The sequence below is a fragment of the Eubalaena glacialis genome, chromosome 14, assembly GCF_028564815.1.
Source record: "Eubalaena glacialis isolate mEubGla1 chromosome 14, mEubGla1.1.hap2.+ XY, whole genome shotgun sequence".
In the NCBI taxonomy this organism is placed as follows: Eukaryota; Metazoa; Chordata; class Mammalia; order Artiodactyla; family Balaenidae; genus Eubalaena; species Eubalaena glacialis.
The window spans coordinates 5,912,394-5,984,482 of NC_083729.1; the positions used below are offsets into that span (position 1 = coordinate 5,912,394).

Below are 72,089 nucleotides of genomic sequence, written 5' to 3' on the forward strand. Positions count from 1 at the left end.
TTCACAATATTGATTCTTCCAATCCAAGAACATGGTATATCTCTCCATCTGTTGGTATCATCTTTCATTTCTTTCATCAGTGTCTTATAGTTTTCTGCATACAGGTCTTTTGTCTCCCTAGGTAGGTTTATTCCTAGGTATTTTATTCTTTTTGTTGCAATGGTAAATGGGAGTGTTTCCTTAATTTCTCTTTCAGATTTTTCATCATTAGTGTATAGGAATGCAAAAGATTTCTGTGCATTAATTTTGTATCCTGCAACTTTACCAAATTCATTGAGTAGCTCTAGTAGTTTTCTGGTGGCATTTTTAGGATTCTCTATGTATAGTATCACGTCATCTGCAAACAGTGACAGTTTTACTTCTTCTTTTCCAATTTGTATTCCTTTTATTTCTTTTTGTTCTCTGATTGCCGTGGCTAGGACTTCTAAAACTGTGTTGAATAATAGTGGTGAGAGTGGACATCCTTGTCTTGTTCCTGATCTTAGAGGAAATGCTTTCAGTTTTTCACCATTGAGAATGATGATAACTGCAGCTTTAACACAGACAACATTTAATGCACACCTACTCTTCACCCATTCATTCTTTTACTCATTCTTTCTTTTATTTCTCCAGTTGGCAACAGAGCCCTGAGTGTGTGCCAAACCCTGACAATTCACAGATGAGGATGCTACCATTCCTTCCTCCCATTGGCCAAACGCTTGGGGCAGGCAACCCCATACCCTATTTATCCCATCACTTTCCCAAGAACATGAATGCAAGACTATTTCCTAGAATGACGAAACTTAAAGCAACATGACTAAAACGAAATCAGCTGGAAACATGTGAAAATGAAGGGACGTGAACGCTTCAGGTATCCCCTTGTAATTACAAGCTGTGTGGCCTGACAGCTGCTCCCAGGGGAGGCTTCTTATAAATTCTTTTTATTATTAAAAAAATTCTGGCTTGAAAGGATTGGTTACCAAAAGCAGATCTTCGCCAGTGGGAACCTCGAGTAAACTATATCTACACTATAGTTTTTCAAACACAGAGAAGAGAGAGCCCAGGACCAAAGAAAGCATCCCTCAAAATGGGGAGTTCAAACCAGCAAAAATAAGAATTATGCTTTCATGAGCACTTCCTAAAAGAAAAGGAAAGGGGGAGAAGAAAAGTGGGTTCAAAATTTGCAATGAGGCTGAGTAATTAGAAATAGGGTACAACTACTCAATGCACAAAAGAGCAGGGAGCTTGGATGTGAAAATTAAACATTTGAATGTGAAAGTTTCAAGTAAACAAAAGATTAATTGCTGTATGCACTGGTGTTTGCATTTTAAAAAAGAGACAACTACCATGCCTGCAGGCTTCTCTGTGATTTCCTTTGTAAAGGATAACTCTAAAGTTTGTGTGTTCCTTAATGAGGTTTTTTTAATATGAGGGAATAAATGCAATTGGTAACAATTCAACTTATGACACCTTACCAGGCCAACACATTAGCCATTGCTGAAACTCAGTAAGGTGTGTTTGAATCTAAGGTCAAACATTTGGTGCATTTATGCTTGGCATATTCAACATGCTTTATAAATAATGATTAATGCTGATTAAATTGCTATAAAATATTCTTCCATCCACTATATCAATAAGAGATCTAGATGCATCAGAGAGGGAATCTGTCAGAACAGCTCCTGGAAATCTCAATTCTCAGAAGTCATTCCCACACTGATGAGGCCACCGAGAAGGGCAAAGCAGACCGTCTAACTCTGTGATCCCAGAACTATAATGGTACCAGGCATGGGGTGGGCATTCAATAAATACATATGGAAGGAAGGGATGGGGGGATGGTGAGTGGGACCGGACAGGGCAGAAGTGGAGTTGGTGGGGTGCCAGGTGTCCTGTCTCAATAAATTATTCCTAGGTATTTCTTAAGGCAAGTGGTAGAGAATAGCGCGGTTTTGTTTATTAGTTTGATGGTGAGAATTAAAGGATTGGTTGTATGTTTGAAAAATAAAATCTTAAGAGAATATTAAGTTCTATGAAACACAAAGGCTAATGTACCAGGTGCTTCAAATCTTGTTTTGCTCTATATTTAGCTATCAAGTCTTAGCCACTTCTTTTTTTTTTTTAAACTTAGTTGATTTACAATGTTGCATTAGTTTCAGGTGTACAGCAAAATGATTCAGTTATATATGTATAACTGAATATATATATTCTTTTTCCAATTCTTTCCCATTATAGGTTATTATAAGATATTGAATACAGTTCCCTGTGCTATACAGTGGGACCTTGTTGTTTACCTATTTTACATATAGTAGTTTGTATCTGTTAATCCCATACTCCTAATTTACCCACCCCCCCTTTCCCCTTTGATAACCATAAGTTTGTTTTCTATGTCTGTGAGTCTGTTTCTGTTTTGTAAATAAGTTCATTTGTAATATTTTTTAGATTCCACATATAAGCAATATCATATTTGTCTTTGTCTGAATTACTTCACTTAGTATGATAATCTCTATGTCCATCCGTGTTGCTGCCAATGGCATTATTTCATTCTTTTTTATGGCTGAGTAACATTCCATTGTATATATGTACCACATCTTCTTTATCCATTTCTCTGTCGGTGGACACTTAGGTTCTATCATGTCTTGGCAATTATAAACGCCACTTCTGTCTTTTAAAACGAGTCCACTTGCCCTCCCAACCACAGACCACAGCAGTAGCCAGTGGGGAAAGTGCTGGCCTTCTCTGGGAGGCAAGACTCTGCAGAAGCTCACAAGGCATTGACAGGAACCAAGGAACATACGGGGCAGATTGAGATGGCAGAGCCTAAGTGTGGAAAAGTGTTCATCCGTGTGGGTGTACTCTCCCATAATAGAGTGTTCAATTCCAGCAAGGCCCCCAGCAGTGCTAACCGGCTATTAGAATTGTTCTTAGTAACTTGGAGAAAGCAGTGGTCCATACTAAGGAAGCAGAAACTCCAAGCTGCCATCCAGACTGTGGAGTAATGGAAGAAGAATGTCAGGAAAGTGGGCATTCCAGAGCAGATACATCACATGAGTTTGGAAAACCAACCAGCCATGCTCATCAAGAGAGCCCAGGAAACACTCCATTTGTCAGCCGATAAGAAATGCATTGCTGAAAGGCATACTGTTGAAATGCTCAGAAGTGACCACCCTGTTGTTACAGAACTGACTAGCTAATGGAATCTTGAAATAATAGAAGCTAGTGTGGTATTTAATTAGCAGCAAGGGTGGCGCAATTACAATGAGGCACATGGCAGGAGTGGCAGCCAGAGGGCCCTGAGGCAGAGAGAGTGATGGATACAGCATGCCTAGGGTTGAGATAGATGGGTTGCCAAAAGGGTATGGCTCAATCTATACACTCAAAGAAAGAAAAAATTTTCAAGGAAAGATGATCAAGAGGCTGAAAGAACTACCCTAATAAAAATCCAAGTCTCAGCCGTGGACCTGGTATCTGGACCTGAGCCAGTTTTCAGGCCTAGAACCCATTGACTAAAGGACAGGTGGGTCCCCAGGAAGAAGGAGCTGCAGCATCACAGCAGGTGTATATGTGAATGATTTCCCTGGTTCTTTCCCCAAAGAGACCATGCCATATACACAGGTAACCACACGCTGGAGGGCAGGGAATGCCCAGACACTTTGAGTACTGTTGGGCACAAGATCTGAGATGACACTGATCTTGAACCCCCTGTTAAAGCAAAGGCATGTGGGGCCAGTTATAAAGGAATACCTGCCTGGGTCTGGCTCAGAGTGCCTCCCCTGTGTCCACAGACCCAACCATGGTCGTTTCCCCAGCCCCCAGATATAGAATTCAAACAACCTTTGGAGATTGGAAGAACTACTACGTTGGTTTCTTGGAATAGGAGGTAAGAGGAACCACAGTGGGGAAAATCAGGTGAAGGCCTCTGAAATGAACCCCCCGACACATCCACACACACATACACGTCAAGATAGAAAATTGAAAATTACATCACCTCCTGGGGGAGATGCCAGAGGTTACAAGACAGTGCTATGGACTGAATGTTTGTGTCCTCCCAAAATTTATGTGTTGAAGCCTAATCCCTAGTGTGATGGTATTAGGAGGTGAGGCCTTTGGGAGGTGATTAGGCCATGAGAGTGGAGCCTTCATGATGGAATTAGTGCCCTTGTAAGAAGAGACATGAGAGAGATGATCTCTCTCTCTGCCATGTGAGGACGCACGAAGAAGGCCTTCACCTGACCATGTTGGCACCCTGATATCAGACTTCCAGCCTCCAGAACTGTGATATTTGTTATAGCAGCCCAAACTGGCTAAGAAAGACAGGATAATGTAATTAATGAGCTGTGAATGAAAGAAAGGGCTCCATGTGTAAGATGTTTCCTGCTTTAAGTCTTGGGCAGCTAGACGGGGGACCATAAAGCAAAATAGAAACTTGGGAAGAAGAGTATGGGAAAAATGCCCACCTCAGCTTTGGAATCATGGGTGTAAGAAACCTGTGGGAACCCCCAAGTGGAACTTCAGAGAGAGACCTGGGAGATTTATCAGCACAGAGAGGATGGCTGACACTGAGAGAGGTTATAGGAGTATCAGGATACTAAGAAGACCCCAAAGATGGAGACACCCTAGGAAGAGACTATTGCATTGACTCAGCTAAGAGGACCTGATAAGTGATGCTACTGGGAATGAGTGGAGGGGAGCATGTGAAAGCTTCAATAGCAAGTGTTCGGCTTCAGTGACAGCAAAAAGATGGATGAACTATAGGCAATCATGAATGGAGACTTGCGATGGGGCTTCATCTCTATAAACCTTTATGCTAATCTACAAATTCTGTATCTAATCCTTTATTACAAGTCAGTCCCTTGTTATGTGCCTTCTCCCTTCTACAATGAGAGAAAATAAAATTTAGTTAATATACAGGTTTGCACCGTGAGACAACTATATAATCGCCCTTATATTTTATTGATATATTTTTTCACTCCAAGGAATTGGGATAATTTGAGGAAAGTGCCAGTTGTGGAAGGTCCCAAGCCTGCCTGCTCTCTGCTCTAATACCTCAGGGGAAGCACATTTGTCACTAAAACTGTCCATGTGCATAGAGCCTGCAGGCAGCTTTCTGGGTCAAGAGCGGGTTGGTTCTGCTTTACAGACCAATACATTTGCAAAGGAAACCACATCAACTACCTTTGCTCACAACACAGTCCTTCATTCATAAAGATTCAACTAAAAATCCCCAGGTATTTATCAATAGAATGTAACACTGAAGGACAAAGGAGCAAGACATTCAAATTTTTAAGTGAAAGTTATTTTGAACTAAAAGTATATTCCAAACTATTAACCAAATGGGGTGATGGAAAATAAAGATATTTTAAGAGTTGTAGGACTCAGAGAGTTTTACTTCCCTTTCTGAAAAAATTGCAGAGTAGTAAATACTTGCAAGGTACTCCTCTTAGCACTTAGCATGTACTTAACTCCTTGAATCTTCACATTGACCCTATGATGTTATTTTTATCCCAAATTTATAGATGAAGAAACAGTGGCACAGAGAGGCTACACTCTAACAAACTGAAAAAGGAACTCAGAAAAAAGATGCTATAAAATTTAACTCACAGTGAAATAAGGAGGAGAACAATGGAAAGAAATCCAAGGTTGACAGCTGTGCAGCATGTCTAGAAAGCAATGGACCACTTAAAAGAGAAAGTAAGATGTCTTGTGAAGAACATCTTTAAGACAGAAACAAATCCAATCACACACATTATATGATAACCTGAAAGGTCTAAAAGACATGTTGGTTACATATGTCCCTGCAGTCAACACTTACCAAAAAACAAACAAACAAACAAATTAAAAAACAAAAAAAAAGGAAACACCAGAGGAATCAGAGGAAGAGGAAGATAGCTGTACAAAACACGCATGCTCCAAATTTGAAGCAAACTTACAGGTGACCTAATTTGAGGAATAGATGGAGTTTAGGAAAAGAAAATTAGATTTAATATTGACTCTTAGGAGATCATCCTTCAAATACACCAGTTTGGTTAACATAGAAATAACTTTTTTTATTTTGCAGTACATAAAATATTAAATAATCATAATAATATAAATGCTGTTTTTTTAATTTTTATTTTTAGAATTGATCCTTAAAAGCATAGAAAACTTAGTTATAGTTACAGTAGTAAACATAAATATTTTTGATTCTGACAATACAAAAATATAATGGCACAGTTGGACAAAGAGGAAAGAAAGACGCGAGTTATAAAGATGCTGATTTTTCCACCTTCCTTAATGGAGAATCAACAGATAACATCTGAAGTTAATGGATCTACAACACCAAAGATACCATCCATGAAAGAAATAATAAGCTGGACTTTATTAAAATTAAAAACTTCTGCTCTGTGAAAGACATTGTCAAGAGAATAAGAGGACAAGCCACAGACTGGGAGAAAATATCTGCAAAAGACATATCTGAGAAAAAATTGTTACCCAAAATATACTAAGAACACTTAAAACTCAACAATAAGAAAATAAACAACTCCATTTTAAAAAAATGGGTGAAAGATCTGAACAGACACTTCATGGAAGAAGGTAAATAGATGGCAAATAAGTATCTTAAAGGATGCTCACAGCATACGTCGTCAGAGAAATGCAAACTAAAACAATGAGAGACCACTATATACCTATTAAAACGGTGAAAATCTACAGTTAATGGATCATGAAATAGAGAATCATATTAAAGCTATGAAGCTACTGAAAAAACTTTAAAAATACATAATCAACAAAAGTTAACAGGTAAAAGAGAGATGGAAGAATATGTAAAGGCATTAAATTTCGTATCTTTCCTGGTTAAGAGTTAATACACACTGTCCAAAGTTGATTGATCAAGATATAAGGGTAAAAGTAATTCTAGATGACGTTATGGTGGCAATTTCTAGAAGAATTAAAAGCAAAAGCGCCTATCTTTGGGGCAAGGAGGACTAAGGATAAGGAGATGTCTAGAACGTTATCTTTATTTTGCATCTTCTGTGCTACTCAGATTTTTTCTATAATGTGCATGTAGTGCTTTTCTAATATAAAAGCAATTTTTAATCAGTAATTTTTCTGTTAGGGAAGAAAACAGCTGAAGGATAAAGTCTATGGAAATTTTTCTGGAAGTTAATAATAAATGTCAATAACAAAGAGTTGCTGAAAATAATGAATTTTTGAATTTTGAAATGCCTTGAAGTTTTTCTCAAATTGTAAATACCTCTAAGGGTGTTCCTCTAAGTCCTACTTATCAGACACACTACTAAGTTCAAATTATAAAAATTTTACCTGTAATTGAAGCCAGCTGCAACCTTTTTGACATGAACTAATTGCTGATAATGATTTAAGTGCCGTAAATTCACACGCCTCAATTGTTTTAAATAGGGGAACCTCTCACAGCTTTCTCTGAAAAGAACTGTTCATCTTCGCTGCTGACTTATCAAATCCTTCAGTCACCTGTTTGCCATCATTTTCATGAGCTGATAACTTGTTTATTAGAGTCATAATGTGCAGGTGGAGGAATAAAGGTCTCACTTGATGGCACTGGAATTTATTCTGACATTTCTATAGGGGAAAAGTTGGCAAAAGCATCAGCCTTGATGATAGCAGAAAAAGACAATGAAGGCGGTATTATCTTTTTAATTCAAGGCAAATGAAAAGTCAGCATTTGTTGAATATCAGTAACTTTATTTTCAATTTTTTTATTATTTTTTTACATTTTTATTTTATATTAGAGTTGATTTACAATATTGTGTTAGTTTCAGGTGTATAGCAAAGTGATTCAGTTGTACATATACATATATCTATTCTTTTTCAAATTCTTTTCCCATTTAGGTTATTATAGAATACTGAGCAGAGTTCCCTGTGCTCTACAGTAGGTCCTTGTTGGTTATCTATTTTAAATAGAGCAGTGTGTATATGTCAACCCGAAACTCCCAATTGATCCCTCCCCCCACCTTTCCCCTGTGGTAACCATAAGTTTGTTTTCTATGTCTGTGAGTCTGTTTCTGTTTTGTAAATAGGTTCATTTATATCATTTTTTTTTAGATTCTGCATATAAGCAATATTATATGATATTTGCCTTTCTCTGACTTACTTTGCTTAGTATGATAATCTCCAGGTCCATCTAAGTTGTTGCAAATGGCATTATTTCATTCTTTTTAATGGCTGAGTAATATTCCATTGTATATATGTACCACATCTTTATCCATTCATCTGTCGATGGACATGATACAACTGGGTACAACCCATAACCTGGAAGGTGGTCCTTCTACCTGCCGTAAATCAAGGGTGCCAGGTACCAGTAAAATTGGGAGGCTTCCAGTTTGGGGTCAGTTGCCTCCCTCCATCCTCAGCATGCTTGTCTCTCTTTGGATGTGTCTGATCTTTTCATCTTTTCTTTAGCATTCTACCGGTTCCCTTTGTCTGCTCACCACGGTTTGGAGCACTTCATACACCACTGGCCGGAGTGTTCACTGTTACACCTCTAGTGGTGGAGAGAAGAGCAACTTGGCCACGTATATTTCAGAGTTAACCTGGCCTTTGATTTTGTAATTCTTCAGCTAAGGATTTATCTAAAGAGAATAAGACCAGATCCTGTGCAAATTTTTAGCTCCAAGGATTTCATCAGGGTATTGTTTATAACAATGGGAAACAGGAAACCGTCTAAAGGGCTGATAATGGGGGAGCTGATCGGATACCTTAGCGCTCACACCTGGAAAAGATGTGCAGTGACAGGGCATCGTGGAACCCATGACATCTGGGTTCCACAGCCAGGACACCCACTTACCAGGGTAAATCTTCAGTACATTGCACAGCACTGTCAGCCTCAACTTTCTCGTTTGTCAAATGGAAATCACAATACCTCCCTCATCTGGTCTTCGGGTCATTAAAGCGCCTAAGCTATATAGCACGCTCAGCACCGTGCCTGACATGTTGTAATTACTTGATAAACACTACTTAGTAAAAACAGTAAGAATAATAATGGTAGCAGTAGTAATAGTAAACCATAAAAATCACGTCCAAGGGGAAGAGAGACCGATGGAAAAAGCCATACCTGTGGGAACTGACGGGGAAACAAAACAGTAGCTGCTCTTGACCCCGTTAAAGGAATGTATGCATAATAAAACCTAATTACCAAAGTAGAATGTTAATGGTGGATATCCCTAAGGTGTAGAATCATGATGATTTTATTTTCTTTTTGATCCTCTGTATATATAAACTTTCTACAAGGAAAGTATTTTACTTTTTTAGGAATTCAGGGACAGAAGGAATGACATTTTTAAAAAGTATTCCTGTTTTAGGTTTCGACAGTTCACAGGCTCTCAGAGTTGGGAGAAAGTTCGTGTTATCTACCGCAACCCTCTCTCTCTACTGAAGAAGAAACAAGGGCCGTCCCCCATTCTCTGCACAGAGAACCAGCCCCAGAACCTAGGCTTCCCTGCCGCCTGGAAAAGCATATTAGAATTGGATACAAAGCACACTGATCTGGGTCTCTGTCCAGGATCTCTCTTCTATCCCGGGTGCATGGCATAGTGCCTGGTCCATAGTGGGAACTCATTCCTGTTGAATAGATGCCTGAATGAATGAGTCACCTGTGCTCTCAGATGCTGCTCTGCTCCCCTAAGTGTTACAGGACCTACAAAGGGCTATGAAAGCAGCGGTTGATCCCCCAGGGTAGGGTGGGAGGAATTCACAAAGGCTTCCTAAGGCATTGAGCCGGGTCCTGGAGGATGCAGCCAAGACATCTCCAGACCCAAGAAACAGCCCTAGGGACCAGAAACACACTGTGAGTTGGGGAAGAGGCTACTGTCTTAGTAGCACAAGATAATGTGTTAGGAAACGGGGAAAAGACATGTGACATAACTCTTCCATCCGTTTCTTTCTAGGCCATCTAAAGAGGCCAGGTGGCTATTTGGGGAAAATGATTTAAGATAATTGGTTACTAGCTGGTGAGGGTTTAATGGGTCTTTCTGTCCAGATAACATTTGCATTTTCACCGGGGGGGGGGCCTCTGACTTCACCCCCAGTAATGAGAGAATTGTAGGGAATTAGGGCGGGTCAGGCAGGAAGAGGTTCTCTCAGGCCAGGAATGCCCCTCAGCCTGCAGTAAATCATGGCTCGCTGACAGCCCGCTTCCCCACCCAGGAATCCTGCCAGAGAGGCACTGCAAAAATCACCCCGCACACCTTCCCGCGGCCAGTCAACGTCCAGCTCAAACCAATGCCCTCAAACAAATGTGCTCCCAGGGACATTTTTATGATGGGGCTTTTTTTTTCATTTAAAGTTAATCTGCAGACTGCTTCTCATACCCAGTGAAGTAAGTCAGACAGAAAAAGACAAATATCGTATGATATCGCTTATATGTGGATTCTAAAAAAAGGGTACAAGTTGAATTTATTTACAAAACAGAAATAGAGTTACAGGTGTAGAAAACAAACTGATGGTTACCAGGGGGTAAGGGTGGGGGGAGGGATAAATTGGGAGATCGGGATTTACATATACACATTTTTATATACATATATAAAATAGATAACTATATATAAAATAGATAACTATATCTATATATAAAATAGATAACTAATAAGGACCTACTGTATAGCACAGGGAACTCGAATCAGTACTCTGCAATGACCTATATGGGAAAAGAATCTAAAAAAGAATGGATATGTGTATATGTATAACTGATTCACTTTGCTGTACAGCAGAAACTAACACAACATTGTAAATCAACTATACTCCAATAAAATTTTTTTTAAAAATACAGTTAATCACATTAGCCTTTTCATCTGCTCTTCTGTACCTCTTACAATTTAAGAGAGGTTGAAAGATGTTCAAGCACACACACACACACACACACACACACACATACACAGTCACTGATTTCCCAAGGCTTGATTTTTCATCAGGAATCCCCTGTTCGTAAGCACTTAAGATGTTCCACTTGGTATGTTGGAACCCATTATTTCCCTGGGAGACTTGATGTCTGTTTTGATAGGAGCAATTTATCACCCTGGTGAAATCAGACTGCTGTTTGGAAGGCAGGGTCAGGATTTATGAATCCCTTTTCACTGGGAATGAATTTAATTCCCGGGGGTGGAAGTGGTATTAAAAGATTTGGCCCTGCTGCACCTGTGGCATTTGAGACGGTGGCTTCCAGAGTGAGTGGCAGCTGAGCCAGGAAACTCCTGCTCTCTCACACCCACATCTACAGTGTGCTAGAAACATCTTCACCCTTCTAAGCACACAGAAAGCTCGATCTAGGGCATGAAATCCAATTAAGTTGGGTATAAAACAATGGTTTTAGTTAACAATGAATTTAAAACAATAAAATTGATTTGTAGAGCATTTTCACTCTATTCTTAGTGTGTATGAGTTTTTGAATTATTATTCATTGAAGATACTTTTTCGAAGTATCCATTTTTAAGCTCTGAACCAAGTTCTTGCTCTATTTGGGCCAACTTCTTCTTGCAATTTATAGTCTAGGGTTAGGGTATGTATTTAGTCCAGGTAAGAGGTCATGCTGCTCATTGGAATCACCTAGGAAGCTTTAAAAACTATGGATGCTTGACTCCACCCCCAGGGAGTCAGAATGTCTGGGGCACAGCATGAGAATCAGGATTGTTTTAGTTTCCCAGGTGATTCTAATGTATAATTAAGTTTGAGAACCACTTCTATAAGAGAATATATATAATAATAATTATATACTATATATATTATAATGAGCTTGATATTTTGGAAACAAACGTAACAGAGTTTCAAATTAGAAATCCTTCTTACAATTGGTCATCTATTTTATTCGAACCCACCTTGACTTCCAAAGTCATTTCATCGGTCAAGTTGGTAACTGGCAAAAATGCCTTCGTCATCATGGACAAGTGAGTTGTTTACATGATGACCTGTCTTCACCTTCTTCAAAACTTGTGTGAAATCAGGGATTCTAGCTACTAGCAGCACTTGTGCTCTATGGATTGCTTCTAATTGATCAAACAGCTCACTTGCATCCATTTAATTTCATGCATCACTTGGTATTAATTCATTGTGCCAAATAATGGTCACACATTTCTGCTCACCATCTCTGCTCCTCACCCATCACCCGTCCATCCATCCTTCCAGCCACTCAACAGTTGTTAGGCACTGGTAGAAAATAATAAATGACACAACTCCTCTCTTAAAGGCATTCACAGTCCGGTGTGGAAAGAAGACACATTAACAGAAATCATAGGAAAGGGTGAGAAATGCTTTATAAGAGGTGAGCTGAGGGTACCAAAGAAGCACGAAGATGGGCACTGGGCACTACATCGGGGCAGGGCAGACGGCAATCACAATCACGAGTAAAAGTACTGTTATGTCTGCAAAGTCACTTTTTGTATCGTTGAACTATGGATTATCATCTGTAGGACATACAAAGAAAGATGCCCCCAATATACAAGTGTAACGATTTTTCTTTCCATCTTTATTCAGTCATTCACTGGCACTAAATAAATATAATGTTCCACAACTAGATAATTAGTGAAAATGTGAAATATTAGAATTCATATGTTTTCTGACCTAGATATTCTTCTTCGTTTGGAGAATAACATATGTATCAAAGACTCTCCGTTTTGGTCTCGCTGGTTGCATGGTTTTTTAAAAGTACAAAACTTACATCCAAGGACAGATGTCCACATGAGGAAGGTTGCATCCTTAATGGCCGCCACCGGGGACAAGAACGCTATGATCTTCCTGGGGCTCCCTTTTTAATCACTGAGACTGGGGATTTCTTCACATTAGTAGGTCAGGACATGATAAAGCATGTGCCTATTTTAAGACCAAACAAAGAATGCTGGAGAACCAAGGACCAAGGCAAATATCTAGAATTCCTAAGCAGTCACCTAGGAGAAATGTCACCAATGAGCCATGGAACAGAACGGGACTGAGTCACCTTGTCTACATTCTTTAAGTGACTGCTTACAGGGCTGCATAAAAACTAAGCACAAAATAGGGTAGAAATGAAAAGATTGTGAGTTGGTTGATAATAGAAGTAAGAGGGGGGAGAAGGAACTCGTGGTATTTTCCTTTCCCCATTTAAAATGAATTTAGGATCTGATTTTCATTTCCTGGTCTCACAAAATTAGAATGCTAAGAGACATTAGAGATAACTTAACCCAATCTTAATTTATAAATGAAAACTCTGAGGTCCAGAGAGGTGAATCAGTGGCTGAGGCCATGCTCTGAATAAAGGTCAAGAGCAGAACTGAAACACCAGGCTTCCTAGCCCCAGTGACCCTTCACCCCATGACCTTGCAGCATTGTCACTGAGTTGTCCCTGAAATCTGTACCACAGCCGAGAGCTCTCCCCACCAGTGTCATGTGAGAGCAGAGCCATTGCTGGTTCACTCAGGCAGTGGCTGCAAATCTTGGCCTGCAGATCAGAGAACACAGGAAATATGGCATAAATACTGTATTTTTATGACCGAATTTAATTTCAGAGTCTCATCTCTTCCTTCACAGGCTCACATCGACGCCCCGCAGTGACAATGAGGTGGGTGGGCGCGTGAGTGCCTCCGAGCCTGGTCACTGCCATCCACCAGTGTCTACATTTGGGCGTCCACAGAAGTGTCCCCTCCAGCCTCCTAGCGTCACTTCATGCAACTGACCCCTCCTTCCTCCGTGTCCCATCTGTGGACCCTCTTCAGGTGCAGAGGCCCCCTAGGCTTCTCTGGCCCTGAAGTCAACATTCTGTGCTGTTGCTTGTTCTCTAGGCATGGGGGGGGGGGCTTGTGAGGAGGCTGCTTCAGGCCCGTCCACCCAAACACATGATGAAACTATTTCACCTGATGGCACCAGGGAGACTCTGGGTTAAGACCGTTTCCCCAGGTCCTACCGAGGGAATTTCAGGGATGACAAGGATGACAACTCTCTCCTCTTGGAGTTCTCAAACATATCTGAGGTTTCTGTAGGGACCTCCATCACCACTCCAGCCAAGGACTCAGCACTGGTGAGGGGTCAGGGGGTGAAGACAGAGCCCTGGGCCACTTCTCAGATCTTTTCCGCCCTTCTCCAACCTCTAGAACCTTTATTTGATCTCAGGGCAACACAGAACAAAAACTTGCTCTGAGCTAGTATTCTTCCAAATGTACTGCTCATGCCCTGAGTTTTGCCAAGAATTGAGCTCCCTACCCTGCTGTGTTACACATCCCCTGAGCTTTCCAGGGTGGGAGACATGCACGGAACAGCAATGAAAACTGATAACTCAAATAATTACTCGATTTCACCAGGATCGAGATGCCCATGGCTTGAGTGCTCACGTGGTCCATTGCCACACGCTCCACCCCAGACCCAGGCAGGCTCAAAATGTCAGCCACAAAAAGGAGCTCCAGACAAGCAAGAGTCACTGGAGAATCAGCACACACCATCACCCCTCCTGGGGTAGAGCACAGCCCACTAATAGCGTGTCAGCAGCGTTTCCTCTTACTCAGAAGTCCACCACAAGACGAACACGTCCTCTCTAAGCTTCACTGTCCTTATCTGTACCAGGCAGGTAGACTCGCTACTTATAAAGATTGCAGATAGGGGAGGTCAGCAAGTGCATGTGTGCAGTTGTTACACAATAAATAGCAGCCATTAACAGACACACACTACTATATATAAAAGCGATAAACAACAAGGACCTACTGTATGGCACAGGGAAAACTGTATTCAATATCTTGTAATAACCTATCATGGAAAAGAAGCTGAAAAAGAATATATATATATATATATATATATATATATATATATATATATATATATATATATAACTGAATCACTTTGCTGTATACCTAAAACTAATACAGCATTGTAAATCAACTGTACTTCAATAAAAATAAATAAATAGCAGTCATTTTTAAAACTTTCTCTTCTGTATCATCATTAATATCCTTCTTAAGATTGTGAAATTTCCACCGGGCATCCTTCTGAGTTTACCAGCTGGCATAGTGTTAGTGAGGAGACACCAGGTCATAATTTTGGTCACTGCAGAGGCCATGAGGAGGAAGATGTGCTTGTGAGAAGCCCACATGTAAAAGATTATCTAGGAAATGTGAATGATTGCTAATGAAAGCGATTTGGCAAGGGTATGACTGACTCAGGACAAGCCTGTTTCCATTTCTACAAAAACAACTCAGACCACCTTGTCTTACCAAGGCTGAGCCTATAAGCACAGCTGCTCTGAGTTATGGCTCAGTATGTACGAGGCGCCAACCAGGGGTTTCCATCATCCGCCCTGAGTCAGCACTTTCTCCAGCAATTCTCATCCGGTGCTAAGAATGCAGGCTCCCAAGCCCACTCCCCAGAGCTCTTGATTCAGAATTATTGCCAGAAAGGGCTTCCTGGAGGAGAAAGAATTTTGGAACACATGGGCAGGAATGGCACCCGAGGATGCATCCAACCAGGGAGGGGCTTCCAAGTGAGAACAGGCGCAGCTGCGTGGGGCTCCCATGCACGTCCTGCTGGATGTGTCCCTGCCTGACTTGCCACCCAGCATTCACACTGGTCAGAAACAGACAGTGAACGTTTGCCCAGTCCTCGGCGTAGCCCAGAAATTCCCCCTTTGATAAGGTGTGCTACTTTCAGATACTGGTACTGAATCATTAAACTGACATAATCACCATACTTTCTCATTTTTCAATTTCATAAGACCTAGGGGTATTCTGACCAACGATCTCCTGAAACTGCATTTTCTGCAAACTTGGAGCTGGGGCTGATTATGCCCAGACCAATACCTCCTGGAATAGGTCCCATCCGTGGAGCTCTGGCCAGGATTAGCAGTTTATGGTGCCAATGTTCAAATCCAGTTCCCTCAGGACTCTACTGAACCCTCACCATTCCAAAGTGTCTAAAGACCTAGAAACTCACAAGAAGTTAACTTAGTTATTCCAATATGAATCCACTAAGTATCTGGAACGTACATTAGCTAATGGTTTCCACTTGGTCTAATAGGGAAATAGGTCAATTATATTTTTCCCTCTCTTTCATTCTCTCTCTCTTTGAACAAGAAAATTCCAAGTCAGACACCAAGAGCTGGATTAAGATCAATGGCTTAGCCAAACAACACAAGAGTAAAATAATAGCTAAGCCCTCACTTACGTAGTGCCAAGTCTACCAGACTCCATTTCAAATGCTTCACTTAAACTCATTTAATCCTCACAACAACCCTATGAAGAAGTTGATACCATTATTATCCCCAATTGACAACTGAGGAAACTAAGGCACAGTGACACTTAAGTCACACAACTCATTCTTGGCAAAGCCTGAAATCCAACCCAGACTGTCTAGCTCCTGAGTGCACACTCTTGAACACAGATGTTCGAGAAGTGGAAGCAGACAAGTCTGGATGCTGAGCCGAAAACAAGAGTTTCAAAGTAAAGGAAGAGGATTTTTGGAAGCATAACAATCGTTAGATAAATTTTAAACAGCCTCTCAAAAGCTGCAACCCCTTCTAAAGCAGCAGCACCCAACCATCCCCACATGCCAGCTGTTACACCCCAAGCTCATTCCATCTTTCTTCCATTCAATATGGCGCTCCATGGTGCCCAATCTCCAGATACCCGGTATGGTACTGAATCGTCGTACTGAGCAATCTGGGCTATAGCAGGGGGAAGGAGGCTGCTTCCTTCACAGAGACCACCGAAGTCAATGGCTCTTATGTCACCCTTAGGGCCATTTGCAGGTGAGGCCCCCAGGAGCCCAACGCCACCTTACAGGAGTTCCTCTGGACGCATCCTGCCAGCGGAAGCCAACCGTAGTCAGGCCAAAGTGTACGAAAGAGGAGCCACTGGCTGCGCTCTGGGCGTGACTGCCTCTTGCCTTGTCTCCACCACATGCCAAGGCTGGAAGCCATCCAGAGGGGGCGGAGCACGGGGCCAAATGTCCCTCAGTGAAACCACATTCACACAGACTCGGGAAAGACAGGCGGGGAGAAGGTCCAGCCCTGCCGCCACTTCCAGGTTGGAAACACCCACTTCCAGGTTGGAAACACACAAAGACACACAAAGGTAACCAGGACAGACCTGGAGCAGATCAGAGCAGATGCATCCATGGAAAGTCGTGAAGTAGGGAGCATCCTACACTGGGTGGGAATTTCCCCCAGATCCAATCATCAGCAGGAGTTTATCATTCTCATTGAACACCAAAAAGCATGTCTTCACAAATGACGCGTAAGAAAACTTTCAACAGGAAAACAGTTTTTTCCATCTTGACCCAGATACTGAATACCGCACAATTGACAGAGCTCTGCGGAAGGCCCCCTCAGTCTTGGCCACGGTGGTGACACAACTTAGTCACAAAGACAGGCTCGGAGCTAAAAGTCAGAGGGCAACTGATGAACGAGCATTCGGGCAATAGTGGCTGTCTCAGGAGGACACAGGATATTTTTCCAGAGTTCTTTAAAACTAGGTCGGGTTCTTCCTGCCCAGTACGACGGCCCAAGGATGGAATCGTGACGTTTCAAAGGTCACTCTAGGCCTGAGCCCCCCCTCCCCATATCACTGAGTCTCTGGCCCGAAGTAGGGCAGGACCTCCATCCACCTTTTCCCCCTTTCCATGGTTTCTTCCGCCCAGAGCTAGGCAGCAGAAGGGACAAAAAAAAAACACGCTTTCCCAGAGCACAACACACAATCAGCAGAAAAGAATAGGGTTCAAAGGTTTCTGGGCAGGAAATGTCAAAGAATGAGCTATCTTGATGAAGGCAGCCAAGAAAATGAAAGCAGGCTGCTCTCTGAAACTCAACCGCCTAGCTCCCCCAAAAGCCCTTCAAAGGCTCCCAGAGCAGGAGAGTCTGCAGCCTTCGGCAAAGTCGCATCTCCCCAGCCCAGCCTTCCACAGGCACCCACACTGCTCCGCCACCCACCACGCGGGTCTGCACCCTCACTCACGGAAAAAGCAAAAGGAGGGGGGCCGCACAGAAAGCTGGCTTTGTCGGTAAAGTAGCAGATCTTTGAGATTCTATGATCTTCCAAAACCAGCGGGCTCTGGCGGCTGGGTCGGCTTCCTCGAGGAAGCCTCAGCCAGGCGCTTCGCAAACCCGGCTGAGCGCTGTCAACCGAGGCTGCCACCCTGACTGTGGGCTGCTTCGTTGCTCATTTTAAAGACGGGCAAGGTGACCGCCCGCGCCAAGCGGCGATGCGGGCCCTTGAAAGCTTGTGTCACAGGAGATGCTTTTCGGACTTCATTAGAACCGCTCGGGGATAAGGCAGAGGGCGCGCCCGGCACGTGGGCACCTGGAGGGGCTGCAGGACGCCTGGCCAGGCCCAGTCGCAGCCTCGCTGGCCCCGAACGTGGGGACGCTGGCCTCCCCGGTGCCTCCAGACGGGAAACTGAATACGCGCGGACGGCGAGGTATAGGAGAACTCAGTCCCACCCGGCCCTCTGGGGCAGGCGCGGGACCGAGAGGACGCTTAGCCCCGGGTCACCGACGTCACCGGCCTGGCTGGCGAGCGTGCCCCGCCCCGCTCCGGTCGGGGGGCGGCCGGGGGCGCGGGACGGGATGCGGGGAATTGGGGGCGGGCCGTTTTCCGGCTGCACCCACGCCCCGCGTCTGCAGCACCTGCGCGCCCTCCCCTTTCCCCACCCGCCGCCCACCCCGTTCTCCCCGGAACGTCGAGGTCCCGCCCGCTGCGCCGGCCGCGCCGGGCTCTGCCTACCGCGGCCTGAGCGCCTGGCCCCGGCGGCCGAGCAGCTGCTGGACCCCCAGCCCGGATACAGGGAGCGGGGCCGAGGCGGGGGATGCTGAGCCCGACTTGCAGCTCAGCGCGCAGCCAAGCGCTCTCAAGCCTTTCTTTCTTTACTAACTTTATTGAACGCGCGCACGCGTGTGTATAAGGTCCTTGCAGAAGGGAGTGTTGAGAAATGACTAGGGTCTCATTTATGTATTTAATTCTATTAAATACGTAACTGAAAATAAGTGCAGTCACATCTCCCAAGCCGGCTTTCAATTGGCCTTCTTCCGCAAGGCGGGTAAATCCATCATGTGAAATAAAACGAAAAGCCAGAGCCTTGTGTTAGGGGAGGTGGAGAAGCAAGTGGCTGCAAGGAGAATCCTCCCCCAGGAACGATCTCCTTCCTCGGCTGGAGGTGTGGATAAACAGGAAATTAGTGAGAGCATTCTTAAAATGTTAGATAAGAAAAACAGGTGCAGCCTACCTGGTGTTTATCGTCTTGGCTCTTACCTGCTAGAAATATTTGTCCTTTATTACTCACTGGACTATATTTAGGGTCTCACTGGATTCCCCAGGCCTTTTCTGCCGGTCGATTTTTATTTTCTTGTTACCTTCCTTGTTGATATAAGCAGGCAGTTTTAATTCTGTTTAAGATCTGTGAATGAGTGTCACCCTCACCCCCATCCCATGGTCTATGCTCTCTTAACAAGCAAAATAAAGTCAATTTCCCAGGTGTTAAATAACATTGAATAATAATTGTATAATCAGCATAAAAATTAAGTGCTGGGGTACACCACAGGAAAATTCCTTGTATTTTCTGTCTGGTTTCTATATTATTTCTTGAACTCCCAGGGATTCCCAGCCTCATGGCTGCAGTATTTATTTGCTTATTGATTTTTAGAGTCTTACTTGAAAATACTAATTTCCAACAGAGAGGATGAGTGCATTTTCAAGTGACATGCAAGCACGTTGATGGAATAGAAGACTTGAGGAATTGTTTCCTTTCTAAGGGATTGGCTTTGTTGTTACTCCAGGTGGGAGCTGGGTGGCCAGGTGTGCTGAAGACTGACCTGCCATTTATCTGCCTGCCTGCTCCTCTGGTGTCCTTGGTTAGTTTTGGGTTTACAACGTATTTCGTGCTGTAATGAGGATTATCACCTTGCTCACACCATTACTGCCTTACACAGCGGATGGAGGAAGGATGTGAGTCTTTGCTCATGTTCACACCAATGTCCTGCAGGAAGCAGACAGCAGAGCAGCCCGGGCCCCTCACCCTGCAGGCCCGTCAGCCCCTGTGCCAGGGCCGGCCTGTGACCAGACCTGCTTCTGGAAGTGGGCATAATGGAGTCCTGACTCTGAAATGATGTCAGGATTCCAACCCAGGCCTGCAGGCATTGAAGATTTGAGCCTTAAATCCCACCCACCTCCCCACTGAGCCACCGCACTGACTTGACCAGGTGGAATCTCATGGTGAGTTGCATCTCGTTTGGATCATTGGCACAAAGACTGTCAGCCCTGCAAGTGGAATTTTCAAAAGCCAGCAGGGGAATTGGAGGAAGGTGGTCAAAAGGCACAAACTTCCAGTTATAAGATAAGTAAGTCCTAGGGATGTAATGTACAACATGATGATCACAGCTAACACTGCTGTATGATCCATAGGAAAGTAAGAGAGCAAATCTTAAGAGTTCTCTTCATAAGGAGGCATTTTTTTCCCTTTTTCCTTTTCCTCTTTCTTCTCATTGTATCTATATGAGAAGATGGATATTAGCTGAACCTTCTGTGGTAATCATTTCACAATATATGTAAATCTAACCATCACACCATATGCCTTAAACCTAATACAGTGATGTATGCCAATTATTCTCAATAAAACTGGAAAAGAAAAGCCTATTTGGCTCTTGCAAGTGCCTTGGTCCCTTCCACCATAGGAATGTCACCTCCCCCTCATCCTGGTCATGCAGGTTTCTTTCCACTGCTCTCCACACAGGCACACGTGCATCCAGCACTGCAAATTCACCAAAGCGCCCTGATCAGCGTTCTCAACTACTGATCCCCTAAAACAACCAGAAAGTAGTGTGACTTTGGACCACTTCATGATTTCATTCGGCCTATAAAACACTGCTTGTGGGACTTCCCTGGTGACACAGTGGTTGAGAATCCACCTGCCAAAGCAGGGGACACAGGTTCGATCCCTGGTCCAGGAAGATCCCACAGGCCGTGGAGCAACTAAGCCCGTCTGCCACAACTACTGAGCCTGTGCGCTAGAGCCCGCGAGCCACAACTACTGAGCCCGAGAGCCACAACTACTGAAGCCCACACACCCTAGAGCCCCTGAGCCATAACTACTAAGCCCATGCGCCACAACTATTGAGCCCACATGCTGCAACTACTGAAGCCCGTGCACCTAGAGCCTGTGCTCTGCAACAAGAGAAGCCACTGCAATGAGAAACCCACACACTGCAACAAAGAGTAGCCCCCGCTCACCGCAACTAGAGAAAGACCGTGGGCAGCAACGAAGACCCAACACAGCCAAAAAAAAAAAAAAAAAACACTGCTTATGCTGGTGAAATTAGCACCATTATTCAGTAACCTAGGATATATCCAGCATAGCATCTGGTCCATGCACGGTGCCCAGGAAACAATTCTTGTTGGACCCACAAGTACTAAGAGCACCTCTCGTATTACTGTTTCTCACACTTCTTCTGTTGAAATGCCCCTAAGAGCTAACAGGTTTGTTTCGGTTCCTGATTCTCTTTGACCCCCTTACTCCTCCTGTATCCCTGAAGACCCCTCCCCTGAGAGACAGCCCATTCTGAGCGACATGACCGAGTCTGAGGTGGGTTCCACAAAGGCAGTGCCCCAGCTTCCTCTGAGCCACACACATAGCCTCAATCATCACCCCCGGAGAACAGTTTCCCCCCAATATCTCCTCAAATTCCGCAGTGCTCAAATTAAACAAAAACTGTGCACTCTGAGACGTGTAATACCTCCTGAGGGCATGAACAAACAAGTCAAAGCATAACCAAGGCGACTGCCCATCCTCTCTCTTCCCCACTGTCCTTTCCTCCCTGCATTCCGAGGTCTGTGGTTCCTAGGCTTTTAGATTGCATGGAAGTAAAACATTGAATTAATTTTCAGTTTTCAATTTAATTTTGATTCATCGAATTAGCCATTGAATTTTTTTAAAGTTGCAAAAGAACTTGACCCTTCAAATCTAGTCACTGTTCAAACGAGATTCTTTATACCTGATGTCATAGGCCAATTTATTTTAAAGTCTGAACAAATATCAAGTCACTTTTGGCAGGGATGGAAGTTACCTACTATGCCGTCAGAGTGCCCAATACAAACACCTCTACAGAGACGTTCTGTCTCTTACATGAAGAAGCGAGTGTTTTGAGTTATTTGTTTCCCTGGCCTAAAATGCCCTCTGCCCTCCTCCAGATCCCGCCTGTCTTTCAAAACTTAATTGTGGTCCCACCTTCTCCAAAAGTCTTTCTAGCCTACTCTGCCTCTTTGGAATCTCTTCCGCCTCTGAAACCCACATCACTTCTAGTCCTTCAAATAAGCCTTTAATTACAAGGCTGTCTTGTCTTGTTCACCACAGTTTCAAGTGGGTTATTCTGGTCTCCCAATGTAGATCGTAGTGGGCAGGGCCCATGTCTTCATGTCTTTTACTTTTTCTGGGTCCTGCCCAAGAGGAATAGGTGTAGACTGAGCCCTAGAAGGGGCTCAAACATCCTTGCTGATGGGTTGACTAGATCTTTCCACCGATGGTGAGTCTCCACGGCAATCCCTCTGTGACCAGGCAGTAATCAGCTCTCAGTACTGGATTCTGATACAGGGAAGGGATTCCACCCTGACCTCAGTAAAACCACATTCCAGCCAACTGACTACCTTCATAGGATTCCAGGTGAGAAGTTCAAGGGGAAAAAGTGAACTATGGTAACTTGCAATGCATCGTACCACCTACCCAAACAACTGGAATAAGACATGGAACCTAAGTACTATGAAAGAAATAGAAAATGCTGATGGGACTCAGAGGAAAAGAGAATTTTCACCAAGGGTGATCAGGCAGTGTAGACAGTAGTGGAAGGCACCCAATTATGGAATCAACCAGACCAGGACTCAAGTATGGCTCTGTCACCTGCTAACGCGATGACCTCAGCCACTACGATGCTTTTCAACTCATGGTGTGTCCGGGCTCATGGGCGACACCTGCGAGCTTCGTACAAACTCTGACTCTCGGGCTCCACCCAAGGCCTCCAGATGAGAATCTGCATTTTAATGACAATTTACATGTCTGTTAGGGTGTGAGAAGCCTGCAGTACAGGATGATGGTTATAGCTGCCTCTAAATCCACTTCTTCTTATGGCACAGCGGGCCTCCAGTTCAACCTCTCTCTTGTGAATCACTCACCAAGTGGTCGGGGCTTGGAGCCAAACTAATCAGTGCATCCCATGGCCCAGGCCACAGTGGCTGGTCCATGGATGGGCATGTGGCCCAGGTCAGGCCAATCAGGGTCAATCAGGTACAACCAGGCTGGTGTCTGATCACGTGGAAAGCTGACTTGCTCTTCCCCTCAAGATGAGGAGAGAGGGTGTGGGATTGTCACTCCTGTGAAGCATCTTATGACTACTGCAGACCTGAAAATGGGCCATGGACCACATAAGGAGAGCAACAGAGACAACCCCTTATGTTGCTTTTCGAGCCTTGATAGAGGGAGCTGGGTCTAAGAAACTATTTAATTACATGGCCCAGTAAATTCCCTGTTCGATTAAGTCAGTTTGGGCTAGGTTTGCTGACACTTGAGAATAAATGAGGCAGCGTGTTGAAAGCATCACACGGAGTTGCTCTGCTGATGCTATGGCCGTGGTTGTGGCCCCTGCAGTGATTGCTATGGCAGTCGAACTTGTCCTTGAAGTCTTTGAAGATCTTCAGTGTCTCCAACTTAACATAGATGAAGAAGGGAAACCTCAAGATGAGCTTGTTGAACTTTGACTGATCTAGACAAAACAGAGTGCTGCAGGCTATTTGCTTTTGCAGAACGAAGTTGGGGGCACAAAAATTGAGGGCTTGAAGGCATCTGAGCAAGAGACCAAGAGAATCAGCTCTTACACTTTATGAGTCTGTTCTCCTAAGGCGGGGAACACTCTCCCTCTCCTGACGCTTCCTTCTAGTAGCCTCTCTCACTGCCAGGGCATACGGATGCCTATCTGGGTGGTGTTCAGGAAGCATAACTGGGCAAGCCTGGGTCAGCTCTGCGCTTCTTTTTCCACTCTGAGAAGAACGCGAGTTCTCCGCTGCTGCTTTAGGCTGTTAGTCACACCTGGGGTTGATGCCATACATCAGGGTCCAGGCACCCCCTGCAATCTTACCTGTGCCAGCCCCCCACCTGTATACACCTGCCCCAGGCTGGTGCTGCACAGACTGGATGGCCACAGTGGCCTAAACTGAGGTCAGTCCTGAAAGCCCCTTAGCCCAGCCAGGCAGAGTCAGATCCTCCCTACGTGGCCTCTCTCTTAGTTTACTGTCTTAGTTCTTAACACGTTCAGAAGTCAGGCAGGGAAGAGGGCTGCTCTTTGGGGGAGACCCCATGAAAGCTGCAGTAGTCAGGGTAGATTGGAGGGCTGAAATGGAAGTAGGGGAACCAGCTTTGAAGCCCCCGCAAAGGGCTAAGGCTGTGTTAGTGAGAAGACAAGAAGAGACAAGGAGAGAAAGGGACAGAGGTGAGAGAAAGTGAAAAGGGAGCATCCCTAGGAGTGGGCATTTTATCACCTGCAGGCTGGGTGGAGAGGCTATGATACAGGGAAGGATGGAGGAGAAATTAAATGTCAGGGCCGACAGGGTGTCCAGATGGGAAAATCCAGTGGGAAATAGACATGTGAGGCTGACTGTCAGAATGGAGAGGGGGAGGGGTATTGCATAGAAGTAAAAACTGAAACGCAGACTTGTGGATGAAATCCAGTGGGAGAAAATGTGGAGGGAAGGGCCGTGTGGGACGTCCCTGTTCAGGAAGGCTCAGGAGACCAAGGAGCAGGTGAGTCCACAGCGAGAGAGGGCAGTGATGAGAAGCGTGGAGTCCACGGGAGGCGGGGTTTCTAGAAAGAAGAGACCCTAAAAGAGTTCAAGATAAGTAAACTGCAGGAAGGGGCCAAGGAGAAGGCCCGGGTGGGCCCTGAGAGGAGTTCAGAAGCCAGGCGGCAGGGTCCAAACCCAGGAGCACCAGTACGAGGAGGAGGGGACGCATGGGAGGGGACGCTGGGAGCCCCTCTCAGGCTACCTTGCTGCCAGTTTGGATGCCGAGCAGAGATAGACAAGGCACTCCTGGTCAAAGTCGCGGTGAAACATCACAGCTCTACCCTATAGCACTCAGGCCACAGTGTCACACCAGGAAACAGTAGCTCTGCCCCCATTCCAGCCAGAGTCCCTTTCCGGCCGACTACTGAATTCCTGCCACCTTGCTGGGTGCCTTTTCTGATGACTCCAGCTGAAATGAATCCCAGAGGGATGACTGGTTTTTCAAAGTTGTGCCTCTTTAAGCACTTAGTGGGAAAAAAAAAGTTGCATAAAAGGAACCACAGAGACTTTAAAAAAAAAAAGTCATCCGATAAGCTGCATTCAAATCTCCTACTTAGGAAAGAAATTACTGTTAACTGCTAAGGTCAAAGAATGAACTAAAGACATGGCTCTGAATTTTTAACCCCAATTTTTCATTCTGGTCACACGTTATGACTTCTCTGTGGATTTGACATTGATTCTACCATTTAAAGCAGCCATGCAAATGTGTGCTGGCCCTGAGGTCTGGGGGATGGCTGGCTGCCTACCCGCCTCAGCCTGGTGCCCTGGGCACCTTGCAAATATTGTAAATGGACTCTCCAACCGGAGAAGCTAGCACCGCCCATTATTCTACCAGTCTCCGCCCACCACTTGACAGCTACCTGCCATGTGACATCCACGGAGAAAAATTCCCCTGAGGGTAATCAAGAGTCAGAATCCTACTAAACCATTTCTCCCAGGAATGGGTTATTTTTTAAATGGGAGATCAGCTGACATGAAAGAAATATTTTACACGAAGTATTTTAAAATTAAACACTGAATTACACTCTTATATTCTGCAGTATATCACTCTCTCCACTGGTGAGAATGAAAGCTAGGAAAAGATTTGTGGCACTCTTAAATAAAGCTTTTTGTAGGACTGAGGATATTCTCAAAGACTTTGCAAGGCCAACGTAAAGAAACTATTTTCCCACAAGCATTTCAAGAGGAAGTAAGTGTCCTACCAATGTAATTTTTCTAATGCACTTGGGTTGAACACTTAGACATTCTAATTTCAGTTTAGAACCAATTTTATTGTTCAGCAAGATAGACATGATGAAAAAAGGACTCAACTTTCAGTGAACTGAAAGAAAAAAGGCAGTCTGCATCCATGTTGCGTTATCATTTGGTTCATGCACTCTTATTACTATGCACTCAGTAAATACACATGAAACCTTTCCTCATTACTCAGATGAAAGCAATTTTTGCATAAAGTCCATATTATTAAAATACTATCACATTCTTCCACACTAAACTGGTTGGGCACTATTTTCAGATTTTCTGCATTAAATTGAACACATTCTCAGTCACTATTTGAAAGCCAAGCAAACACATTTCAGAAGCCATCAGCACTTGGAAATCTTCTGCCTGGATCTCAGCTGCTAAGGTCATGATTGTTCCACTCCTTCCTCGGTACAGAAGCAGAGAGCTCTCACCAAAGGGTGCTGCAGGTTTTCCCAGTGCTTCTGCACTCAGTTGAGACCGTGCCTGGTAGATTCTGGTGGACCAGCAATGAGATGGCCCCGGGCTCACTGATGGTGTAGCAGGCTTCGAGCTATGCTCATGCAGGCAAAATCAAATAATTTAGTTTGAAGAGGGAAACTATTGTTCTGTCTTCACTTACGTCACAAACACATACTCTCCCTATAAAACTAGCTCATCTCTCATTTCTGTAACGACCAGCCACCCTCTGCCCACAGCAGGAGAAGAATTGCGTCAGCAAAATAGAAGCTGTCATTCTTCCTTTCTGCCACTTGCAATTAAAGCTCAGAGTCTCAGCTCAGCCTAGCAGGGGCACTCAGTCCTGCCTACTTTAAAAATTTGCCTGAAAGTAATAAGGGTTTTTTTCACGTTTAGGAAAGGGATGCAGATGGCATTTTGATGAGCATGACTTTATTGCAATTATCAACATGCACACATCAGAGAGGTTGTGGTTGTGCCCATGGTTGAGAAGTACCTTCCAAGAATGACTAGATAAAGAAAAGGGAAAAAAACAAAAAAGGAGATCCTGCCATTTGCAACAGCATGGATGAGTCTGGAGGACATTATGCTAAGCGAAATAAGCCAGACACAGCAAGAATACAACTGCATAATCTCACTTATATGTGGAGTCTTAAAAAATCAAATACAGATACCACTTAAACGTAGAATCTAAAAAATAATACAAATGAACTTATTTACAAAACAGAAACAGGTTCACAGGCATAGAAAACAAACTTATGTTTACCAAAGGGGGGGAGTGATAAACTAGGAGGTTGGGATTAACAGATACACACTACCATATATAAAATAAATAAAGAACAGGATTTACTGTATAGCACAGGGAACTATATTCAATATCTTGTAATAACTTATAATGGAAAAGGATCTTAAAAAAGAATATAGGGCTTCCCTGGTGGCGCAGTGGTTGAGAGTCTGCCTGCTAACGCAGGGGACACGGGTTCGAGCCCTGGTCTGGGGGGATCCCACATGCCGCAGAGCAACTAGGCCTGTGAGCCACAACTACTGAGCCTGCGCGTCTGGAGCCTGTGCTCCGCAACAAGAGAGGCCGCGATAGTGAGAGGCCCGCGCACCGCGATAAAGAGTGGCCCCCGCTTGCCACAACTAGAGAGGGCCCTCGCGCAGAAACGAAAACCCAGCACAGCCATAAATAAATAAATAAAAATTAAAAAAAAAAAAAGAATATATATATATACACATATATCCGAATCACTTTGCTGTACACCTGAAACTAACACAATATTGTAAATCAACTCTACTTCAATTTTAAAAAAATCAAATACAGAGAAGCAGAGAGCAGAATGGTGGTTACCAGGGTAGGGAGGTGGAAGAAATGGGGAGATGTTAGTCCAAGGGGACAAAGTTGCAGTTATGTAAGACGAATGTCTGGAGATCTAAGGTACAGCGTGACGACTGTAGTTGGTAATACTGTACTGAATACCGGAAGTTTGCTAAGAGGGTAGATTTCAGGAGCTCTCATCACAGAAGAAATATGGCAACTATGGGAAGAGGCTATGTTAATTAGTTTGACTGTGGTAATCATGTCACTAAGTCTATGTATATCAAATCATCATATTGTACACCCCAGATACGTACAATTTTTATTTTTTAAAAATTAGAAGTAAAATACATTTCTTCCACGAGAGTAAGTGACCCTACTGAGTTGGCGTGTAGGGTTACCCTCGAACCTGGAACGACGGGCAGAGTACGGGTATCTTCTCAGGCTAGCTTTGTGGTCTAACAGGCTTTTAAGACACCTTCATTTCTCTAGACTCCAATCAGTTCCTCTGGGTGTAGTCAGCATTTCCTATCTGAGTGTGCTTTGGTGACAGTTCACCCATGAGCAATCATTTATGCCACATACTGTGCTAGGCGTGAGGAGTAAAGCTGAGTGCGGCCCAGGTCGTGCCCTCACGTTGCTCACGTAAGTGTTTGCTGTTGACTAGCTGAGTAGGTTGACTCTAGACTCTGGAGGTAGCTTACTTACTCTCTAGTTGAGGATGCTTTCTAGTTAGTTGGGTTACCATTAATGAAATGCAAGAAGCATATGCTTTTCAAAATAATGTACATGATGTCAATTGTACGGCAGTTTGTGTGTCTTTGAATTTTTTTTAAATTATGGAGTATTCATAATTACATAAATACTGTAACAAACACCCACAGAAATATCTGCGATTCAATAATTCTTAACATTTTGACGTTTCCTTCAGGTCTTTCATTTTAGAAGGGAAAGAGCAATTTAAAAAAAAACGGATATAGTTGAAGTCCTTTTTATAAATGGTATGAACATTGTTTGGCCTGTCTATAAACATTATATGTGGCATGTGCTACTTGTCTTTCAATAACTAGCTTTCTCGACTTAATATTTTGTTTGAGAAATGTATCCATATTAATACAGTCTACCTACAGTACATGTTAACTGCTGTATAGTATTCTACTGTTTGAATAGATGACAATTTGTTTATTCCTTGGCCTGGGATAGACATTTAGGATGTTAGTAAGTTCTTCCTACTACCAAGAAAACGCTGCATTGATGTTTCTGGCACATAACTCCTCAGGTACCAGTGTGAGAGATTCCCTAGGGTGTGTCCCCAGAAGTAGAATTGCTGAATCAAAGTGGGCAACTCTCCACATTTGCCAGAGATTACCAAATGGTTCTGCAAAGATCTGTACAGATCTGCATTTCCACACAGCAGTGTGGGACCATTATCATCACTTCACATCTTCCCCAATATTAGTTATTAAACGACCTGAATATTTGCCAATCAGATAACTGTGCGATAGAGTCTCTGTCGCTCCGATTTGCATTTCCCTGGGGTTGAGCTTCTTCTCATATATTTGTTTCCCCCTCCATTAACTGTCTAATCATATTCTTTGCCCATTTTTCTCTTTATTGTTTGCCGTTTCTTCTTTTGGAAGTGTTATTTATATATTCTCATTTGTTACCTTTTTGGTAACATCTCTATCGAGATACAATTCATGTACTATACAATTCACTCACTTAATTTGCTTACTTTTAGTATATTCACAGAGTTGTGCATCCATCATTACAATCAATTCTAGAATCAATTTCTAGAATTCTAGAAATTTGTCATTAAGCCCCTCACAAAAATACTCTGTACATTTTAGCCATCACCCCTCTGTCTCCCCATTTCCCCCAGCCCTAGACAACCACTAATCTTTTTTCTGTCCCTCTAGATTTGCCTATTCTGGACATTTTGTATAAATGGAATCATATAACATACGCTCTTTTGGAACTGGCTTCTTTCACTTGGCAAATTTCAAGGTTCCTCCATGTTGTGACATATATCAATACTTCATTTTTTCTGTAGTGGTAAAATACACATAACAAAATTTACCATTTTAACCATTTTTAAGTGTACAGTTCAGTTCCATTAAGTATCAATACACAGTAATACCACCATCACCGCCATCCATCTCCAGAGCTTTCTTATCTTCCTAAACCAAAACTCTGTACTCATTAACCAAAACTCTGTACTCTGTACCCCTGCCCCCAGTCCCTGGCAACCACCATCTTACTTTGTCTCTGAATTTGGCTACTCTAGGTACTACATACAAGTGAAATCACACAATATTTGTCCTTTTGTGACTGACAATTCATTTAGCATCATGTCCTCAAAGCTGACCCACATTATAGCGTGTGTCAGAATTTCCTTCCTTTCTAAGACTAAATAATATTCCAATGTATCTATATACCACATTGTGCTTACCCATTCATCCATCCATGGACATTTGGGTTGCTTCCACCTTTTGGATATTATGCTACTATGAACACTGGTTTACAAATATACATTCGGGTCCTTGCTTTCAATTATTTTGGATATATACCCAGAAATGGAATTGCTATGAGAATTCTGTGTTTCATTTTTTGAGGAGCTGCCATACTGTTTCCCTGTTTACATATTTTTAACACTTATCTTTACTGGTAATATTTGTCACAAATATCTTCCCCCAATATATGGTTGTCTTTATCTTTATTGTATAGTAATTTTAATTTAATATCAAATTTATGAATCTTTCCTTTATGGCTTTTGCTTCTCACATCTTATTTAATATGCTTTCCTATTCCAGTGTTGGAAGATATTCTCCTACATTTCCGCATTTCCCATACAAGTCTTCAAGTTACCTGAATTGACCTCCTTGTATGTTGTGAGATAAAGATCTAATTTAACATTTTTTTCCCATATGGATAACCAAATATTCCAAACATCGAATCCAGACATTCCCCACTAATTTGTAATTCTACCTCCGTCCTAGACCAACTTTCCATATGGATCAATTTCTGGGGTTTCTGGTCTGCTCAATCGATTCATTTTCTATTCTTGCCTCAATACTTTTAATTTAAGCTTTTTAATAAGTCTTAATATTTAGAAAGCAAGTCCCACATCATATTCTTTTCCATTCAAATCATCTTGTCTATTGTTGGTTCTTTACTCTCACAAGTGAATTTTAGGATTCTCTATTCAAGTTCCATGAACTGCATTGAATTTATAGATTAATATTAACTACGACTTTGTGCTATTGTACCTTCCCATCCATAATACCAAGATCCCGACTCCAGCTGCTTCATTTTACAAGTAAGAACCCCATTGACGTTCCCACGACCAAGCAGAGAATCGGAGGAAGAATGAAGTTAGAACCCAAGTCCCATGGCCCAATGCTCCTTCCACTAACTTCAAATAGGGACCCCCTCCCCCCTGAGAAAGCTTTGCCTTCTATTGTCCTTCTACTTAAGTCCAGGCATTAAGTCATCCATTCACTCCATTAGCATTTTGAGACCAATAGGCCTTGGGCTTAAGGTGTAGGCACAGTCCCTCCTCCGAGCCTCCACTGGGATGCAGCTGTGAGAGCTGAGTGACGGCCCAGAGCCATCCCCTGGGATCTCCGATTGGCTCTGAGCCCTTGCGTGGTGAGCGGAGAGGGGCAGAGGCAGCAGCTGGGGGGGAAGAGAGCAGCCTGGGGTTAGTGGAAGGACGCAGTGCTGGGGGTCTGAGGCTGTACGTGGGAACCGTGCTGACTCATGCTCACCAACCCACAGGAAACAAGAGAACAGAAACCAGAGTGCCAGCGTATTAATTTATTGTTAAAACAAAATGTGACCGCCTAGGGCACCAGCACTTACTTCCTATGGCCAAACATTCGCTCCTTGTAGGCAAATTACACAGGATGCCATATTATAGCCAGAAGTTTGCTTGGTGAGCTCAGAGCCAGAGCAAGGAGAATTGAATTTGTCCTGTTGTGAATGTGTCCTGACGTCAGGTGTACTTGCCTCCATAACAAGGCATTGTCAGTGCTGGAGATGATGGTCCCAGGTGGGGGTCCTCTCCCTGCAGTGGCTGGACATCAGTGTCTACCCCCTGAGTCCCTTCCCTCTGCTTCCAAGATGGCTGGTTCTCCTCCTGAAACACACTCTCTTTCTCTGGACAAGATCATGTAGGATCTGATTGGAGCCAGGTTTTTTTGCTCCTCTAATTTCAATTATGCTTTAACTTTTAGAGTGGGTTATTTCTAATTTCTTGGAGACAAGAAGAGACAGGAAGAAGCTCCATTTGGCCAGCAAGGAAACTGAGGCCCAAAAAAGTTAAGGAACTCACTTAGCCAAGGTTGCCCAGATAGCGATTGCGTGAACCGAATTTCAAGCCAGGTTTTAATCCAACTGAAAGGGGGAAATGTCTGAAAATACACTGAAGGTTACGTGGCTAAATTTGGTGCCTAACCACATCGGCCTCTGAGGTTAGGAACTTGAAAGCAGAGACCCTGACTTCTCCTCCTCTATAACTTCCCACAGGGCCTGGTCCAAAGTGTGCTCACACAGGCCCTTCGTACATTGAAAGCTGACCTCTCCCCTCCATCCCAAAGGGACCCAAACACACACAGAGGTGTCACACACCAAGCCACATGGTTTTCCTTCTCCCATCAAGCCACCTTTCAATCCACACAGGGTCTCCTTCAAGGGGCACCTGGAAGTTTTTCCTCGACGGTTCACCGGCCTCCTCTCCCTGCCCCACATGCCTCTGGACATTTCTGGCCCCCTGGGACACCACCCCCTCCTGGACCTTCTCCCCAGAGTCCTTGGGGTGGTGATGTCCATTATTTCTGGCCCCATCCCCAGAGGCAGAGGCGGGTCCTACCCATATACCCTGGACCGGCGCACCTTTCTCTGACCATGGCCATGGCCTTCATCATGAGTGTGGGGTCTCTTTGCTAGCAAAGTCTCTGTGCCTCCCCCCAGGTGACCAAAGATCCTCTCCCTGCCAGGACTTTGGAACAGAAGGAAGGAGAAAGTGAGGTCAGAAGAAAATTCCATCTGGCCACATATTTAACAGATATGTGCTTAGTGTCTGTGGGACAAATGTGTTGCAATGAGCTGAGTCCTGGAAGAAGCCGGGACACTAGGGTTCTCCAGCTCTGCCACCAACTCAACGGGTAGCCTTGAAACTGCCAGTTTAACCTCTCTTTGCCTCAGAGATCATCCAGCCCAAACCTCTTACATTGCAGTTTCCTATCTGATACAGTTCTCGTCTCTGATAGCCTGTGAGTCTCTGTGTCTGAGCATTTTTAAGTATTATTCAACAGTAGTATAAAAGAAATAATCCATTTAGTAAAACATATACAGAGAACCATATTCCAATGAGATGCAAGTCCTCTTACGATTACTACAACAAAATGATTCTGGATGATTCAATGAAGTCAGCCCAAAATGGCTTAGAAGAGTGGATGACTGCCTTGAACATCAAATACCTGAGTAGGAAAGGAAAAGGAAGCGATGCTATCATTTAAGATTTCCTATACGTTATTATAAGTTATTTTGTGTTTTGGCTTTTATAGTAGGAAAAAAATATCTACCTGTAGAATATACAAATGAGTTGTCCATTTTCACAGGTACATTATGAACAAGAAGAATATTTATCATGTGAGAGAATACAACCGTGTTTATTTAAGCTTGTTTTATTCAAGGCAACAAATTCAGAACGCATAGGTTGTAAGGACAGCTCAATTTTTAAATCTGTTTCCATTGAGGGTTCTTTCTTTTCTGACTTCTCTCAGCTTCCTTTTCCTTATCTCAGGAGTTCCTGAACTGGGTCTGTGGACATTAAGACCCTTATAGATGCACTTCAGAGGGTCCTTAACCCCTAAAATGGAAGGGCATATGTGCTCTTATATCCTAGCTTTCATCTGATGTTCAAAGGGACCCTGGACCTCAAAATGGCCTCTGATTATGTTCCTTGTTCATATGCAGGGGAGAAAGTGTTCTAAGCAAGACCTGTATGTGAACAAGCAGCTTAGCACAAAGAATCTTGGATTCAGGCAACAGAGAGATCCGGTTGAAATCAACCTGCCAGAAAAACTCTACTTTTGGACAAGTTACCTAGACTGTGACTCTCAATCTCCTCATCTGCGTAAAATGTGGGTAATAGCATTTGCCCACTTCATGGGGCTATTGTGAGGATGAAATTATTTAATATCTGTAAACCCCAGTGTACCGCTGGTGCTCGGTGGGCGGTAGATGTTATGGACCCCCAGAGCCTTCTCCCTGGGGTGACTCCCAGTGACCCAGCACACCCCCCCTAGGAGCCCACCATGGCCGGAGAACTAAAACACAAGCCCAGGCCACCAACTCAACCTCTCTCTATTCAATGTTCTGTTGCCTTCAGAAGTGACGCTTCTCTGCAAGAGTGGTTTCTATGAGCGCTGACTGCGACTCTCCACTTGGCAACGTCTAGCTTGCAGGCTCCAATGCCTCCTCCCACCCTGCAGACATTACCAGAGGGGAAAAGGCTTCCACACCCACCTCAGCACTCAGCCTCGAGACAGTTTCCTCCTTCCACCTTTGGCAACAAAGCCACTTCCTTGTCCTCGAGGCACCTACGGATCCCACTTCTACTTCCTCCTTGACTTTCGTTTCTCATACCTTGTCTTGAGCCACATCCTCTGTGCTAGAAACAGCTCCCACTTCCGGTTCGCCCAGCAGCCTCTGAGCACTTCCTCCACGGCTGTCCTCTTTGTCAGGAGCTTCGACACCCACATTTCCAGGGGATGTTTCTAGATGTGCAGTCTACCCCGACTGGGAAAAACGACAAGTTGGTAGTCGCCTATAAATATGCTGTGAGCTGGAGGCCCGGGGGCCTGTCCTGCTCCCGGGGCCAGTTAGGGACAGCACATGCCTGCTAGTTCCCACCGTGAAGACAAAGAGAGAGAAAACTCCTCATGCGAGTTCCTAGAACTTACTGCCTAACGCTGTTTTTCCTGTTTCCCTGGATAAGGAAGAGGGGTCTGCATTCAAACCCCCAGCTCCACACCAACTAGCCTGTGGTCTGGGGCCCTTAACCTCTGTGAGCATGACTCTAGCAGGCAGATAAGACACAGTCTCTATTCAAATACAGTCATGAGGTCGGTATTCGATGGATTCTGTAGCCAAACTAGCCAAGAGCTGAAGGAAGAAGAGAAAGACAGAGCCTTTCTGGCTGAGGTCAGGAAGAAGGGAACATTGGAGCTGAGCCCTTCCAACTCCTGTGAGCTTAGAAAGGAGTTACAGAGTGAGGGTTTATACAAGATTGTTCCATGGGAATAATAACTTCCACCATTTATGGGGAATCTACTTGGTGGCAGGTGTTAAACACGCCTTGTTTCTTATTCTGGCAACATGCATGTTATTATTCCCATTTTGCAGATGTGGAGCCTGAGGTGGAGAAGTCAAGGTCTTTCCCTCACAGTCCTGGTAGAGCCCGGTTTGTCTGGTGCCACCATGACTGCCACACCCCCTCTCCCAATGTTGTCACTTGTGGTTCTAGAAGGAAAGATGCCCTATACGGCCATAGATGACATTAAGTGTTATAACGAGACGATGAACCAGGAGGCCTCTGGCTTTTCCTCTCTCTTTCTTATAAGACAGTCCTTCCGTAGGGACCTGGGACATGGTCAGATCTAAATCCTTGGAAAGAGGCAGAAGCAGACAGGGAGGCAGGGAAAGGGGCACCAGACCCTGGTTGGCTACAGCCTGTGCATGGAGTCTGGAGTCTTTCCCATGGGAAAAAGAGGCCCGTGTCACGAAACCCAAAACTCACGAGGTAGTGACAGCTCCAGGATGGGCTTGGTCACTTCCGCAGCTGGGCACACCCCAAGTCATGGCAGAACTCCCCAACTCAGTCAAACAGAGTGCCGGAGTGTCTAGACTTACACACCTGTTGAGCATCCAGAAAGGCAACCAAAGTGCGGCTCTTCTCATGGTGGCTCTGCTGTACTTAGCAAAGTCAGAGTTCTGTTCTTCAGACATGAAGCTGGGCCCAAACTCCAGGGTCAGCTGATTAGACTGATAGCTCTGGCCCTTGGCAGAGTGTGGGGTGGCCAACGCCTGAGATCCCAAACCCTACCAAGTGTTATCAGGTGAGATGGGGCCAGGAGGCTCCTCTCAGGAAGGGGGCTGCATCAAACTGAGCGAAGCTGCAGGGAACGGAGACCAGAGGTGGTCGAGAGTGCCCCAAGGGGCCATAGGAGCTGCTGATGAAGCAACGCCCCCTACCCCGAGTGACTGCCTATTAGCACAGAGGGCGTTCCTTCATCAATCCCCTGAGAAGCGCCGAGATGGAAGGACACGAGATGCACCGTCAGCTGGTGTGAAGTCCTTGCTCCCACAGTTATTAGCTCTGTGGCCTCAAAGAGGTTTCGTTTTCCAATTCTTTAGACCTTTATTCCTTGTCTGTAAAACAGAGTTGACAACATCCTTTACAAAGGGGTCGTAATGTAACCGAAAGTGGGGTCCAGCTACTCGCCACTCAAAAGCCAGTAACGAAGCAAGTTGGTGGAAAGGAAAGTTTGCTATATGTCGGATGCTGGCAACCAGGGGCAGCAGGGAGGGCAGACGCCTGTCCAAAGGCCGACTCCCACACTGACCCTGACAATCAGGGGGCAAGAGCTTTTATAGGCGGAGGGAGGGGCCTCCATGCAGAAACAGCACGGGCAGCTCTGACGGGCATCTTGAAATTGGTCATGCGGTGGTCTGACCAATCAGCGTCATCCTGATTGTTTGAAGTACAGTGAATCTTCAGTTCCAGGGTCGGTTTGTTCCCATTTCCTTGCAGCCAGTTCTCGGAATTGTGGCAGCTTATGTCAAGTCTACAGCCTGGTCTTCATGTAGTTAACGTCTTCTACCTGGTGGAGGCTTCAGTATCTATAAGACAGCTCACAGGATATGGCTCAGAATATTATCTATAGCCCTTGAGAAGGAACTAAAGGTCCTTGACTTCGCTTACTGACCAGACTACTATTACTTTGTCCTATTTGACTGCTTTTCTTTGCTTCTGCATTCTCTCACTTCTGATTAAACTCATTCTTTGGCTAAAGTTTTTCTACAGACAAAAGGCAGGCGGAGGACATGGGGGGCAAGGACCATGGAGTATGGCTCTGCTTCCATAAGAGCTAATGGAGGTGATGTGGGTAACGCCTTTTGCACACAGCAGGTCCTCAGTGCAGGAGAGCTGACGTTATCATCACTTGGTTGGGTACCAAAATGGCAGTGATCATCCCTAGGCTTCTGAACAGAAAACTGTAGAACAGGATTCAGCATCAGAGCCAGGAAATCCTACTGCCACCAAGTTGTGCACACGGGCCCCACAGGGCAAATTTGGTAAAAGGTTGTCCCATCCCAACACACACACACACACGCACACACACACACACACACAATTAACGGCAGGCCCTGAAGGCCCCTGAAGGATTATGAGGCTCCTGATTCACAAGTCAGATGCATTTCTTTTTATTTTTTTATTTATTTATTTTTCTAACATCTTTATTGGAGTAGAACTGCTTTACATTGTTGTGTTAGTTTCTGCTGTATAACAAAGTGAATCAACTATATGTACACATATATCCCCCTATCCCCTCCATCTTGCATCTCCCTCTCACCCTCCCTATCCCACCCCTCTAGGTGGTCACAAAGCACCCACCGAGCTGATCTCCCTGTGCTATGCGGCTGCTTCCCACTGGCTATCTATTTCACATTTGGTAGCGTATATGTGCACTTCTTAAAGGAAGTTACTTACAATGCTTAGCTTCCCTCTGTTTCCAGAATCAAGTGTTCCCAAAGCCTTGAGCCTGAGAGCCGCACTAAGTGCTAACAAATTGTTAAAAGGCGGATGATTTTCTTGTGGTTTCTCACCCTCAACTCCCCCTCCCAGCAGGTTTCATCAAATGATTGATAGTCTCCATGGCAACTGCTAAAGCCCTGCTCACCTGAAATCCCTGCCCCTACCTGCACCAGCCCAGCCAGTGGGACAGTCCTGTCCTGGCTGCTGAGTTACTCAGCTTTTTCAGATCCCTGAACAAAGGTTATTTTGAAATGGCTTACTTGGCTGGGAGGTGAGTACTTTGTTCCTGAAACCAGGTGCCGAGATGACAAATACTTCCCTTTAACGGTTGGAGGGTTATCAAACAGGGAATCATAGGTCTGACGAGCATTAGAATAATCAGAGGGATGGAAACAAGGAAGAACCTTCACCAGCCCATCAACCTGTGAGTACTTTCTGGAGAAATGTGAGCCAGAGAAGTTATACTCGTCTCCACAATAGCCATTGTTTACGACATTTATACAAAGCACCACCTGAGAAAACAGCCACTTGTTGTCAGGGCTTAAAAAAATACTTGCATAAACTCAGCACAGCACAGCACAGCCAGGATAACGGCTGTCCCCTGCCAGCTGCTGGGACTGTGCTGAAGCCCCTTTCCATATTCAAAAAGGTTGTTTCAAGTACATTGAAGCAGGAGAAACCAATGAGGGAAAATCACAAACTACATCCGGCTACGAAGATTTCAGAGTGGGGAAAAAAAGTCAAGCTTTCCCAATCTACGTAGTTCCCTGCCAGACAAATGACAATGGCAGGGACTGAAATTAAAAGGGAAGGGACACGGTGCCCTTTTCATTTAACTTCAAGGGCAAGTCCTTTTGCTTTGCAGCAACGTTTGCCAACCCCTCACCTAGGATTCTCCCCAGGGACATAGGAGACTTTTCAAGCCTCGCAAAAGAGCTCACAAAACGGCTTTAGAAATAGGACTAACCTTTTGCAAGTTGAGAAGTCTGGCTTCGTTTTTTATCTCAGGGAGAAAAGGGAGCCACAGGAAGCAAGACTAGAAACACACCGCAAGGAACACCAACAGGAAACTAAGTTAGTAACTCTGAACATCCAGGAACATATCTGCGCTTCATTCATTCAACCAGCCTTGGTTAAACTATTACCTACCAGACACTGGGAGTTCCTGGGATGTAGAAATGAATAAATCTGGGTCTGCGTCCTTGAGGAGCTCACAGGGAAAGACAGGCACTAAGAAAACAATTGTGTTACAGCAGGTGGCAGGAGCCCATGATACCGGAACCAGCTCGTGCACTGTGGGGTTCGAGGACAAGGGGATTTTGCTGGAGGGAGAAGGGTGGAGATTGGGTAAGAAAGGATGAGATTGAAAGTTCAGAAATGGGAGTTCCAGCCACACGTGAAGGCGCACCTCTGCCTTCCTCGGTGCCTTATTAGAATGCCTGCCCCCTGACACTGCAGAACTGTTCAAAGGTTAATGAGAAAATGTGGGAAACCACCCTGAGAAATTTTAGGAAAGATCCTAAAATCATCACATTTGAGAGCTCGTTCGTATTAGTCAGACTTTTGGTCCTAATCAACATGATTCCATCTGGCACCATTTTCATCGCTGATTAAGGTCAACTGCTATTTTTTAAAGTATACTTATTTCCTTAAAGATCTTCAAATACATTTCTGTGTTTTAATCAATTAAGGAGTATTTACTGAACACCTCCCTTGTGCCATATCCTGTTTGACATCTATAAATTAGTCTTTAAAAGTGCAACAAAGCAAGAGTCTATCAGCGGCACCCATCTTCTGGTTTCCCCTTTCATTTGGTACTCAATAAGTATGATTTTTTTTCTTCAAGAAAAGATGTAGCCAATCATGCTTTTTTATGTTTTTATTTTCTGTGCAAAGAGCCTCACTTGCCATAGAAATAAAGACAATGGCATTTGGCAAGAGAAGCAAATGTTATATGTGGGGGTCGGGATTTTACCATCCCCAGAAAATGGACTTAACAAGCTAAAGTCCAAAATTTGACACTGATGGTGTTTCTAATAGTAACAGATTTGAGAGAGCGAGTTGGCTGACAGTACCAACAAGAAGTCAGCAGTTCGTGGGGTAGCCCAGGCTCAGCCATACGACAGAACCGGTATCTTCCTCTGCACGCATGCCCGTCATCGGCTGTCCTGTTAAGCTTCACTGAAGGGATGACCAGCCTTCCAAGGGGCTCTGTGACAATGCACTTACTCAGTCACTTCGCCCTATCTTGTCTGAGTTATATCTGGGCACTGTTTTGTTTTTTCTTCTTTTTCCTTTAAGCAGACAGAAGAAAAAGAATGCCAAGATTACTGATGCATTAAGTGATTGAGAAATGTTTGCCATTTAAAGCCATTTCACTTCCTGCCTAACACCACAAAGAAGCTTTTTAATAAAGTTAGCCTTTGCTTTTCTTAATGTCACTATGCATCTGGCTTGTTTTGCCTGCTTTTCAACACTGGGTATAATAATGAAATGCTTGTTTCCATTGCGTAGAACAACCATATTTCAAGGCAGTCGATTAAGAGAAAAAAAGTCAGTGGAAGCCCCAGAGGAGGACAGAGAGGAGGGATGAGCATGGAGATGGAGATGGCCCAGTGGGAGCAGAGACAGCAGGCAACAGGGACCCGGATCTTCACTCTGCTCTGAAGGCTGCCGTCAAGTTCCCATGGGAATCAGAACCCTCAGGCTGTGGACGGATGGTGAACAGTTAGCAACTCCCAGAGCAAGGGCCACCCTCACTTAGCATTTGCCCTTGCTTGCCAAGCCCTACAGCTGGCACGTGACTTTACCCAGCTTCAGCCAAAAAGAGAAACACCATGAATGACTTTGAGATCTCCCCAGGCTAATTCCCAAAGCAGGGAGAACCCATACCTTCTGTGAGGACCAGCACTGCTCCGGCCAAACCTTACTGTTGCGACTAAAACCCAAGTTCTCCGTGTGATGCACAGAATATCTAATTTCAAATAGCGACAGCTACGGCTTCTTAAGTGCTTACTCTGTGCCAAACACTCCACGTTTTTTGTATATCTTCCCATTTAATCTCCTTGACATCTTGCAAGATAGGTGTTGCTCTCTCTCTTTACAGATGAGGAAACAGAGACGTAGGGCTAAGCGACTTGATCTGGGTCAGCTGTTAGTAAAGCCACACCCAGGGGGTGTGAATGCAAGGCCATGCTCTTGATTACCAGCCACACCACTCCCGGGCTTTCTGGTCTACCTCCCTAGTACCTATGTTTGAGAAGACCCATTCCCAACAGTGTGACCCTACCTGTTCTTCAGTGCTTACTCAGGGCCTACTCTTCTGCAGGCACTAAAGATGACGAGATGAATAGCAGGGTGTCTGTCCTCGAGGACTGTGCTTTCTAGTATGGTGGCTGCTATCGATCACAGCAAATGTGGCCAGTCTGAATTGAGATGGGTAAAGTGTACCATACAAACCAGATTTCAAAGACTTAGTATGAAAAAGCGTGAAAAATAGCTCACTAATCATTTTTCTGCTCATTACATATTGAAATGATATTTTTAATACATTAGGTTAACTGAAATATAGGTTTTAATTTATGTTCATGTGTTTCTTTTTACTTTTCTTAAATGCGGCTATGAGACAGGTTAAAGTTATGCACGTGGCTCACGTTACACTTCTCTTGGGCAGTGCTCTCTTGAGGCCCATGCCTGGTGACAGTGGTAAGTGAACAGGGCTGTCCCTGTGACACAGGTAGGCAAAGGAAATGAAGGAAGCACAAAGGTGAGGTCATGGGAGAGCAAGTGAAATGCTACGCTTGGGCCTAAAGAACACAAATATGAAGGTCAAGCCCTTCTTATTGATCATCTAGTTGACTGGACAGATAATCTACCATGCTCACTGGCCTCTACGATACAGACTCAGTAACAACCCAATAAAGTTATAGGGACTGGATAAGAGTAGGACAAACTCTGACAGCGAGAAGAATGGTGGTTTCCGTTCTGGACACGTGCATCAGCTCAGATGCAAGCTCTGCTCTGGTTTCCACTTTGATCTGGGCTTTATTTGTATCAAGTATTCCAGACCCAGAACCTCCCTCCTCCTGGCCTCCCACTTGCCTTATTTTTATAAACCACTCTCTTTACCCCAAACTTCTTTGCAGACTGTGACATACACTATTTGTTATCCAATCAATATCCATTCCTCCCTTGTTTCCTGCTAGAAGAATCCTTCTTTGGTTCACAGCAGCCATCAGCCAGCCCCAGATGATGGTCATGATTGGTCTAAGCCATCTTAACAATTCTGCCCCTCACTCTTCAACCTCCCTCATAGCAAGAGGGGCATCATCCAATTCTGGGCTTGAGACCAAAGCCAGAGACTACTTCAGGACTGCAGTCTTTAAAACTTTGCTTTCTTGATCAAATGGGACACGGCAGGGCTCAAAATATCTCTCCTTGCCCTGCCACCTTCATCCTGCCTCAGTCATGACAGCTGGGGCTGTAAAAGCCCTAATGCAACTGTTAGGGGAACTCCAAGAAAATTGCAGAAGGTTGTCACCAATAACACCGATCTTCTGGACCAGTGCCAGCAACCACTTACCTCCAGTTTTCCTGTTCTGTTAGAAAACAATAAACCCCTTATTCTTTATACCCCTGCAGTCAGATAGTCAGATATGCTGTTACTTGCAGCCTTTGACATCCTCTACTGGTGTACAACCAGACATGAAAAGGGAAAGTAGTCTGTCCAAAAACGTAGACTCCAGAGGAACTCAGTCACTGCTTGAACCACTCTTTTGCCTAACAGCCCACTTTAATCACAATTCCCACGGGTCTCTGCGTGTTCTTTCTCTTTGTACGTCACTGTGTCTATTTGAGGTGGAAAAACTGAGGGTTTAAACTAGCGGTTATTGTTGAAGACCTACATGGATCATTCTCATTTCCATATAAACTTCACAGTGGAGGTTTCTCTTTACCGATGTAACATGTATAATTTTCTTCATCTCCCAATGTATAAGAACTTACAGATGATAATTTATTGCTCCAAAAGAAACAGATATGGTCACTCTCTGTCCTCAGAAGCTTAAAACCAATATTTGTTGTTTAAACAACAACAGAAAACCATGTATTATGTCCTCGAAAATTGCTAAGGGGGTAAATCTTAAATGCTCTCCACAAATATACACACATATGGATATGGATATGGACATGTTAACGAACCTTAGCATGGTAATCATCTCCCAGTATGTACATACTTGTACCAAAGAATCACACTGTAGACCTTAAACTTGCAGAATGTTATATGTCAATCATATCTCAGTAAATCTGGGGAAGAAAGCCTACCGCTTTCCTTTTCCTCCCTTATGGCAAACAGTTCAGCTCCCTCCCCAGTGGCAATTCCCCCTCATTCCCCACTATTCCAAGCCCAGTTATGTCCAGGTATCAAGAGCCATAGGCTTCTGGAGCCCTAGGCCTGCCTGGCCCTCAGGAACAAGTCCTCATTTATCCAAGCTGATCATGGCAATTCCTTTCCCTTCGAAAAGGATTCGTGTAGGGACGCACATGAGACTAAATTCTGGCCGGTAATCTGAGGGAGGGAGTCTGCTGGGAGATTCTGAGAAAGCCTCCTTCCTCTGAAAATGAGGCATCCCAGCAGGCAGAGCTGCAGAAACCACAGAGCTGAATCTGGAGTCTCTCGACACAAGAGACGTTTATTTCTTGCTCCGGTGACAGTCCAGGGCAGCTGCAAGTGGCTGAGCCAAGGAGGCAGGGCACACAGCCTTCGGCTCCAGGCAGTGACTCAGGGACCCAACCCAGGCTGACGGCAGCTACGCGGTCTTCAAAACAGGCTTCCAGCGTTGCCCGGGGGGCCACATCCCAGGTGCAAAGGGGGAAAGCCTAGCCCACTTTCCTTGACAGCCTCTCCTGGAAGCTGCTTGTGGACCCCGTGGGCAGCTGTGTTATTGTTGGATCATAGCAGTAACAGAGCCCTGGGACCTCGGCTGAGGTCCAGAATTCTTTGGCACCACTTGAACCAGGAGCACGTGTACGCGTGTTTAAAAGGATCGTGCACTGGATGTTCCAATGGGTCAGATATGAAATGGCACTTGAGTTCCTCTGGTTAAACTTAGTCACCTGACCATACCTGACTGCAGGGAGGGTGCAAGAAGAGTCCAGCTGTGTGTCCAGAAAGAAAAGGAAACAGCTTTGGTACAAATGAAAATACAGAGGGTCAGGCTCACAATTACTAAGAATTTCAAAACTGTGACACAGAGGATTAAACCAAGTTCAGGACCCTTCCAAGCACGGGCTCTGTGCCGCTCCACAGGTTGCAGGGCATGAACTTGGCCCTGGATGGAGTAGGTGCTCATTACAGGGCAGGTGACATCATCTCTGTTTCCTGATCCCTAAAGATACCCACGGCCCGTGCCACACGTGTTCCCATCAGCATCCTATTTTGTGCCACCTTTCCTAGTAGCTCCTTGAAATAAGGAGTGACAGCATATACCCTAGAGTCCTGTGACACTTTGAGTGGCTTCAGGTGAGTATCACTTTATCAAATTGATTCGAAATGTTCGGAGTAACAATTTCACCAAGAAAAAAAAAGCACACAGACTTGAAGGTTCGATGCGGCTTTGAAAAAAGCAACTCAAATTAGTTTGGCAAATCAGGTTAAATTTGTGGCCTGCTCTCTGACAGCATCTCCTAAAACTACAACTTAATGACACTCTGAACAGTTGCGTCTTTATTGGATGAGAGTAGTAAAAAGTGCACAAAATAACTCTCTGCTGAAATCGAGAATGCTTTGGCACCACCTGAACCAAGCTCACTTGTGTGTTTTCAAGCAATTTGTATTCGGCCTCGTGCGTTGTGATTCTTGCTGGCATTACGCCATGGTGCAAGCGTGGGATCATTGTGCCATGGCACGCACGCCGGGAGCCAGGATGGCCTAAGAGCCCTGTCACGGCTTCAGTCGCTGGCAATGCGGTCACGCCCATTGTACCCTCCCTACCAGCCGGCTCCCTTCACAGCCACAGCAGAGTTTTCCAGAAAGGGGTAAGGCCAGGTACACAGACGGCAGCTCCCACACACTGCGCTTCTAGGAGGGAACCGGCAGCAAAGGGAGACTGTGGGCCGCACCAGGCTCTGAGCTTCCAGGTAACACCTGGACGTCATCTTCATCCGTGCCTTACGTTGCCATGACGAAGAGGAAGAGGAGGCGGAGGAGGAAGAGGATGGTGATGATGATGCTATTAGCCTCCTCTCAGTGGCATCATTCCCTCATGGAGGGGACGCAAGTGTACTGGCGACTGTTTACTGACTCACCTAAGTGTGCCTAGCGTGAGAGGCCATGGTCCTCACAGCCACATGGCTGTGAGGAGAGTGGACACGAAGGACCCGAAGGGTCGACCAGCAGTCCTCCTCCACTTGTGCTGTGAAGAGAGAACGGTGACAATGGTTCTGTCCACCTGCAGAGGCTGAGTGCCCTTTCCACGACCCCTTCTCTTTCTCAGCACAAAGACACCCCACTTACCCCACCTGGCAACAAAACACTTATATAAGTGTTCTTACATAAATTAATCCAAAGCTTTAAGAAGTGAATGGTGAAAATTATCTTGGAGCCACATATCAGAGGAGAAAATACACCCAAACAGACACACAGGAACACACACACACACACACACCAATTACAGGGCACTTTACTACATGTCAGGGACAACACTAAGCTCTTGTCCTACGTCTTGATTACATTCCTGCGGGTGGTATTGCTGTCCCCATTTTACAGATGAGGAAAGTAAGGCTCTTAGAGGCAGGAATCCCTGTCCGAGGTCCATGCGTGCACGTTGTGGAGCTGGGAACCACCACAGACTTGGCCGAATCCAGAGCTAGTGCTGTCTACTGCCCCCAGGACACGGGAGGGACCATGGATCTCCCGGGCTAGGGGCTCAGGCTCACACAAGTCTATCTCTGCCTCTCTGTCTCCTTGGGAAAGTCTGCCGCATCAGAGATTGGGGAGGGGCATGAGTTGGGGAGCCAGCCTGGGAGGTCCCCCACAAAGGAGACCTGGGGGAACACAGCCTGCACTCTCGGTTGTAGGATGCTCTCACTGAGCTTCTGTTACCTTCTGTTGTTGGAATCATTATAAAGCATTTTTTAGATCATACATGCTCATTCTAGAAAATTAGGGGGAAACAGAGTATTATGAAAACGAAAATTATCTGTCATTGTCTCACTGCCCAGGTAGAGCCACTGTCCGTATCCTGGTGCATGCTTTCTAGTCTTTTTTTATGACACACAACACACACACACATATAAATATAGGCCATATATATATATATATATGATTTTACATGATTGTAAAATCTATACCTACAATTTTACATGCAATAGTTTAAACCTAACATTACAGGATAAACATCTTTTATATCATTAACTACTCTTCAATGTGATTTTAATGGGTTGAAAATATTTTAGTGTATATATGTAAACAGCAGAATTTATTTAGTTCTTCCTCTGTTTTGGACATTAAGGTGGTTCATTTCCAGTTTTACCCGTATACTAGGGAGATACATTTGAAGATGAAATCCTGGAACATAGTTCTCTATGAACATAACAAAACAGTTCCTGAGAATAAATTCCCAGGAGTTAAAATGCTGAGTAAAAGGCTGTGAACATTTTTAAGACTCTTGATCAATATCGCCAAATTGCTCTCTAGGAAGGCGTTCCCAAGTCATGCTATCTTTGTCGGTTGCTTAATGAGCTGGGTTTGGATTTTATATACGAAACAGGGAATTTTCAGCTGGCGAAGCTAAGGCCTGGCCTGCTTCACCCTTCCCTACAGTCATCTATCAGGAGGAAACTCGAGGGGACCACACGGTATCTTCCCAACTGGCCCAGGGTTTTGCCCCAAGGGGAGGGGAGCCTGCAGAACCATTCACTGGACCCCTAGGGAGATGCTGGGCAGCTGATCTGCCTCATACGCAGGGATCCCTGGGAAGAGGCCATCCACTCATCTGTGTCTGCAGGAAACCCAGCACCCGCTGGCCCCCTGCAAGCTGGAAGCTTGGGGCACCCCTGGAGGTAGCACCCTGCCCTGGACAGTGGCCTTCTCCAGGCTGACAGTGACAGCAGTAAGATGCCCGCTCATTCACTCATGGGCAGTAGCCCTGAATGGAAGAGCCTGGTGACCCCATGTGACCTGGTCTGCGGGGGACCAGGGTGGGGAATGTCAGAAATGATTGGGCGCTCTCTGGGAGAAGGCTTATACTATCAGTCAGGTGGCATCTCTTGAGCCAACAGACACTGGAATTAGACATTCATAATTTTTCCCCATAGTTTTTAAGCACTTAGTTGGTTTTTCATGGCCAGAGTCTATTCATCCATTCATCCTCATACGGAAAGCTAAATTGTCCACATTTGGATGGTGGCTTCCTTACCGCCATTAACCTTGGTGGGGAAAAAAGGACAGGGGCCTGCAGATCTCAAACTCTGGCTCCTGGTTCACAGGCTCAATCCCAAACAAAAGCTCTACCAGGGTCACCTATGTCTAACAGCTGACACTGAGGGCTGGCTGAGAGTTGCCCAAGTTAACAGCCCGAAGGACAGTGTTATCAGCAGAGTGAATAATTGTCAGAAGGAAGACAAGCTTAACAAGATTCTGAATAGTGCTTCAATTAAGCACTTAAAATTAAGAACTTACACTCCCCTAACAATATAATTGTTTATTTAAGAAAGCTTTTTGCCTTGCTAACAGAAATTAGCAAATGAAAATGTATTTCCACTCCAGAGATGTATTGGAAGTTCACGAATCTAGCATTACATAATGGACAAAGTCTAATCAATATTTTGATCTGTGGAGGTCAGAAAGCAAGGCACGTGGCTTTTCCTTAAAGAGAGGAGTCCAAGTAACCACAACTCATATTTGTCAATATCTAATGGCTTTGTCTTCTATGAACGTCAGCCAGCATTCACCCTGTGAATAATAATAATCATTAACAGGTACCGATTATCAAATTGTATCACTTGAATGGCCTAGCTCATTTACTCCTTACACTTCTGTGATGTGCGGAATATTATGAAACCCATTTCACAGAGGAGACTCAGACAAGTCAAGCAGTCTGCCCTGATTCAAATATCTGGTAACTTACTCAGACCAGGCCTTGCCTAACTCCAGATCCTATAGGCTGAAGCCCAATGTACACCAATCATCTGCAGCCACAAGATCAAAAGTTACTGAATGCCTATTCTCCCGTAGGTACTTTATATGCAATATCTAGAACCCAGCAACCTCATGTTTTTAAGCGAGGAAACCAAAGTTAGTGAGGAGGGAAGCCCAGATCCAGGCCCAAAGCCCCGTTTCTGCCCTCTGGAGCTGTCCTCCTCCTGGCCTGCACAGAAAAACCAAGTGGAGGGCTTTTTAAATGCTGATGCCTAGAGATTCTGATCCCATTGGTTTCGGGGTGGGGGGGGCGGGGGGGGCGGGGGGTGGGGGGGTGCCCAGGGCTTCTGCCTTATTTTTAAAAAGTCTCCAGAAGATCGATTAGTCCACTGGGCACCAAGGCAAGGTTCTTTCCTTCCTTACAAATCTGTACTGAGTGGTCACGGGCACTGGGCCCCTGCGTTTAGCCCGCATCCTGCCCTCCAGAGGCTGCCGGACAGTGAGAGGCTGAGCCGTGAGCAGAAAACCACATCCAGGCTGAGGAGTTTCCCAACGGGGGCATCCAGGGTGCCAGGGAGGGAGGGCTGAATGGTCAGGAGAGGGATTATAGAGGAGAGACTCTAAGATGAGTAAGTGCCCAGAGAAAAGCAGAGGAGAAAAGGAATCTCCCACTGTAGCATCTCTACTTCTCCTTGCTGCTGAGGGGGCTGAGAAAACACAACCCACCAGAGATGCAGCGGTTTCTACTTGCCCACTCGGTCCTGCCGGGCACGGGGAGGAAGGAGCATCTGCCCATCTGCCCAGAGGAGTTGCAGCCACCAGCCCGACTACCTCATAGACAAACTCAATCAGGCAAGACGCGTAGAGTTCAATTTTCACTTCAGCTCTAAAAAGCAAAATGAGGATCTGGGTGGAAATGGGATTGTGAGAGATTTTTCATTCTAATTGGGAAACTCACCCAGAGAGGCTACAAGAGCTCAGATAATCAATCCCTTGCACCATGTGTCAGGGCAGCCTTCCCATCTCATTCTGCAGGGATGGAGCAGAACTTCTGGGAGGCCCAGGAGGGGTCACAGGAAGCCCCCTTCCCTCAGACGAGTTCCCACTGTCAGAAAGAACGGGATGACGTCCCATCAGCTTCTCAAGGTCCAAATCAATCACCTACATCTCAATTCCCTTTTCTCATCAAGTACCAGCCATGAAATGGCCCGGACTCATCAGAATTCTGCAGCAAGGGATGCTGAGACTACAGGAATTGAGAAATAGGTCACCCCATGGGGTGGGAAGGTTGCTGTGTGGTTTCATGTAACTAGGTTGCTGGAAAGCCCCCATGCCCACAGTTCTCCCCTGAGTCACCAGATCTCCGTGAAGCGGTAGATTTGCAGTATCCGAAATTCATTCTTGTGGATAAGGGGCACCGGGTGGGGAAGGAACACAGACTCTGCTGCTGAAACCAGATCTGTTCATTCAGTAAAGATTTCCTGGGTGCCTTCTGGACACCAGGGAAACAAAGCTAAGTGACACTCAGCCCCTGCCCTGGAGAAACTCACTTTCCAGTGGCTCTGATTGAAAAGAACTCCAGTCCCTGCCGGGCACAGAAGCAGGGTGGCCCCAGGCAGCGTGAGGCTGGGGTGGTAGAGGTGGGGTGTACAGGCGGGGAGATCCTCGAGCCGTGATGCCTGAGCCCAGCTGAGGCTGATGAATGAGGAGGGATTTCTCAGCATTAAAGATTTGATCTCACTGGTATCCCACACCCACATGTGGTAAGAAAACTAAGACTCCAGGAGTGTAAGTACCGTCCCTGAGGTGACAGGGGTATCCTACTTTATCTAGAGCCTGTGTGCTCAGCACCTAGCCCCAAACCGCATCAGGGCCTAAGGAGAACACAGGCTTGTGCTTTGGGGACCAAAGGTTTGAGGTAAAGTCACGAGGGAGCATGAGGTCACCCAGAAAGTTTGCAGAATGAAGGGAAAAGGTGCTCAGGCTGGAGTCTTAGTGTCCCACCACTACCTGGGGGATACGGAGAAGAGGAAAGTTCTCTTAGGGCGCTCAGAGGAAATAAATGGGAGGAAAATCATCCACTCATTCATTTTAACCAAATGGAAGAGAAATAGCCTGGTCCCCAGTGAGTTCATACTCCCAAAGGGCTACTCTACACTGCAGAAGTGAAAACCACTGCCCAGGACAGAGGCTGAAACAGGACTAGAGCAGGGGCAGAAAGTGAGAGATGGCCTCTACCTGATCTGATCAGGGAAGGCTTCCTGGAGGAGGAGGACATTAATTCTTATGAGCTAATGCCCATACGTAGGAGAACTCATGGAGCGGAGTGGGACTCTTCCCTTGAAATACCACATACGTGGACTGTGAATGTGGCAAAAATCCGTGTTGTATATGTACGCTTTTGGAGGTAGCCTCAGATATGTAAATGCCCTCCAGAGTGATGTGGAACAGTGCTTATAAGTGGTTTTCACGAGGTCATGATTTTTATTGAATCATGAAATATTGAGCAGTTCTATTTTTATTTTAAAAAAGAAAATTCAGGAGATGACACAGAAACACGTCGAGGGAAATTTGTTCCATTAAAATATTACCTGCCAGAGGAAAGTATGTACTATAATTACCATCCATGCTCAGTGCAGGCTAAATATCATCTCCACGCGGCCAATGGTTTATTTTCCCTTCAACTTCTCTGCTGCTCTTTTAACCATTTCAGAGAAATCAGCTTGAGCAAGTCAAATGAGAGTGTAAAGAAATGAGACTTGGGCTCAGAGATAAATAGTATCATTGCCACTGATTCCATTGTTTCAAATACAAGATTTTATTTTGAGAAGAAAGTTTAATTAACCAGAGGTGGATCACTAAATTCTTTGACTTCAAAATTGTACTTTCTGCAAGATTTCACCTGTGAAATTCACAGCCTTTAATTACTGCCTCACATCTTAAAAGGGAGAACCTTTCTTCTGAATGGCTAACGACATTATTATCGGAGGTAATTACAGATCAGGGGTCTGTGGTCAATCACACCATAACGCGTGGACCACATCACTCTGACTTTTGAACTTTGAAAGCAATTTGTTAGGGAAACACTTTCTCCCCCAAAACAGTGTTGATGGTTTGGATTTGTTGTTGATTTCTGTTCTTTTTTTTCTTTTTAAAAAAGGGTCGGGGGGAGGGGGAGGAGAAACATTTAGAAATCAGTCCTTTACTGGATGAATTTCTTCACTTCCCAGAAAGCAAGGAAACAATTGTTTCCTGTAATTGGACAGTTTGATTGGAGGCAGGTGGTGCTGAGCTGAGGAAACTGGAGCCACAAAGCCAATTTTGGCTTCAAGCACATTTCCTTTCGTTTCAAACCCCAGCAGCACAACATGGAAATTGGCTCCACAAAAGCCGACTATAAATTTAGTTCCCATCTCTGTAACAAGCACCTTATCAGCCACAAAGAGCTTTTAGTAATTGGGGACAGTGTGCAGATCTGACATGATTACAAGGCTGCCCTGAGATACCCCGGCATTCCTTTCTCAGGCAGGTTCTTGCTGCCACAAGACAGGAATTTACGAGCAATTCTGGATGCATCGTGTGCCATCGTTTTAAAACATGGGGATATTTGCTTCTTCCGGGTTAGCTGGCCTCTGTGTTTCTTGAGTTGCATTAGCTTGAGTTAATATTTGCTTTCAGTATTTTGGAGTAAATAGGCCAAATTACCCGCAGGTCTTTAATGGCACCACAGATCACAAACATCAGGGGCCAAAGTCAGAGGCGTGGGATTAGCGGGAGCCACCTGTGACTCCCCTGCTGCTTTCCAACCAGAGGTCTTCCAGCCCTTCCCTTATTTCTCGTCCCAAGTGCTGGCTCATTCATCTTCCCCCCGTATGGCAGTTGACAAGCAATAGTCTTCCATCGCAGCCAGAGAAGCTGAGGCCCAGAGAGGTTAATTGCTTTGGCCAAGGCCACACAGGAAGTCAGGATCAGAGAAGCAATAGGCTTAGAATCTAACTTCCCAGGCCGCCGCTCCAAGTACCTATTTCTCTATTAATTTCCTCCCTGCTGTAAATCCATAATTCAAAACAGTCATTTTTAAGCAACTAGACAGGGTGGGGGAGTGAGGAAAGGCAGGAGGAAATTTATCTGATACTTCTATCAAATCATTGTTCTTTGTATACGCTACATATTAACTCAGTTACTTCAAAGGTCCAGCATATATTGTTACAAATTTCTGGCCATGCTTAAATTTTTTAAAAAAATGTTCATCTAATGTTTACATAAATTTTGAGCTCCTTATTTATTTTTAGTACTTGAAAATAATCTCTTCTAATCCCAAGTAAATTAATGGCTAAAATAACCTCATTCCTGGATAAATTTCACCTGTCAATCTACATATCTGTATAGAATTATTTTACAAAAAAACAGATTGCAGGGTTTGCTTAGAGCCTAGGAATTACAACACTATTTTCCAAGGCGATTACATCAAAGGAAATACCATTACGTTTTCCTTTCCAAGCCAATAGATATCCATAGTTTAAAATCTTGACTTCATTAATGAGAGTCTCAGAATCTAAACACCAAAGGTTCAAGTGCAAACAATGGATCTCCTTCAGTGACTAAAACACTTTTCCTTTTAATCTTTGGCTTAATGATATTCTCTAAAGACACTCCAGTATGAAGAGAATTGTCATCTCTCCCAGCCTGTTGGAGAAAGAATTCTCCAGCCCTTCTCTGTGTCATAATTACTCAACTCTGCCTCAAGACCACAGCTTCATGGCTCCTACCCCAGTGGCTGCTGGTGACCAGCAGGGAACAGAAAAGACGTGCACACAAGCACGGGGACCGTTTTCTAACAAGGATCTCATGCTGATTAAACCTGTCAGAAGGCAGACTGGGTTTGCACAAGGAGTTCTGGTTGATAGCTAACTCAGAAATCTTGGCATCACTACAGAACCAATATTTTCACAGAGGTGGCACCATCTTAAACAATGTCCCCAGTGTGCAGGAGACAGGCAGCCCTTCGATCAGTATCCAACAAGGGTGACTTTTTCCTCCACCTTTTTTTGGAGAAACAGGCTGATGAAGGATCTGGGAGCGGGTGTTGGGAGTGAGAAGGGTGGGCAGGGCGGTGGGGAATGGGAGAGCCGTTCCAGCACTTTGTTTTAATAGATGCAGCTACGGCCTCAACTCACGCAAATCTGACCCCACCAGGTTCGAACAGGTTCGGTGATGGGCTGAACCCTGCGCCACAGCTGTTTGCTTTTCCTGACATGTGTAGAAACAGCTACACAGACCTCAGTTTAACCACATGAAGCCAAAAGCACATTGCGTTTCTCCTCAACGGGATGCAGACCAGCAGCAGCGTCTTTCGCATCCCTTCACCTTGACTGACCAGTGCAGCCAGCAGAAGAGACCCTTGCTCCTCCCCCTCCTCTCTGGCCTCAGCCCCTGCTTGGAGGGATTCCCACCTATTCCCCCACCAGATGCCAACAAAACAATTCAAGCTTTTGACAAGCTAACCCCCAATGCTATCAGAACTGAATGGCTCAGCTGGGGTGAAGAGGAGACGATCAGTAGCCCCTGCCAGAGCAACCTTGGAGGTGGGCAGTGAGCTGAGAAGTGACCCATACCCACAGCGCAGGACCCTGGGCCAAGGCAGCAAGCCTTGGGGAGGGGCTATTAGCGGCATCAATGTACTCCACTGTATTCTTTGCTAGGGCTGCAGTACAAAGTACCGCCAGCTGGACGGCTTAAAATGACACAGATTGATTCACTCACGGTTCTGGAGGCCAGAAATCCAAAATGAAGGTGACAACAGGGTCACACTCCCTCTGAAACATGCAGGAGAGAACCCTTCCTTGCCTCTTCCAGCTTCTGGTGGTTCCCAGCAATCCTTAGTGCTATGGACTGAATGTTTGTGTCCCCTCCAAATCCATATGTTGAAACCCTAATCCAGATGTGACGTATTTGGAGGTGGAGCCTTTGGGAGGTAATTAGGTCATGAAGGTGGGGCCCCATGAATGGGATTAGTGCCCTTACAAGAACAGGCCAGAGAGCTAGCTAGGTCTCTCTCCACCCTGTGAGGATACATGAGCAGACACTCATCTGCAGCCTGGAAGAGGGGTCTCACCGGCACCTGATCTCAGAGATTACTACATTCTACTTTATGTCAGATTAATAAATAATTTTATTTCTCTCAGTTGTCTGTGGGCTCTTCAGAGGTTTAACTTAGCCTCATGGTACCTATCAAGGAGTAGACACACCATAACTGTTTAATAAGGTTGAGGGATCTGACACACACACACACCTAACATATATTCTGACACTGACCCGTCCCTTAGATGAAGGAGGATGGGCTAGATTGGGGAGAGGCAGGAAGCAAAGAGGACCAGAAGAATCTGGGACAGTCTCATTTTGTTTACTGTTTGGTAACTTTGGCTAAAATGGCAACTGACCCAGGGGCACTGAGTCTAGGAAACCCATCATAACTGAGTCTAGAAAGACAACCCTAAGCTCAAATGACAAGCATCAGCCCCTGTGAATCTACCGAGATGCCTGGAAGAGTTCTGCTGTGGTCCCTCACTCAGCATCCACCCCCACCCTCTACAAGGTGCCCACTGGGCACCAAGAGCTGCTTGCACCACCTCCCCAGGGACCAGCTTCTGACCTCTGGCCTCTGAGTCCCCCACCAGGAACAGGGAAATGGTGGAGGGAATGGCTCTCACACAACCAGGAGATTGCTCCCTGGACCACGCTCCAAACATGAGGAAGGCGCCGTCACGCATCAGCTGGGCATGGGCTGGGGGATCAGGAGGGCTCGGGATCCGGCCCAGAGCTCCTTGTGGGCACCCACTAATCCACATTATCCTTTTATCAGTTTCTCAGGGTGGTGGGTCCTAACCTGCCTCCCTGGGGGCTGGTTTTAGAATAGATGGAGTACGTGAAGCCCTGCACATTACTTGCTGCTTGGCTGGTGCTCGGCAAACAGTATCTGTGAGGATGGTCTCATCACTTCCCATGGTCTCCATCTGCCCAAAGTTGTCCGCATCCCCAACCAGCCCAGTGTGCCATGGGGGCTCCTGATGTGTCAACAGAAGCAGGAAACATGCACGGTAGATGTCAGCAGCGCCATTCCTGTGACTCTCACCCTCTCTCCTGGAACCCACCCACCCCCAGCCTGAAAAGAGTCAGTATTGTCTCCGACTCCCTCTTCACTGCCAAGTAGTCTTCCTTTACAGCATCCTTCCATCCTTCCATCCCGCCCTTTCCCCGCCGTAGTAACCTTCCACTGCCCAGATCCTTCCTCGGCTTGAATCCCTCCTCCAGCAGGCTGGGAAATTCACACCCACAACTTGTACTGAGCCCCTCCCTTTCCAGACACCATCAGAAGTAGGGAAGGATGAGACAGCAGCCCTGCCATCGAGGAAGCAGTGTCCAGGGGAGGAGGGCTGGGCAGGGAAGCCCTCACAACATGGATCTGACATCTCTCTCCTGCCTCTTCTCAAATCCCCTCCTCTCTACAGCAAAGGGCCACTCTGGTTCCTCCTACACTGTTGGTGAGAATGTAAATTGGTACAACCACCATGGAGAACAGTATGGAGGTTCCTTAAAAATCTAAGAATAGAGCTACCATACGATCCTGCAATCTCACTCCTGAGCATATATCCAGAGAAAACCATGGTTCAAAAGGATACATGGGGGCTTCCCTGGTGGCGCAGTGGTTGAGCATCTGCCTGCCAATGCAGGGGACACGGGTTCGAGCCCTGGTCTGGGAAGATCCCACATGCCGCGGAGCAACTGGGCCCGTGAGCCACAATTGCTGAGCCTGCGCGTCTGGAGTCTCCGCAACAAGAGAGGCCGCGATAGTGAGAGGCCCGCGCACTGCGATGAAGAGTGGTCCCCGCTTGCTGCAACTAGAGAAAGCCCTTGCACGAAACGAAGACCCAACACAGCCAAAAATAAATAAATAAATACATTAAAAAAAAAAAAAAGCCTAGAAAGGATTATATTAAAAAAAAAAAAAAAAAAGGATACATGCACCCCTATGTTCATAGCAGCACTATTCACAATAGCCAAGACATGGAAGCAACCGAAATGTCCACTGACAGATGAATGAATAAAGAAGATGTACATGTGTACAATGGAATATTACTCAGCCATTAAAAAAGTGAAATAATTCCATTTGCAGCAACATGGATGGACCTGGAGATTATCATATTAAGTGAAGTAAGTCAGACAGAGAAAGACAAATATCATATGATATCACTTATATGGGGAATCTGAAAAAAAAAATGATGCAAATGAACTTATTTACAAAACAGAAACACAGATTTAGAGAATGAACTTATGGTTACCAGAGGAAAGGGGTGGGGGGAGGGAGGGAAGGATAGACTGGGAGTGTGGGATTGACATGTACACACTACTATATTTAAAATAGATAACCAACAAGGACGTGCTGTAGAGCACAGGGAACTCTGCTCAATATTCTGTAATAACCTAAATGGGAAAAGAATTTGAAAAAAATGGATACTTGTATGGGTATAACTAAATCACTTTGCTCTACACCTATAACTAACACATCATTGCTAATCAAAAATACTCCAGTATAAAATAAAAATTTTTTAAAAAGAATATGAAAAAAAAAAAAAAAAAAAAAGTCACTCTGGTCCCTCCCTGCCTGGATTTCTGGCCCACATTTCTAAGTGTCCCGAGCCTATCCGCCAACCCTAATGCAGGGTCATGCAGCCCACTTCAAGCTTCTTACTGTGGCTCAATCATAAATTGGTCCCTATTGTTGTTGACCTTTCTATGTAAATAGATCTTCCTCTCCAGCTGGGATGCAGGGGTGCTAGCATCAGGGCAGGACCTGGTCCTCAGGCTTTGGTATCAGCTGTGATGGAAGGTCAGGGTTCCCCACTGCCCATCTCCTCACCTAACCAGGATCCTCACCAAGGACAACCCTCGACAGGAAACGGCCCTGCTCCACCACTGTGCCCACAACCCCTCAGTTTAGTTTGGATGTATTTCTGAGTCCTCAACACAGCGAACACCTTTATCAGGCAGGAGGCAGATGGGCCAGAGGGCTGCTTCTTCTCAGTTTGAAAACCTTCCCACTCTCTGTGAAAGGCCTGACCGATCCAGCAGACCCCAGGCTCCATCAGATTTGGAAATTCCTCATGTCACAATATCCTCTTTCCACTCTCCCATCAAGAGGCCATCTAACTTGTCCTTAAATTTCTTCAGCGATAGAGTATTCCCACCCATGGAGGCAGGTCATTCCATTCTTAGACATTTCCCATCGCTGGGAGGAATTAGTATGTATTGAGCTCTCAGTATATGCCAGCGAGTCTAGGTGTCTCCCAGTGGATTTACTCTCTAATCCTTATGACTGCCTTGTAAATTACACGTCCTGGTACCATCTCCAATAAAGATAAGGTCAGGGAGGCTTGGAAGAATTAAGGCAACCCAAGTCTCAAGCTGCTACGTGACGCAGTCAGAATTAGAGCTGGCCCAAGCACTTCACTCTTTTCTTTACTCCACATTTATTAGCAATCTTCTTATTAATAAAGCCCCTCATTTTTGTTACGCTAAATTTCGCAATGGTGAATTTTCCACCCTCTGACCTCTGGTCTACGTCTTAGCCCATCAATAACTTTTAATCTCTTTTTATTTTGATCTTCCTTCAGATGTTTTAAAGCAGTCAGCCTGTCCCTCGGGCCCAACTTTGTTTGCAGAGCCCGGTCCAGACTACGTAAATCCTGACCCCCGGGAGCTTGGATGAATAATGAGGAGACTTCCAAGCTCAGCCCTGCAACCCCCGTTCCTCAAAGCAGAACTTCCTGAAAGCCATATATACAGTATATACTACCATGCCTTCTCCTCCTCTGATGGGTGCAGAGCAGTGGGGGAGAGTGTGTGTCCTAGAATCGGGTCTCCTTCTATCAGCTGTGTGACCTGAAGCAACTCACTTATCACTAAGCTTTGGATCCTCCTCTGTAAAATGGTAAGTGGTGGCCCCTAACTCAGGGCTTCTTCCCAGGACTAAATATCAGCGTCGAAGCCCGGGGCCCGGCACGTAGTAAGCACTCACTATATTGTGCTACTGATACGCTTTTCCCCTAGAACTTGTGCAATCGACAGCACCTGTGCATTTGTAGAGACTGCCAAAAGTACAGCGGAAAGAAAAGCCAACTGGCTCCCCACACTCGACAGCACAGACGCAAACGGGGCAGCCCATTTTCTTTTTCTTTTTTTTTTTTTTTGGGTCAGGCCAGCCGCTGACTTGGGAAGGTGTGAGTCTAAGCACAGGAGTCAGATGAGATGGGAAGAGGCCGCATCTCCACAGCCGCGCAGTTTCCTCCTGGCAACTGACAATCCCGCCGGCCCAGCACAGCCACGGAAGATCTCTGCAGTCCCCTTGGGACCTGTGAGAGAAGGTTTCTCCTGCTGCCTTCAGCCTCCAGGCGTAGAATTTGGTGCCGTGGGACTTGCCCTTGAACCAGCTGGCATCTCACTTCCCCGAGATACCCGCCCATCCTGGAGCCCACTTGCCTGCCAGGCCTCACCTCCCTCCCGGTTCAGGCCACCGTGGAAAAGCTCTTTCCACAAATGGAGCTCCCACACCCCATACGATCGTCCTCCGCACAGCAGGTCCCGTAAACGCAGAGCTGATGTGACCCAGGTGCTCTGGGTGGAGTCGGACCGTCTCTGCACTCCCAGACGCCCACTGCGTTATCACCACCCTGTCGCTCCCCGACGCCTCCCTGGACGAAGAAGCCCCTCACAGCAGGGGCTGTGTCTTCTGATCATCGAATTCTCAGCGATGAGTGGAGATTGGATAAACGAGCAAAAGAACAAAAGGAGGAGAGATAAGGAGGGAAGGAAGGAGGGAAACGTGAATAGTTTCCTGGAAGAAGTATTCAGTATATTCCCTCCTTCCTGTGACCCTCGCTGGCTTCATTCCCCGCTACGATCCAGGCCTCGCCAACCATGCCCTTCAATCCAACACAGCTGTTCCTTTGCCTCTGCAACTCTGGGGATCGATTTGTTAGGGTAGTTTTGACCTTAATATATATAAGCAGAAAAAGAAATTGCACTGCTCACTTCCAGGTGTTTCTTTACGTGACCCTTTGGCAAGCAGAGCATTGGAAGGCAGGCATAACAGAACAGGCCGGTGGCAAACTCTGAACTGCGTCACTAGAAGTGGCACAGCTCAGATTTCAGCTGTCTGAGGAGGTGGGCGGGAACAGACCACATGGCATCCTCAAGACTGAACTCCTGAGCCCCAGGTACTGCACACCTGAGCCCCAGGGTGCTGTATTCTGAGTCCTGGGAAGCTGTGACCTTCTGTCCCAGGATGCTGTAGGCTTGATGCCCTCCTGACAGCAAGTCTCTTTGCCAGAGAACTCACATTTCAGAGTCCTACAGGCTGTGAAGAACGTCTGCAAACTCTTCTCATCTGATTCTCACCTGTCACTACCACTTCCACTTTACAATCTAGGAAAATGAGGTCACCTGCAAGTAGGTGACAATGCCAGAACTCCAGCCCAGATGGCGGATCCCAGACCTCATGTTTTGTCTCTGAGCCACTCGTCCTACTGGTGGGCGTGTACAGTGGTACAAAGCTTTGAAAATTGTTTCTAGCCATCTGTATCCACAGGATTTGAAATAAATATGTTCATATAGTTTGACATGTTAAATCCCTTCTGGGAATCCATCCAGGTGAAATGTCCCAGAATATGGGAAAAAAAGCTTTATGTACAAAGATGTTCACTGCTTTATTATTTATTAAGAATAAACTATGTTCTGGAAAACTCCTAAACGTCCAACGGTAGGGAAATGGTGAAGTACACACAGCTATGGTTTTCTATGCATTTATTAAAAAGACACTAGTTAGAAAAAGACCCGTGAAAATGTGGGAAAAACACATTATAATTTTACATGAGAATGTGAGACTACACAACTGAATGTATGTGATTATTCTACAAATGTATTTAAAACCATTTATTGAGCTCCAATTGCATAACTGTTAGGGGATAAAGTGGAAAATGAGAAAAACGTAGATCCTGAATACTGAAGGCTACCATCAAGGGGTCATTAGAACTAGATAAGAAAACTACTGTGTAGGGAAAAAACAGACCAAAACAAAATACGCCAAAGAGTAATAGCGGTGAACTTCTGATTGTGAAAATACAGGTAATTTGGTTTCTTCTCTTCTTTTCACTCTTTTTGTGTCTTTAAATTTGGAGTAATGAGTAAGTATTGCTTTCTTTAGACGTACACTTATTGTTTAAAAGACGTGTGCCCCCTACGTTAACTCCCACCAGCCTCACACCCGTCACGGCTCCCGGGAGAAACTCCTGGTGCCGGGCCGTGAGCGACCCGATCAGGGACCAGCTCTGCTTCCTCCCCACGTCCCGGTTGCATGGCCCAGGGCCTCCCAGGTCCCAGGCATTCAGGAAATACCCCAACGGAGGCAATGCGGTCGAATGAAGAGGGCTCAGCCTGGCAACAGGGCAGGTCTGAGTGTGCATCCCAGCTCAGTCCATCCCTGAGCATGTGGGTGAACCTGGGCGTGGGGGTCCCCAAGCCCCTCTGTCCCTCCATTTTCCCTCCCACGAGATGAGCAGCCCTGCACAGCAGTGCAGACCCACAGACGTGCCCCCCACAGTGGGCTCAGGAAGGTGAAGGTTTGTGACTTAGCTGAACCACAGCAGCTGCCCTCATTCCATCTGACAAGGGTCACTAAGCCCATTTTTCAGACCACCTCTTAAGGGTAATTCCGGGGTGTTTGAGGGGTGATGTGAGTCTGTTAAGTGGCGCAGACGTGGCCTGTGAGTGGCTGTGTTTCCCTCCAGAGAAGGACCACGGACAGGACTGCAGGAGCAAAGACCCCGGCTGAGGCACCCCGGTCTGGGAGGGACTCAGCAAAAACAGAGCGTTCCAGCACCTTCCATGGCGGGCAAAGGTGCACATCCAACCCTGCCCCCCTTCTCTGTGGCCCTCGCCCTAGTTCACCTGGAGAAAGTACCGGTGTGACTGGAGCCTCAGCTCCCACAGAGCATAAACAATGCCGGTGATGAGGGTCATTCTCAGATGAGCCGAGATAAGCTCGTTGCCTTTCTTCCTGACCTTCACAGTCATTCTCACACAATAGGAGGATGATAACATTTAACTGTTTCTAACAACCCCTCCGCACAGTGGAGAGGAACTTGAATAAGCCATTTCCTTCGGAGACTTTTAGGGTTTAAGTGTGTTGTGTTCTCTGCCTTAGGCATTTCTGAACCTGAAGAGAATTTCTTATTTTTCCTTTCCGCTTCTCCAAGTGAGGACAATCCAGGGAAAGCATCACGAGTGGTGCTCAGGAGATGGGTGGTCTAGAGTCAGCCCTGTCTTGGGTAAGTCACTTTCCTCTGGGGCCCCAGTTCCCATCTGTGAAATGCACAGTCTGGACCAGATCACGGCTCAGTTTCCTACTAGCCCCACCAGTAGTAACCTCATTCCACTCCCATCACCATGGTGAGATGGTCTCCAATTTTTCTCTTCGCTCTTTCAACCATTTAATAAGTCGCCATGCTTTCCTTCCTATGGCATCTACCTGCTCATTGGACAAAATCTGCCAAGAATGCGGAGTGCCTGGGACAAAGGAACACACCAGCACGTGCTCTGCCCCAGGGGCAGCTCACAGGGGAGCGGGGTTGTGAAGAAAGACAGCAAGAGTGTTTCCCTGAACCAATAAGTGCCAATTCTGAGACCTCAGGCTCCAGACACCTCTCAAGACCCAACTTCATTTGCCCAACTCCCAGCCAACCCAACCCTCAGTAACCAGCAGCAAGAAGTGACATTTCTTTACACCGGAGATTTACGTCTATATTGGTGTGCCAGGGCCACCACAGACTGGGGGACTTAAACAGCAGAAATTTATTTTCTCCCAGTTCTAGAGGCTGGAGGTCCGAGATCAAAGTGTCGGCAGGGTTGGTTTCTCTTGAGGGCCCTCTTTTTGGCTCGTAGATGGCTGCCTTCTCCCTGTGTCCTCACGTGGTCACCCCTCCGTGTGTGTCTGTGCCCTGATCTCCTCACCAGTCATAGTAGGTTAGGCCCACCCATGTGACCTCATCTTACCTCAATCATTTCTTTAAAAATTCTATCTCCAAATAGAATGGCATTCTGAGGTGCTGGGGGTTAGGACTTCAACCTATGAATTTGGGGGACACAACTCAGACCGTAATATCACCCAAACTGTTACTTTACAGATGAGAAAGCTGAGGCTTTACATAGATCTCAAAGCAAATTGGTGCTGGAGGCCGGAGGCCAGAGTCCAGGACTCGTCCCCTAAACCTGCAGCCTCTGCCCCCTCCCACCGTCCTTTAGACTGAGTGTTCAGCTCTCCACAGCCCTGTAGCCACAGGCCAGCGCACATAAAATTCCCACTTGCTCTCTGTGGAAGAGTCCTGGATTGGAAGATGAAAGTCTCATGGAACAGATTCAGCTACAAGCTCTGGCCTCTGGCAAGTCATTTAATACTTGCCAAGCCTGAGTATCCTCATCTGTAAAAGGGAGAGGTTAATTCTAAATCTCTAGGGCGTGAAGTCTGCCTTGATAAGCACCTCGGGCCATGAGAAGGAGGGCTGGCGGGCCCAGTCAAAGGAAAGTTTAAACAGGCTCCCAGAGAACATGGAAGCTACCTGAGGACAAACTATATGCATGCTTCAGAGGTTTCATTTTACATAATAAATGTAAATTAAATCACAGGTCATTGTGCGACACTGAAATAAGTCCTCTGCCTAAGACCACCTCCAGACCAAACGCAGTCGGTATCTCTGGATTCCCATGAGTTTGTGTAAGAAAATAGACTGCATGTCTTCTAAAGTGTTGGAGGCTGCGGAAGCATCCCTGTTGCAGATAGACAACCCCCCAGAGAGGTCCCACTGGAATTCTCTGTTTTCTGCAGAAAACAAGAGTGCGTGAGGCAGCCAGTGTTCTAGAAGAAGGAAAAGCCCAGAAGCTCCAGACCCTTGTGCCATGTTGGGTCATGATGGGGAAACTCCATCTCTAGACTCCTAGTTGCTCATGTATAAAATCAGAGAGGAGAAGAAAAACGTTTGTGGCTCTCTGAGGCCGTGGGTGAAAGACAGAGAAAGGACTTGACCTTGTGGAGGGGGGACCTGACTTCTGAGCTCCTCTGAATCTTAACCAAGGGACTGGGGGTAAGTGCCATAGCTTCTCCAAGCATGAGTTTCTCCACTCGACAAAGGACACTCATCATGTAATATTATATATATATATTAGTTTCCTCCTTATGTCCCGACAAGCGGGCTACACGTGCAAGGCCTTCTCACTCTAGCCTTTGAAGATACTCTAATACCACCTTAAACATGCAAAGCACTTTGCAGTTTAAAAAGTGCTTCCTGGTAACGTCAATTAATAGGTGATCAACACATGCCCTTAGAGGGTACACTGTCACATCTAATACCCTTCACCTTGGTCTGCTGATTCCAGATCCAAGACTCTTTCCATGGCAAACAAATAAAACTTTTCTTCTTCCTCTGCAGAAAGTCCAGCGACCTGCACGGCACGAGAACTGCACTGGACTGTTCGGGCCAGGGCATTGAACTTTGCAGATCATGTTTGCTTTCAGACTACTTGGCTAATTAGCCCTTCCAAAGTTCTCCTTAAAATCTGTTTCATTTTATGCCTAGCATCCTCACAGCTCAGCTCCCACTTCCTTCTTTTAAGCTAAGTGCTTCCAACCATTAAAATAAAAAGAAGGAAGGGAGGGAGGGAGGGAGGAAGGGAAGAAGAGACAGTTATTATCATTTTTAAATCCTCCATTTGCACCTTGATGTTTGTTTTCCTATTTCTTTAATGCGATGTGAGGATAAACTGACTCTCCCCCTTGAGCCAGTCAGAGAAGTCCACCTGCCCCCAAAGTTCCCACAGCCCCTCTCTCAGCCTCCTCGTAAGTGTCAAGAGGCTGTGCAGGTGGGGTCTCTGGCAGAGAGGACCGGCAACTGGCTGAAACCCTTCCCGGTCTGCATCCTAATTCCTGAGTCAGGCCCAGCCTGCCTCATCTCTCTGCTGTGGCTGGAATGCGCAGCCCCTGCAGTATTTATTCCTTCTCTGCTTTTTGATGAGCCTTCTGATAAGGGCGACTCTCCCTCAGGCAGGTGCGATCCTCCACCCTGGCGCGCCAACAGCTGTGCGCGTCAGGTCCCCGGGGCCTTGCACAATGCCAGCCGCCCCTGCCCTCCCCCAGCCTGCACGGACAGCCACGTCCAGCTCTTCCAGGCCAGGAACTCAGCGACTGGACACTGCTGGTGTTTGCCCGAAGGTTCAGTATTTGAGATTCATGGCTAAATTCAGTAATAACACCACAATTTCACCAGAGAGCATTATAGTGATTACTGAGTTATATTAGGAGTTTATTTAAGATAACATCTTATTTGCACAATGTAGTTCAAATAGATGGTTAGAGCAGTCAGTGCGATTGTTAAACTCCTATGTATATTAGCATAATCCGGAAGTGTGCGCCGCTTTTAAACATCTGAACAGCTAAAACCGAAAGCATAAATATATGTCTTTCAAGGTGGTGCCACAGTTAGAATAAGAGGGTTTAGGTTTATATGTAAACAGGAATTTAGTTGTCTCTTCAGCACAGTACAGGAGGATGTAAAAATCTCTCCAAGACAGCTTTCTTAAAGAAGCCAAATCCCAGACTTCTGTGTTTCATTAATAATAGTTTCTGTTTATCAAATACCTTCTGTATGCCAGGTACAGTGCTGAGCGCTTCACGTAAATATCTCGTTTCGTTTACACCTCCCTGCACTATGGTAATAAATATTATTATCCCCGTTGGAAAGACGATAAAATCGAGGCTCTCAGAGGTGAAATGACTTGTCTGAGGCCACACAGCTAGAACGAGAATTCAGGTCTAACTCCAGCATCTGGGCACTCCCCATGTTACCCACCACCAGGTGTGGCGTGTCCAGCCGGGTTCCAGAAAACCCCCAAAACATCAGAATGGGCCTTGGGGTCTCCGTCAGTCCCCCCCCCCGGAGTGCTCTAAGGGATCCTGGGTTCCAGGACCCTCACTGAGCTACAGAACATGGAAGGAAAGCAAACCCAGGGCCTAGCCAGCGAGGGCAGCCTTCTGCATTGACCCTCTGCCCCGTCTCCTGAGACCCAGGCAGCCACTGGGAGGTCCTCCGATGACGTAATGGGCCTCGGGGCACATGGGAAATTCCACAGAGTCCCCAGATCGCTCACCCTGCTACCACCTGCAACCATCCCGCTCTGTGTCCCTTATCAGCTCCCTAGCAGATGACTTTCTGTGCTGGATTTTTTTTTTTTTTTTTCTTAACAGAGAAACGTGATTTTCCTCACTTCCCACATGGGACACCGAGCTGCACTGAGAGGCCCAAGTCAGCTGTCCCGGCCCTTCTCACCAGCACACCAGCCTCCCAGCCCAGATGCTGTGCGTCAGCTGCCTTCAGACCATTGCATCTGGACTTTCCGAGTCATTCAAAAATGCAGTCATCCCCTCAGTATCTTTGGCGGATTGGTTCCGAAATTCTTTTTTTTTTTCTTTTTAATTAATTTATTTATTTATTTTTGGCTGTGTTGGGTCTTCGTTTCTGTGTGAGGGCTTTCTCTAGTTGCGGCGAGCAGGGGCCACTCTTCATCGCGGTGGGGGGGCCTCTCACTATCGCGGCCTCTCTTGTTGCGGAGCACAGGCTCCAGACACGCAGGCTCAGTAGCTGTGGCTCACGGGCCCAGTTGCTCTGCGGCATGTGGGATCCTCCCAGACCAGGGCTCGAACCCGTGTCCCCTGCATTGGCAGGCAGATTCTCAACCACTGCGCCACCAGGGAAGCCCGGTTCCGAAATTCTTGTATGCTCAAGTCCCCTGTACAAATGGTGTAGTACTTGCATATAACCTACGCACACCCTCCCATATACTTTTTTAAAAATTTATTTTATTGAAGTAGAGTTGATTTACAATGTTGTATTAATTTCTGCTGTACAGCAAAGTGATTCAGTTATTTAAATCATCCCTAGATTACTTATAATCCTAATACAATGCAAATGCTGTGTCAAATTCAAGCCATGGCAAATTCAAGTTTTGCTTGTTGAAACTTTCTGGAATTTATTTTTTCAAATATTTTCAGTTCGAGGTTGGTTGAATCCATGGATGCAGAACCCAAGAATACGGAGGCCGACTGTAGTCCAAACTGCTAATTCCTCAGTGTCGAGGCTCACGTATGATTCTTTCCAACAGTAACTTCCACGTTCCCCAACCCCAGACTTATGAGAAATGCTAACCAGTAGCTCCACTGACTAATCTGAGTTCAACTCTGACCCCTGGTAAGAAAGCTGTATGCCTGGAAATTAACCAAGACACCAATCATGCAATATATAACTAATCGTGTATTATATTTCACATATAATATAAATTCATGTAATGTGACACATTGAGTTATATTGCAAGAGGAGGAATAAACCTGCTAAAGTTTCTTAAGAGTATTTTCTTTAAGCACACAGAACATTCCACGGCAACGTTAATCCCCCTCTGTCTCTGCACGGGCTCCCCAGGTGGGCCTCGTGTTGGCTGTTGGAGTTCTCCGCCCCTCACACCAAGGCTGGTACATCTTCTGCTGTCTTCTGGCCTTGGCCTGAGCCCCTGATGACCACACGGGGGACAGGAGACCTCATGGGCTCTGAGGCAACAAAAACAGCTGCTACAGAATCAGCAGACCCTACTGTCTGCTGACGTCCATTCAGAAATGTTGACGGCAGGTAGCAAAGAGAGAGAAGAGCCCTGTTCTCCAGGGGTCCCCGGAGAATCCCACTCAGGAGAAACTACTGTCAGCAAAGGGGCAACGTTCTTGGAGCCATAAGTGACCACAGCAAAATCATGTCTCTCCACGGCGTCAGGTCAGGTCGGAGTCAGGAAGGTTTCGGGCACGTGTGGACCTTGATAACTTGAAGGGACACTGAGATCTCTTCAAATCCCAGCTCCGCCCTCTCTCGGCTGTAAGACTTGGGACGAGGGTCCGGCCCCCTGTGTAAGCTGGAGACCGTCACAGCGGTGACCCCACAGAGCTGCTGTGAAGATGAAAGGGAGCCGTGCAAAGCCCCGAGCAGCGCGTCCGGCACACAGGGGACACTTAGCTGAGAGGACCTGGTGTTTCTATTAGACGCATAGATGTGTTTCTCTTGGAATGTAACCTATTGCACACAGCTTATTCTGAGGGGACGCGTCTGCACAGAGCATACCTATAAAACCTCCCCCATCAGCTGTCCCAGGCTTTGTAACACGACCGCATCCCAGTGTCCTGGGACAGTGATGATGGACAACGGGTTCTGCACAGAAGCCCTCCCCACAGTCCCCGAGCTGAGGGAGGTGCCCCCTGGTAATCATCTGTGTCCGTCTCGACCCCGGCCAGTGTCACGTTTCTCGCTGTCTCTCTGGATGCCCTCACAGGGTAGCGCAGAGGACCCTGGCAAATGTTTATTTACTGGACAGAAGTTGCCAGGTTTTCCCCTGCCTGACAATTTAAGTGTGAGTTTCAGTTTGTTTCCCCCATTAGCCAACCAAAGGTGGAGTCTCACCTGCTAGACACGCCTGTGTTTAGCACATGGGTGAATTCACCCAGTCCCCATGCTGGTCTTGGACGAGTCAATCTTATGAAAATAACAAGAGGAACTTTGAACACATTGAATGCCCACGGGCACCGCACACTGGGGGTGGGGGGGTGGGGTGGAATGCACCCAGTCAGTCGGCCTGTCCCTCCCCCTGTGCGGTGGGTAGTGTTAGCCCCACTTCACAGATGAGCAAACTGACACTCGGCAAGTCTCATTTGCCAAAGGTCACGCAGCTGCTCAGTGTTTGTCTACACTTGAGAAGAGAAAGACACTGATGTCTGTTCTAGGAATTAGGAACACTGATGCTGAGAACACTTAAAAATAGCCCTGTGCATTTTCCCATTTTTGAAACAGGTTTACTAATCAGGGACACGGCTCAAAAAATCCAGCAAAATGACTCAGTTCCTAGCAAAATGTCACTTCTCCCCATCACTCTGGGACAACCCCAGCAAAGCCTGCAAGGAGAGACAGAGACAGAGAGAGAGACAGAGAGAGAGAGGGGGAAGAAAAGGACGCCTCGGCGGGAAGACCAGAGCAACTTCCTCTCGCATCACCCTGCAGCCTCTTGGTCGGCTGGGAGTTGGGGGCTCACAAGGTGAAAACGCCTGCTGTGAAGTCAAGGGCAGGCTGGAGGGCTCATTTCCTGTCTTCTAAATATATTCTTGTTCTGATGGTATCTCATCCCCTGCGTCATGGAGGATGGCCGCCCTTTACACTGCAAATGCCTCCGGAACTCCTCAGCCTGGAGGAAGCTAGACTTTCTAAACCCCTTCAGGAACAGTGTGTTCAGGCCCTGCTCAGGCCCTGGGCAGCCTCTCCCACTCCTCCTCGTTCCTGCCACTCCTCCTCTCCATCCTCCCTCCTTACCTCCATCCTCCTCTTCCCCTCCCCCTCCCCCTCTCCCTCCGCCTCCCCCTCCCCAGCCAGGCACGTCCAGCCTCAGGGTGGGCAGCCACATGCAGCAGCGTTGCCCTCCGTGAATGTTATCAGAGGAAACACTTGAGCACCAAGAGGCAAACAGAAACCATTCCACATCTGCTGTCACTCTGCCACCTCCGGTGCCCCACCCTCCATCCAGGTGTCCTCAGGGAAGAAAAGGCCCATTCAGGTCTGTGGCTGGTGGTTCTTGGGCCGAGTTCCTCAAAAGCAGCAGAAAGAAAGGAAACACACAGTAGGAGGCGGCAGAGCCTCCCTGCAGCCTCAGAGGGAAGCGCAGCTGACCCACGTGGCTGACGACGGGCTCTGCGGCCTCTGGGCAGGTGGCCGGCCCTCGGCCTCAGTCGATCATCTGTATGCTGGGGCACTGAGACCTGTGACTTCCCCTCGGGTGTTATGAGGATGAAGTGACAGAGTGCCCTAAACCACGTAACACGGTGCTTGGCACTAGGGTGTGAAAGGCTGTGTTTCCACCCTGGACCTGGTACATTCCCATGATCTCCTCTGATATTGACAACTGTGCCTCCTACCTCCTCACAATCAGTATCAGTCACTATAGTTCAGTTGTGGCAGGTAGGAAACCAAGGCTCAGAGAGGTGAAGCAAACTGGCCGATGTGACAGAGCTTGGAAGCGGCAGGCCTGGAATTCCAAATCCAGTGGAACTGAGGCCCACCCGAGTGCTTCTGGTCCTCAGCATCTTCCCCCGGACAGTCCATGCGCCTAGGCGGTCATGGAGGCAATGTTCCCAAGGGTGCAATGGGGCAAGAGACTTAGAAATTGAGATCAGGGAGCCTGGGGTAGAAGGACGCACCACGACTGCCACGAAGCATGCATCTCTACGCCTCGCTGCCTGCCCAGGGCGAACCCGGAGGACACTGGCCAGGAGCAGGGTGACAAGCACAGATTCTCCCTTCCCAGCCAGCCAAACTCCCCAAAGACCTAAAGGGACCTCAGTATTCAGAGACCACCAACTTTAACATGAATAATACTAAATAACTTATATTTACTGACTTCCTATTATGTTCCAGGGACGGTACATATGCCAGGACAAAATTAAAGTATCTAGAATCACTCGGTCCTCACAACAACCTCCCAAGGTAGGTTCTAGTGACCACCCCTATTAGCACTTTGTAGATGAAGGAACTGAGCTGGAGAGAAGAAATGTGATTAACGTCACACAGCTGGGAACAGGTGTGGCCTGGGGTCAAATCCAGCCAACGGGGCTCTGGCATCTGTACTTTTATCAGTGTGCTGTTTTCCTTTCTAGGACTGTGTTTTAATTTTTTAAAGGGTGAGCTGGGGATTAGTTCCAAAAGGCATCCAGGGGTCCCACTGTGGTGAAGAGTCACTTCCTGTTGGAGGCCTTCAGGACTGGTGCCGGAAGCCCGAGGCCACGGGTCACCCTGCTTCCTCCTTAGGCTTACTCTGTTGCCCAGGGCCAGCCTGTCTCAGCCACGCTGGTGGGAGAGGTGTCTGTGGTGCTTCTCCAGTACCCCAAGGGCCACCCCTGAATGTCCCCTGCACGCCCTGGACACCAGTTCCATCCTAGATCAAGGAGAAGGGAAGGGAAGGGGAGACCAGGCCACCCGTGAGGGAGAGTGAGCTTCCAGTGGTGGGGGAGGGATGACTCCAGGCCTCGGGCCAGCGCCCCTTTTTGTCCCTCTGGCCCACGGGGATAGGAGAGCTGCTGAACATCACGCCCTCTGAGGCTCTGAGAAATGAGAGCTTATTCACAGAGCTGAGACAAGAGCCTCGGATGGGCGGTCACTAGCTATGTGACCTTGGATGAGTCCCCGAGGTCGCTGGTGCTGGTTAGGAAGTGGTTAGGGTGGCGCCCTAAAACCATCCCTTCTGGAGAACAGTCAGCGCATGTGGCTTAAGAGCATCTCCACCTCAGGGTGACGTCCATGCCTCCTCGGGGCAGGACCCCTGAATCCCGCAGCCCGGGTTTCCCTTGGTCTCCACGATCCTCAGGCTGGTCAGTCACCCCTCCCCACCTGTCTCGTGAATGATGGGGCACGTCACCAATCAGTACGGCGGTGGACCACCCAAGCCAGTGTGTGCAGAGCCAGCCCTCACCGCATCGCTGTAGCCACGCGTGAGCATCTCTTCCCAAATGTGTACTCGGTGATGTCTCGTTGGTAGCTTGGAATCAGCATGGTGAGAGTATTTACACCACAGAAATGGGCAGACGTGGGCTATTTTATTTTGTCTTTCTTTGGGTCAGTTGTTAAACATTTACCAGCATGCCACTGGAGCCCGTGGGCAGACAGGCAGAGAGGACCCCACACTAAACCCTCGATTTCCCACTCTATTCTCCATTTGATACCAGGGAGCCCAGCAGGGCACTGGTGTGGACTTCCAAGGGGACGATGCCCTTGACTATCGCTGGTTGAAGGCACACATCACAGGACCAAAGCACTGGGACACGTGTTCTCCTCTCAGTCCCACCACTGTCATGTGGTGGATAAAGCATCATCCCTAATGTCACAGAGCTGAGCAAGCCGTAGTTTCCCATCTGCGAAAGGAGGCCACTTCTGGGTACAGCAAATGAGACAGGACCTTCCCCGACATCGTTGCTCAGGCAACAATCCACTGTTGCTTGGGTTTTACCAAGATTTCCACAAATTTTCTTCCTCCTAATTTGCTTTGATCTTCAAGAGCTCTCAGAAACCTCCCCCACTGAAGTGCACTTGAATCCTGGAACACCCAGGAACAAAGGGTGGCTGTTCACAGAAAGGCTCATAAGACTTGCCTGACTCAAGACCCAAAGCCTGAGCTAAATAATACTGCGAGAAACCACCCCAAAGCTAGATGCCACCTTCGAGCTTGTCACACACCCTCATTTCACAACTGCGGCAACTTAGGCTTGTTCAAGGCCACATTTCAAAATATCATAGAGCTGAGACCAGAAGCCTCTAGGATCACACGTGGAAATTGGGAGAAATAGTTGATTTCTGTAACTTACCCACCCAAAGTGTAACATGTTTCTGACTCAGACTTTTCCCGAAGGAGCAATATTGCACAAATCCACTTTAGCCATCCAGCACCCACTGGCATTGCCCATGAGCCAGACTCTCTGGAATGGCCCATTTGACCTCTTCTTTCATCCGATGCAAGAGTTGGAAGCATTTCCCAGGCCCCCTTGCAGCTAGGGTTCTGCATGCAAATCAGCTTGCACCAAATGACACCTTTAGAAGGTAGAAGTGAGGCAGACGCCCTCTGCCTGCAGAGCTCGACTGCTGTCGCTGCACACTGGGCCTCGGTGACGTGGGGGTTCCAACAGCAACATCCTATTCCATTCTATTCTCCAGCTCCTGGTGTCTTGACCTGGCTTCCTAACCCCTGGATTGCAGCTTCGGGCGGCTTTCCTTTAGTAGAAGTAGATGCTGCTGCAGCGTCCTACTCCAGCCCCACTCGGGGGGAAGCCTCAGAGGCAGCAGCTCTCCCGGTGGCCAGCTCTGCATTCTTATAGGAATCACTCCAGTGTTCCAGCCTAGAATCTGCTCCTTCAGCCCTTCCATCTGTTTCGTAAAGACCAAATTCCCTGTATTAAGACCCTTTCTGCTTAACATACCTAGAGCAGTTTCTGTTTCCTGCAATGAGCTCTGACGGATACATCTACCCTTAGGTTCTCAGAAACAGGCAATTTGTATACTTTGTGAGTTTAAGGAATAGCTACCTGAAAAATCTATATGTTTCTATAAATCCTTTCTGGACTCCACTATCAGTTCCCATAAGTTGTCAGGGAGGCACTGGAGCACTGCCCTCTGTTGGCTTTTGTATTCACGCACATCAGGATTC

At 46.2% G+C, this 72,089-nt stretch overlaps 1 long non-coding RNA gene across 1 annotated transcript; it reads right to left on the reverse strand.

The window, feature by feature from the left end:
• Window positions 1–26,364: 26,364 nt before the first annotated feature.
• Window positions 26,365–38,640, reverse strand: LOC133105382 (uncharacterized). Its single transcript, XR_009703848.1, has 3 exons — window positions 38,550–38,640; window positions 34,411–34,563; window positions 26,365–26,532 (listed from the first exon to the last, which is right to left on the reverse strand). It is a non-coding gene; the product is annotated as an uncharacterized LOC133105382 (long non-coding RNA).
• Window positions 38,641–72,089: the final 33,449 nt, after the last annotated feature.